At 33.4% G+C, this 72,089-nt stretch overlaps 4 protein-coding genes across 4 annotated transcripts; 1 reads left to right on the top strand and 3 right to left on the bottom strand.

The window, feature by feature from the left end:
- The first annotated feature begins 30,013 nt into the window (after positions 1 to 30,013).
- Positions 30,014 to 41,168, top strand: LOC111887187 (nuclear pore complex protein NUP205). Its single transcript, XM_023883341.2, has 43 exons — positions 30,014 to 30,297; positions 30,646 to 30,741; positions 30,832 to 30,906; positions 30,995 to 31,099; positions 31,219 to 31,329; positions 31,831 to 31,990; positions 32,120 to 32,205; positions 32,284 to 32,406; positions 32,486 to 32,698; positions 32,794 to 32,883; positions 32,968 to 33,129; positions 33,235 to 33,351; positions 33,423 to 33,731; positions 33,830 to 34,116; positions 34,699 to 34,818; positions 34,908 to 35,028; positions 35,109 to 35,306; positions 35,408 to 35,526; positions 35,614 to 35,764; positions 35,838 to 35,950; positions 36,027 to 36,108; positions 36,190 to 36,276; positions 36,369 to 36,446; positions 36,537 to 36,722; positions 36,816 to 36,908; positions 37,011 to 37,124; positions 37,214 to 37,384; positions 37,647 to 37,702; positions 37,782 to 37,854; positions 37,928 to 38,118; positions 38,205 to 38,331; positions 38,407 to 38,484; positions 38,589 to 38,753; positions 38,868 to 39,038; positions 39,103 to 39,243; positions 39,343 to 39,486; positions 39,572 to 39,679; positions 39,766 to 39,861; positions 39,939 to 40,076; positions 40,166 to 40,266; positions 40,397 to 40,516; positions 40,647 to 40,767; positions 40,850 to 41,168. Exons 1-43 carry the CDS (start codon positions 30,157 to 30,159, stop codon positions 40,931 to 40,933), a joined length of 5,622 nt encoding a protein of 1,873 aa, XP_023739109.1. The 5' UTR covers positions 30,014 to 30,156; the 3' UTR covers positions 40,934 to 41,168.
- A 2,792-nt stretch (positions 41,169 to 43,960) lies between these two features.
- On the bottom strand, positions 43,961 to 45,975 carry LOC111887205 (uncharacterized). The gene is made up of 8 exons (XM_023883363.3): positions 45,819 to 45,975; positions 45,491 to 45,618; positions 45,276 to 45,363; positions 45,102 to 45,184; positions 44,760 to 44,798; positions 44,552 to 44,622; positions 44,331 to 44,445; positions 43,961 to 44,234 (listed from the first exon to the last, which is right to left on the bottom strand). Exons 1-8 carry the CDS (start codon positions 45,862 to 45,864, stop codon positions 44,166 to 44,168), a joined length of 639 nt encoding a protein of 212 aa, XP_023739131.1. The 5' UTR covers positions 45,865 to 45,975; the 3' UTR covers positions 43,961 to 44,165.
- Positions 45,976 to 46,099: 124 nt separating this feature from the next.
- Positions 46,100 to 48,478, bottom strand: LOC111887204 (peroxidase 25). Its single transcript, XM_023883362.3, has 4 exons — positions 48,251 to 48,478; positions 47,997 to 48,176; positions 47,541 to 47,703; positions 46,100 to 46,642 (listed from the first exon to the last, which is right to left on the bottom strand). The coding sequence occupies exons 1-4, from the start codon at positions 48,458 to 48,460 to the stop codon at positions 46,221 to 46,223; spliced, it is 975 nt and encodes a 324-aa protein (XP_023739130.1). The 5' UTR covers positions 48,461 to 48,478; the 3' UTR covers positions 46,100 to 46,220.
- A 7,277-nt stretch (positions 48,479 to 55,755) lies between these two features.
- On the bottom strand, positions 55,756 to 56,896 carry LOC111887233 (uncharacterized). The gene is made up of 3 exons (XM_023883399.1): positions 56,653 to 56,896; positions 56,094 to 56,566; positions 55,756 to 56,016 (listed from the first exon to the last, which is right to left on the bottom strand). Exons 1-3 carry the CDS (start codon positions 56,894 to 56,896, stop codon positions 55,756 to 55,758), a joined length of 978 nt encoding a protein of 325 aa, XP_023739167.1.
- Between the last annotated feature and the right edge of the window lie 15,193 nt (positions 56,897 to 72,089).

The raw sequence follows: 72,089 nt of genomic DNA, 5'->3' as shown, positions 1-72,089 counted from the left end.
ATTGGTGTTTGCATATTTCTACAACAAATGGATATGATTCTTATTTATGGTGTTTATGGAAAGGTCGAGAATTTACCATATCGGGAGAGTTTCTCATCGCCAAAGTTTCAATTGGACAAAAATTTGGAATCATGCAACTTGGTTGCACGATGAATGAGAAATTTCATATTTGGAAATTAGACTAATTCGTTGACAAAGTGTCAAGTGAAGGACTAGGAGATCGAGTACACAAAGTTGAGTGTTGATCAAGTCCACCATAAGAGTAACAATGATATTCGTCATGATTTACTAAAGGTTTAGTAAATATGATTATACTTATAAGATTAAGTGTAATTCTGAATTGATTGAAAAAGTTTAAATCAATAGCAAAACGAATAAGAAGAATCAAGTAGGCAGAAAGATAAAAGTTTCTCCATTCTAAGAAGAATGGAGAGTACCTTTTATGCTTTATAATAGGTCTTAATGATTAAGAACCATATCTCAATTGATCCTCTAAGTGAGTCTTAGCACAATTGTATGTCTAACAAGAGGAATCAAGAATTGAAGAAATGGTTGAATCAAAAGGTCAATCGTACTTCGTTCCAATAACAAGTCTTAGAGTTAAGATTATGACATTGAGTGGATAAGTATTAAGAATGTTTATAACATTCATCAAATGTGGAAAGTTGTGATGTCTTGGATAAGGCAAAGACCAACTAGGACCAAGTTATGAAGTGTTTTGATAAAAGCTACACTAACTCTTGAATGTTTGGTTGTCAAGAAATGGTTATTGACAAGAGAATCTTATATGTCAAGGAGTTAGTGGGAGTCTTAATGGTCTTGAAAGGTTTCAAGAACAAATCAAATAAACCTTATCGATCATCACTAGCACACGAGTTGAGGTTTATAACCTATCGTGTTGACATTATTTTGTTTCCCTGCCATTCCACTTGAGTTAATTATGCATGTAAGTTCTATGAGTTCTCATTTTGAACGCATAAAAGGCAAATCACCTTAATCAATGAAAGGTACATTGATAGGAAAGGGTGAGCTGCTTAACTACTTGGAAGACATGGTGGGCAGCTGTGCTACCATAAGGCAAGAAATCAAGATTAAGAAAGTTCGGTCCATATGAGTTTGAATTTGTCGTAAACTTTGGTTTTAACAAATTCACATGGATAGGAACACATACACCGTTTAAATCTAAGTGTCATAAGATTTCCTCCTTCATGAAAATGATTGTGAGGAAATGCTTTCACTAAGAAAGATTTTAAGAAGATAGTGATTGTAAAATTGCATTCTCGAATTCGATTATGGTTACGGTATCCCTTTCCATAATTTGAATTGTGAGGTTTGGCAATTAGTCTTAAGTGTTTAGACACACATATGAACTATCGAAGGCAAAGGTGTATAAGTTCAAGAAGCCTTGATAAAAGATTATCAAAGCACTAAGTATGAGAAACATGAACTTAAGAAATTCAATAAGCATTGTTTTTCTGAAAGTTAAGATGTTTATGAATACATGTCGAAGCTAGTGGGAGCATAAGTGTTATGTTTTATAATAATCATCATGATAGTGGGAGCATAAATGTTATGATTGTATGATTATTAAGGGTACATAGTTGACAATATTAATTATAGAAAACAAGAGTTATACCTTGCAAAGTCGTAAGGGTTGTAAAGTTGTTTTGCTATAATTAAGGGAGAGAATATTATGCTTCATTTCAAATCTAAAGGTTTAGGTTGAGAAATGGTAATAAATTTAGTCAAGGGTACATAGTGTGTTCTTAAAATTTCGATTATGATTACGGCATTCTTCTTCACAATTCGAATTTTGAGAACATAGCAAATAAAACATTATGCGTCGTGTCCAATACGCTTCGGATATAGGATCGATTGCAAATGCTTTGATATTTGACCATTCTAAAATTTTCCAAATGTCGAGCGCATTTAGAGGGAAAAGGGAATAGAATTGGTTTTGACTAAAATAATTAAACAACTATCAAAGGACAATCCAAAGTTCGACGAGGATTGGTCGCTTGTGAGTAGTTGGAAGTATAGTATTGGAAGATATGGAAATGTTTTCATATTGGATGGACCATATCGACATTATTAGGAATAGATAAGATTCTATTAAGAATAAGTTGTCATATGGAAAATATGGAAATGTATCCACATTGGGAATTGAATATTGATAATCTATGACTAGATTAGAAACTTTTATGCAAAAGGATGTTCAAAGGAATGTACTTTGAGTGAGAGACATCATATCTAAGGAATTGTCTTGTAACAATTTTCGATAAAAGACTTTGTAATATCATTGGCAATAGTCTTTGTGACTTTGGTGCAGTGACATTACGAAAGGATAAGTTGCATAAAATGTTAGAATCTAGCATATTCTATAAGTAGCAAGAATTTGATATTCTTTAACTTATGGAAAAAGGATTTGGAGTTGTGAAATGAGAATGATTGGAAATGTGTTCAACGTGATCTATTTCACAAAGTAAGAACCATAGGTAAACATTGTGTGCATGCTAGGAGCATGGGACAAGTGTTGTAATTCAAGTAAGAAGTTGATTAACCGAAACGACAAATAATGAGTAATCAATATGATGATAAATAAAAGGTGTTTTATTTATGCTCAAAGGATTGAGGCCATATGGGATTAGTATTATTCTTGTGTTTCACATTTGCATGTTTTGACTTCCAGAATAATTGAATTTATTAAGAATAATCAAATTATTCGAACGGGCCACAGTCGTTCATATGTTGGAAGTAGATATGAATGAAGACTGTCGTGAATTGGTGTGTGGATTGTCTAAAGAGCATTAGACATAAGCAAATGTTTGCTGCAACGTTCATGAGTGCTTATGAATATGATTTGAGCATTGGATCAAACCCACGCTCACTTGGATCAATCCATGAATTGTATCACGAGTGATTGGTGAGACGATAACATCTTATATTCTTGAAACCGAGATGTGTGAGTTGTATCTTGCAAATCGGTTGCACATTGATAATATGTAAACGCACTAGTAACTAACTTGGTGTTATAAAACATATTGTTGTGTGTGATTCGGTGAGTGAGTGCAAGCAAGCATTGTATCAAAGTTTATCCGTTCCTTTTATCCAAAGCAAGATAAAAGCAATGTCTTTGGGCCCTCGATGATTTTGTGATGACAAACGTAAATGCTCGGCCGGGCTAGGGCTAATTTGATTTGTTCAATTAGTCAGTCGTCATAAATCGGAATCGAGATATAGTACAAAGATAATGATTTGAAATCATATCTCATATGATATCTAAAATGGAGGAATATATGATCCCTTATCTAAGGACACGCGTATCTGATAAGATCAAAGTCGACAACGGCTTTGGAAAGCTACGATTGCAGATCAGGATCTGAAGTCATACGCAGAATAGTTGATAGACTTATCCAAGTGGGAGACTGTTGGATTAGTGTCTAAGTCCATAACTATTTTGGTATGTACTTGACCCGATGGTGCATGGTCCTTTTGGGTTGCCTTCACCAAAGCAACTTGATTGGAGAAATAAATAAAGCAAGAAGTTATTATGATTTATTAATATGTTATAAGAATAATATATTAAAGGAGAAATCATATTTGTTTAATTAATATTGGTCAATAATTAATTAAGAATTAATTTTATGATCAAGTGTAATTAATTAAACTAGAGGGGCTGAATTGTAATTATGTGATATTTACAAAATAAGGTAAGGATTATCTTATTAATAGGTTGGACGAATTTAAGGTGATAAGGCCTTAGAATTCGACTAGGATAAGGGTTTTCAAGGCTTATCTTATGGTTACTTGGTGGGCAAGTAACTAGATAAGGATAAGGACTAAAATCCTAATCTCTACACCTATATAAAGACCCCCAAGGCTCATGAATTCGTCCATGCCTTCCCAAGAGGTCCTAGAGACGAATTCTTATACCTCTCCTCTCTCTTTATACCTTCTCCATTTTCTCTTGGTGTTTGTAAGCCATTAGAGGAGTGACACTTGTGACTCTAAGCCTTCCAAAGTCAATTCAAGGAGGAATTGGGATTGTTATTGCTACATAACAATCAAGGTAATATCTTAAACCTAATTATATGTTAATATCGATTTCCATATGCTAGAATTAGGGTTTATAGTCTTGGATTCAAAGCGTGTACAGTAGAGAAACCTAGATCCAAGCATTAGGGTTTGTATGAGCACATAGGATGTCTTATGACCAAAATCCATCAATAAGACCATGGGGGTTACCCATGACATCCCGGTTGAAGACCATGGAGGGAGTCCATGACTGATTTATGTGTATATGTGCATGACATTACGTGGTTATGTGTTTTGTGTAGACCTGGAAATTCGTGTATCGTGTCATGAAAACGTGTCAGATACGAATTTGACATGATACGATTACACAATGAGAAATAATCTTTATCTTAATTTTTAAGATATATTTGTGTCGTGTATTCGTGTCGTATCTCTCACAGATCCGTGTCTTCGTGTCTGAAATTGCTAGGTTTAGTTTTGTGTATTTTAGGAAACTCACTAAGCGTGTGCTTACAGTTTTGTTAGGTGTTTCAGGTACTTCTTCTTTTAAGGACAAGGGCCCGGATTGATGCCGCAACGTGCACTCTCAGGTATTTCCGCACTAGTTGTTTTGGATACTCGGATCTTTTGAACAACGTGTTTATGTAATGGAATTTTGGAAACAAATATGAATGAGATTTCTAATTATTAAATGAAAATTCTTACCTGAATTTTTAGGCTGTTACATGTTCTTTCTCGCTCTGATGTCAGTAGGCGAGGTTGACAGTTTCTGCAATAACGGATTTATGTCTTCTGTTGTGAGTGGGACAACGTAAGGTCGCAAAGGTTTTGTTGGGATCAGACATGTGAGTCCTAGTCAGCATGGCCGATGTATGAGCGAGGCATTGTCTGCCGAGAAGACAGACTTTGTCACACCCCCAAACCGGAACGGCGGAAACGTTCGGGGGTGGCTGATATCATGCATAGTATCACAACAGTTGTATCATAGCAAGCATAGTAAACACAAACAGACATTGAATACAAGTAGTTTTGAAAATATATCAGCATGAAGCCGGTAAGTTCATAAGCATTTAGTTTTGGTGGAAAAGTGCTCTTTGAATCCTTTTGAAAAGTGTTCCTCAAGAAAATCCTATATTTTCTAATGAAAAGCGCATTTGAAAAACCCATTCCTTCCATGACTTCCAGATTCATACAAGATATGACAATCCAAGGAGCCGTGAAAGGAATATGAATATCCATTGATTTCATATTAACAATCTGTTTTTGAGTAGCCGGGTTATCCCGGGAAAATCCTATATTTTCCCTAAAGGTTGATGATTGATTATCCGTTCTAAACTGAGGTGTGCAAGTATCTACCATACTCGAAAAGCAGTTTTCTTTTAAAAACCCTGGTTACACCCAGAGAGGTATATTAGCCTTATTATATAAATATAACCAAATAAAAGAAAACGGTGATGAACTAAGTCCTGAAGGTATTATTAGTAATACCCTCCAGTAATCTATCGGTTATTACCTTGAGGTTAGTTCATTTGATTCATTATTACAAAAGTAAATTCCTGTTATCTAGGTTGTGAGTTTCATAACCATAACTGACTAGATATGGCCCGCAACTACCAATATCCTTAGTGACTTTGTCACCCGCAGACCTGTCGGTCAAACTGTAGCTAGCAGTGAGGTGCAGGATTATCAGTCTTGTATAGATCTATACACAACAGTCACGCTCTCCCTACAAGAGATTCTGGTCATGAGTGCTAGTCCTCCACTGTGTTTCTTGTGGTGAGTGTTACCAAGGACGTGTCTCAAACACAGCCTAACAAATTTACAAGTAATAATACCGAGAATCATGTGTTATGACTTGCATGAATCCTTTATAAAATAATACATTTTACTATATGATTCACAAGTTCATTGTTCTAGTTTTGAAAACTGTTTCTACGAGTTGATTTCTTAATCGTTTGGTAAAACTGTTCTCCATGTTAAAAACATACTGAAATTATAATTATCTTAAACAAAATAATATATTCTGAGCACAAGTTTCCTTGTACTTTTGCTTGTATTCCCCCTCCCTCTAAAAACATGAAAAACTCGTAAAAACGTAGGGGTATGAACTCACCTCGGGTGATTTGAATGAAGGATCGACACGAAACGTTGGATGTTCAAGCGAAGCCTTGAACACGATTTGATCCTAAATTACATGCAATGATACATAAAAGGAGTCAAATGAAGGCATTTCACCACTAAATGTGATGGAAAACAACTATATGAACTTGGGACTACTTGCACTAAGTGTTAGAACCTTGAAGAATTGCATGAGGGAGTGTATGTCCACCTTAAAGGTGTGTACGGCCATGGGTGTGCGGCGGTACACTCAGGATGAGAGGTGTTCTAGTGGTGTTTTCAAGGCCTACACTTGCATACATGAGGTTTTCTTGGTCCAAACTCAATTGTAGTGCAAGTTAGGGGTCCTAGAAGTGTGTTTGTGGTCCTAGAATGAGTGTGTGGTCGCACACTTGGATGTACTGCCGCACAAGGGTGTGTGCATCCGTACACAGGCGTGTGCGATCATACACCCCACACAAAAATGTCCAAATTGCCATTTCCAAGGTGTAGCAAGGCTATGGTCATGTCTAACTCGAAGATGGAAGTCAAACTCTCACTTTGGAGGGCGTTTTAAGAGTGTGCGACCAACCTTATAAAGGTGTGCGGCCGCACTCCTTCAAGGGATGAAGAACATGATGAATCTTGATGAATCAAGGCTTAGATGAAGTGGTTCTTCAAGTTTAACAAGCTAAGGGATGGATTACTCACGCTTTTGAAGCCTTGGGAGGGTTTGCGGTTGAAGAGTCTTGAGAGAAAAGGTGATGTGTGTTGCCAGGGTGTTAAAGGAATGAAAGAAAGAGGTCTACCCTTTATATAGGGTGGGTGTGTTGCCCAAAAGTGAGTGTGCGGCCAAGAGGGGTGTGTACGGCCGTACACCCATGTATGCGGCCACACACTCCTCCGAAAAGGGGAGTATGGACCGGTTTGTCACCCTGTGACATGCTGACTCACTCCTAATCTCAACCTTGGCTATTCTTAAGCTTAGAATGCTTAAATGGACCCTTAAATAGCACCAGAAATCAACAAAACAAGTTTAACTTTGATTGAATTGACTAAGGTGCGAGCTGAAAGTTTCGGGTTGTCACAGACTTGTCCATGGAATTTTAAGCTAAGGGCGAGTGAGCCATCCCATATCATTTCAATTAGTTGTGATGTATTGATCTTCATTCTCCATCAGCGGGCATGATTTTGACCTTGGAGGAGTCTCCGCTTAGGGTTGGCTTACGTACTTGGTTCGAGAATCTTTGGGTTTTAGTCATATTTTCGATCATCCGGTGCGGCGTTGGCTCGAGCAAGAAGTGGTTGGTCTGGGAAGATCTCTCAAGAGGATTTTGGATGGGGGGGGGGCTGTTATATAATGATTGGTAAGGGCAGATTTCGAGGAAAAAACCCAATTTGAGTGGGGGAGAATAACTATAACACCCTTTCCTGGATTTGATATGTTTTGGGCTTTAAGAAGTCAAAACTTGGTTTTTGGGGAAAACCAGGTGTTACGACGTGACCAAAAAGTGTTCACGACGTGAAAAGCTGATCAGTTACAACGTGACACGTAACTATTCACGATGTGAATATGGCTGCAACCCAAGCCCATGATCTTTTAGGGTTTACTTCGTATATTAAGCACCCTAAACTTAAGTTTAGGGTTCATTTTTGTAACGTCCGTAGATCCGGGCTAGTCAATTTAGAGATAATAGGGGTCGAAACCGACTTTTCGGCAAAAGATTATTTAGAATAAATAATCTTAACCAAGTTGTAGTATATGTTACAAGGTTTCCGTACATATAAAGAGCGCCGAAATCCGAGTTATAACGAAGAAGTTATAACCCGTCGAAGTTTCGCGACGGAACCGGCACGACACCGGGAAGTGTAAATAGTGAACTTACGATAGAACGACTTTTATCCTTAACAATCTAAACAAAATTCATATAAAATGCTAAACCAAGAGTGTCCATAAAAAGAACGCCCAAATCTGACTTCGTATGAGGAAGTTATGATTTTTTTAAGATTTAGCATAGCAGTGCACAACCCGAAAATTCGAATTTTAGATCGGTGGATTTTCAGCCAAAATAATCTAAACGAGAAATGAAGATATCATTAATAGGAGTTAAACGATAAAAAGATAGTAAAAAACGGAGCTCGTATGTGAAAGTTATGGACGAAGCTTAGTCTCTACTTTTTGAGCGCGGCAAATTCGATACAGTTTTGTAAATCCGAGATAGATTGAGAATTAGCCAAAGAGATCTAAATGAAAGTTGTAGTACTCGTAAATACCAACGTGTGGATATAAATAAAGTCAGAAACGGAGCTCGTATGCGGAAGATATGGACGAAGCTTAGTCGCTACTCTTCGAGCGCGATAAATACGATACAGTTTTTGTAAACCTGATATAGAAGGAGAATTAGCCGACGAGGTCTAAATGAAAGTTGTAGTTCTCGTAATTACCAACGTGTGGATATAAAGAACGTAGAAAACGGAGCTCGTACGCGGAAGATACGGACGCAACTTAGCGGCTACTTTACTAGAAAATCCCTATAAATAAAGGGTGAACCCTTCATTATTTCTTCACACCATAAACATTTATTTCTCTCTCTAGCCTCCTTAAACCCCTCCCAAGTCTAGGGAACCACCTTAGCACGAGAAGAAAGCCCCGGAGCGCCCGACGACTCCGAGAAGAAAAGTTTTCGGCTCGGAAACGCTGCTCCAACGAAGCCCGATTTTTAATAAAAAACCGTTGTAAGTGAGCTACGCCTATACTATATTTAATATAACTTTTATTTAATTATAGTAACATTATTATGACCTTAAAATAATTATTTGGGTTATTATTATGAGTTATATTGAGTGTTATTTAACGCTTATATAATAGTAATAATAGCTAGACTATTAATTAGTCGTTGTTAACGTTAAAAACTAAACCCTAGTGGTATTGATACTAGGTTTTGTCGAGGAAAATTGTTTTGAGATAACGAAGTGCTGTCTGAGTTCGGAATCACCACCTAATCAAGTGATTGCATGGTCCCTTTCATCTTACACATAGATATGAAGTATTTTATATAAACTACGCGCTATGTGTGAATATTATCTGTATAATTGCTATCTATGCTGGATGAACGATTTTATACATGTTTTAAATGATTTAAACTGTATATGTATTTTATATCTACGATAATGTTGGGGTAAAACATGGGTAGATGTAATAGATGGAGTATTAGTTGGATGATGCGTTGAGAGGTGAAATAGACCGTGAGGTGAGGGTGAGAGGTGGACGATGTGAGAAGCCTTTTTCCCAAATGATGGCCCCGTCATTCAGCAAAGTATGGATGACAACCAGGGACTATTCTAGACAGTCCATTGGAACACTAGCAGGCTCGCAACCTATAGGCGTTGTGAACGATGTGTTCACTGGTGTACTCTAAAAACCCATTGACATGTATTGCGAGTGGATACTGTCGATAAAAGAAATAGCCCTGGCAGCTATGGATTTAGTGCCTGTTGAGAAAACCCTGACAGCTATGGATTTAGTGCCCGTTGAGTAAACCTTGGCAACGATGGATTTCGTGCCGATTCCTTAGGAATGAATTAACGAGGAGTAGCTTATTCTTAGGGTAGACCCTTAAGAGTAAAGAATATAATGGGGATGGGTAATTGGGTTAACTGTTTGACGATTAAAACATAATAATTATATTATTGTGGGTTGAAAACCCTATGTACTTACCAGGTTTCCCAACCCGATCCACTCAGTTTATTTATGTCATAGGTGTTGTCATGAAGTCACATTACACTGAGAGATTAAAGAGATGTAGATCACTAGTAAGTTATGTTTATGCTTATGTTTCTATATTGACGATGACATCCCAAACGTTTTAAAATAAATAAAATACGTTTCTTCGAAAATGTTTTGATAACGTATTTATCATGTTTTTCTGGGAACAAATTCCACAACATTTTTTATGAAAAGAAGTACTCTGATTTTTATAAAGCATAAACAAAATCGGTTTTTTCTGGCCGTGAAAATGTGGATGTCACAATTTCTCAGCCTCCATCACCTCCTTCCTACTCAAATCAATTTTAGCCTCCATTGGAGACCTTGAATAGATTTTTTGGTGGTTTTGGCTCTTGGAAAAAAGAAGAAGATTCATTGGGTGCATTAGTTTTGGCAAGCAAGTTCCTTCCTCATTAGCTTTCTATGCTTTTGGACCTTTGTAAGTCCTAAATCTTTTGCCTTTTATCTCTATTGCATGTTAGATCTAAGATTTGTTCTTTTCTCTTCATGGTGGGGTTTGATAGCATGCATGGGATCCATAAAGTTAGCAACTTTATGGATCATTGAGGCCTTTTTTGTAGTATATGTTTCAGATATGAGGTTTGGTGTTGGTTTTAGACTCCAAGCATGAGTCTTGGCCTCATTTTCTCCTTATTGACCTAGTTAGTGTTCAAGCCATGCATTGGACATGCACAATTGAAAAAGATATGGTTTTTATGGTCCTTATTGTTTGGGAAGACCCTCTGTAAAGTCTCAAGTAGTAGCTTAAGGGATTAAGAGCTTAATTCTCAAAGTTATCCATAACAGATCTCACGACGCGAGAAAGGGACATTCACGATTATTTTGTCCTGGTTCAGTCATGACGTGACCTATGGGTGGTCACAACGTAACCGCTGACTTTTGACAATGGTTGACTTTTTGGATTAAACCAGGGTTTTAGGGTGTAGACTGAAAGGGTGTTCTTTATTGCTGTTAGGTGCTATATATGACCAATATTTGCTAAGTGAAAGTTGTGGTGTTTAGCTGTTACTTGCGATGTGAGTCTCATCACTATACTTGTCTGTGTGGTAGTATATGTTGACCAATTGGGTCTTATATGTTGATTATTTTTTAATGTGAATTGAGTTGCTGATAACTCTTGGATAGTTGTAAGTCCATGGGACTGCTGGTAGTCCTTAGGGTTGCTGATAACCCATGATGTGTGCTGTTAATCCACAGGGCATGTTGTGATCCCACATGGACTGTTGATAGTCCATAGGGTTGCTGAAAACCCATAGCTATTATATTGTATGTTGTATATGGTATTCAGAGTTGCTGATAATTCCATGGCTGTTGTTATATGCTATGATGTATGAGATGTTTAGGGAACTACTTAAGTTGTGTGCTTATAATTATGGATTAAATATTTTGTAGGTGCTCATCGGATTGCGAAGGCATGACTGTACACACATCAACAATTTTATAATTTGAGATTTCGTACTGTCTTTATTACAAATACTAGGCGAATGCCCGCGTGTTGCACAAAAACACCTATATAGCCGAAGTGTTTACAAATATATGTTTTTTTTAAATATATCAATAATGTTGTTGTTAAATTTGATATAATAATTTGTATACTAAATTGATATAATATATTGATTATTTTGAATTATATGATAATATATATACATCTATTATAACTGTGTAATCTCAATCGTTTGAATGACTTCAATCCGCGACTAACACATGAATAAAATTAAATATAATATATGGTTTAATATTATTCATAGTTGTTATTGTTAACTAATTTTTAAAAATTATTTGCTTAATGTTTTAATTTCTATCATTATAATTATTTAAAAACCTCAAATATTGTTTCATGATTTTAAAGGTAACAATATAATCATTTATATAAAGTTATTTTAAACTATTGTTATTGTAAGTTATTTGAAGTTACTTATTTGAAAACTTTTAATGATTATAAAAATATTTTTAGGAAATAACTTAGTTAAATTGATATTACAATTTAGTTTTTGCATTTATCACTTGTAACTATTTACAAAATATTCTTTGGTTTTTTTAAGTGGAACTGAAATTTATATTTAAGTTGACATTATAATGTTACATTTAAATTAACAATTTAAGTATTTTGTCCAAACTGATCAAAAGTTGTAGTTTTAAACTGATAACGGTTTACATACAACAACATATTAAATCTAATAAATTAAATATAATATGTTAAAGTTAAAGACATAACTTTATCAATAGAAATAAAGATTTTATTTTAAAACTGAAATTTAGTATATTTATGATTACACTTTAGGTTTGATATTTATTTAACTTTATTAACCAACTTATAATCATTATTAGAAAGACACTACAATTAATCACTTTTAACTATTTACAAAATATTATTTGGGTTGTTTAAGTTCAACTAAAATTTATATTTAAGTTAAACTTGTAATGTTGTATTCAAATTAATAATTTAAATATTTTATACAAATTGTTCCAAAATTATATCTTTAAAATGATAATGGTTTACATCCAACAATATATTAAAACTAATAAATTAAGTATAATATGTTAAAAGTTAAAAAAAAAAAAAAAAAAAAAAAAAACATAACTTTATAAGTAGAAGTAAAGATATTATTTTAATATTGAAATTTAGTTTATATATGATTACACTTTAGGTTTGATATTTATTTAACCTTATTAACTAACTTATAATTATTATCAGAGAGAAATTGAAAAGTCATGAGAGTTTCAAATGAATGTGGTGAAAGTAAAAATTCATAGGAGTTTCAAATGAATGTGGTAAAAGGAAATATGCTTCTTTTCTAATATAGTATGATGATTTTCGAATAATGGTTATGAATAATTGATTTATAATGAATGTAACTTTATCAATAATTGATGTTATATTATTTTAAAAATGAAAAAATTAGCATGGGTTTTTGTGATGTTTCAATTGTAATTAGGTTTATATGTTAGATGATATTGTATATGTGTTTAGTTATGTGTTTGTGTGAAATCTTAGATTGCATGTCATCTGTATAATATTTAAGTGTTGCAATTGCTTATTGAGCAATAGACTTACAATTGTTACTTTATGTTTTTAGTTGTAGGTCCTCCGGGCTCGAAGGGTAAGGAGCATGCTTGATTTAGGGGATCTGAGCATTCTCGGGGGCGACACTTATCTATGTTATCTTTTATGTTATGAATTTCAAAACTAAAACTCAGTTTCCGTATTTGATGATGTGTTCGGGATACACTAATTGGTATTTGACAAGGTTGAAACTATTATTTTAAAATGACATGTTGATTTAAAAAAATAGTATATTATTAGGATATTACACAAATTGTTGTTCGTCACTTTTAGAATCAAGAGTAAGCTTGCATATATCCATGAACTTCGTGAATATGAGCTGATGTGAATTTGAATCTTCTAAACCTTTGATTTCTATGTTGAAATTATGGTATATAACAGTGAATAAAAGTTATAATAACATAAATTTAAGCTTATTGAACAATAAACCATAACTAATCTATTAAATATGGGGGGGATGAAATTGATATGAACCCTAAAAATGTAAAGTTATGATTTTGGTAAAAATGAGTTTATATCATGTTTAATGAAGTTATGTGGATGATAGATTTGTGGAGTATAAGTATTTTAGTATAAAAAAGTTGTATGAAATGTGTTAGCAATGTGAAATGGGACAAAATGAAGTGAATGATGATTATTAGTGAATATGATAATTTGATTATGGAATTTAGTTATGTCTTAGTGAAATAAGAAATATAAACCATATATGTAAAACTAATCAAGGTCATTACATACCGAGTGTTGCGGCCGTTGTTAACTTTATGTTAACAAATGTATAAGAGAACCAAATAACGAGTTCCAACACTTATGAGATGTGTTATGGGAAAATGTCATTGTAGCCCCACTAACTTACAAGTTTTGGTTTAAAAGGTCCCTTATTTTATTTTTTGGCTTTAGAAGGGCATAAACTAACATTTAACAGGGTAATTAGGCCATTTTTTATAAAGTGAAGGGGTCACCCGGTGACCCCAATCCCAATCAGCATTATTTCTTGGACATGTCATTAAAAGAAAGCCAGGTCATTAAACTAAATCATATGCCAGGTGTTAGTGTATCGATAAATGACACCAACCCTTCCTCTCTAAGTAATTTTCGTCTTTAATCGGTTTCATCTACCAATATCTTCTTTTTCTTCTACTATTCATCCAAAAATCAAACCTAGATTTTTTCTATGGCCGTCTACATGAAGATAGATCTTCATTTTGCTGGTTTGTTTACGAGGTATCCAGTGATCAGTTACTCAGATGGAGTGGAGCAAAAGTTTGAGGATGTGGATTTTGCTGGAATGGACAAAAACGAATTTCTAGCGTTCATTTAAAGATTCGCAAACGAGACATGTGTTGATGTGTACTTTTGCATGCCCGATATTGCGTTCCCTGAAGGACTGAGGATAATAGCAACTGAGAAAGACTACGAGGAGTTTATCGAAGTAGGGTATGATTTTGGTTGTGTAATTTCTGTGTACATGGATCATGTTGGTGTTCATGTTCATCAATGGATTGTTGATGAGATGGCTGAAGTATGCACGCCCGAGGACAAGTTTTTTGGTGTAGGTGAAGTAGTAGAAGAGTTGCATGTTGAGACAGAAGGAGGCATTGACCTAAATGAAGTACAAGTGCAAGGTGATTTGGACGATAACATTGAAGATGAAGATTGCATCCCCACGAACAAGACCTTGAATGATGTATTTTTGAACAAGCTCTGCCCCAAGGAGCAACCAACTCCAGACACTCCACCTCAAGAGGATCCATCTCATGAAGATACATTTGATCAGATGGATGAACACAACCCAGTTCATGAGGAGGTAACAACTTTTAATGAAAATGTTCATTGGAAAAAACAAAAACCTATGTTAGGAATGAGATTTGAAAATCATAAACAATTAAAACATATGTTGTGTAATTATGTTGTTGCTAAAGGATATCAATTGTGCTACAAAAAAACGATAGTAGGAGGCTTTTAGTTAAATGTTGTTAAGGGCAATGCAAGTTTAGATTGTGGGCTTCATGGATGAGTGAGGAAAATTCATTTCAGATTAAGTCTCTTATAGATGACCATAATTGTGCTAGAAATTTTTAAATGGGGTCAATTGTAAGCTATGCATGGATTGGTAGCCATTTCACATCCAAATTTTTACAAAAACAAAAAATGAGTGTTAGGCTCTAAAGGAAGAAGTAAAACAAAAATTTGGAATTGATGTGAGTATGGGACAGTGTAGAAGAGCAAAGAAATATGCAATTGAACTTATTGAAGGTACACTAGTTGAGCATTATGCCAAGCTTTGGTCATATGGTGAAGAGATAAGAAGATCCAATCCAGGATCAACTGTCAAATTGGATGTCAACAGTATGCCTGATGGGAAGACATATTTTAGTAAGTCTTACATATGCTTTGAGGGGCTGAAACAAGGTTGGAAAGAAAGTTGTAGAAGAGTAATAAACCTGGATGGTTGTTTCTTACAGGGATTATGTAGTGGAGAATTGATATGTGTCGTAGGAAGAGATGCTAACAATCATATTTTCCCAATAGCATGGGCAGTTGTGTGTGTGGAAAATAAAGAAAATTGGAAATGGTTTTTGGAGAATCTTCAAGATGATCTACAAGTTGATGATGGTAGTGGTATCACCCTGATGTCAGATCAACATAAGGTATATCACTTATTATACTTCATATTTCTTGTTAATAAAATTCCATTTTCTTAACATATGAATTTAAATTGTATAGGGGCTATTGGAGGCTGTGAAGGAAGTAATGCCTAATGTTGAACACAGACAGTGTGCAAGGCATATTGTTGCTAACTTTAGGAAAAGGTTCAGTGGTGTGCATTATGAGATGATGTTTTGGAAAGCTTGCAAAGCATCAACTGAACCTTTATTCAATGCAGCAATGAAGGAAATACAAGTACTAAATCCTGCAACATTTGACTACCTTATGGAAAAGAACCCAAAATCATGGAGTATAGCTTTCTTTAGAGAGGGGAGGATGTGTGATGCAGTTGAAAATGGATTATCTGAAAGCTTCAACAAAGATGCAAGGAAAAAACCAATAATCACAATGTTAGAAGAAATTAGGTTGTATGTTATGAAAAGGCAATTCAATCTCACCATCAAAGGTTGTTCGTGGCCTGATTATAAACCATACCCAGCCATTACAATCCTATTGAATCGGTTGAAAAGTGCTCAAAGGTTTTTTCTTTTCTATTAATACTTTATTTAGTTTTTCCACTATACACCCTAACTTTTATACCATTGCAAAATTGAGACTCTAGCTCCATGTGAAATTTAAAAGGGAAAATGACTTTTATATATATATATATATATATATATATATATATATATATATATATATATATCCTTAATTTTAAATGTTTTTGTTTCCTAAAAGGGAAAATGACTTATAAAGTTAAGTATATACTAAAATCGTTGAAAAAAAATTATCATCAAAGTTTGACTTGTTCAAAAAATACCAACTAAGTAAAGTCTTTGTATGAAAAACACAACTTTATGTTTTGTTCAAATCTCACCTTTAAGTAACCGACTGTTTTAGGTGAGCATACATCTTTTTGCTGAGTTGGCATTTTTTTGCTTAGTTGGCATATTTAGGTGGTGAATTGGCAACAGAGTAGGAGTAGTAGCAATGGTCTCTGCAGCTTCTCTCTCGATAGTATCTTCTCCTTCATCGCCATTTGATTTGCCTTATTTTAATAAATTTACCGGCATAATTCCTAGAACTTCATCAACTAATCTTATCAAATTCCACCCTATAACACAATTCTTATCTATCGAAGAAGATGTCGGATCCCCAAACCGAGTTCTAGTAAACAATTCGATTGTAGATTTCATGAGGTTTAATAAAAGGGCTTCTGGTGAATTACGAACGATCATTGATAGGTAGTGGAAGAAGTTCCCTTGGTCTCTTCTCCAGACCTTTCTTCAAGTTAGTCTTCAAGTTAATAATTACTTCAATTTTTTTTCTATTCCTCACTATTTGGTTCATTTCATTGCTTTAATTTTGAGGTTTCAACAGCATAGGGTTCATTCATCGCCAAATGGGTAGAATTCTTATGCTTGATTTCCAATTAGATTGTCGTGATTACGAGCCTGATAACTCGTACCATGATGATTTTGACTTTGAAACCTTCAAATTAATTCAAGTACACCACCATTCGTTTCTATTTCCTACATAATTTCAATCAGTTACAATTAGTACTTATGTTTTGTTGTTGATCGATTTCTCGATTGAAAAAGGTGAGACCTTTTTTACATTTGCAAGAGATGCAAGGAAAAAACCAATAATCACAATGTTAGAAGAAATTAGGTTGTATGTTATGGAAAGGCAATTCAATCTCACCATCAAAGGTTGTTCGTGGCCTGATTATAAACCATGCCCAACCATTACAATCCTATTGAATCGGTTGAAAAGTGCTCAAAGGTTTTTTCTTTTCTATTAATACTTTATTTAGTTTTTCTACTATACACCCTAACTTTTATACCATTGCATCAGGTATTGGCAGGTTTTACCTACTGGTTTAAACCAGTTTGAAACAAGGAATTTGGTAGAGTCTTACGTTGTGGATGTAGATAGGAAAACTTGTTCATGTAGAGTGTGACAACTAAATGGGTATGGATATGTGCATTCAGTTGCAACAATCTCATACCTTAACAGTGATGTTGGTAATTATGTGGATCCAATGTACTATGGAGCAATTTATAAGAACACCTGCAAGTATCCTATGTGTAGGATGAATGGTAGCAACATGTGGCCACCTACTGAATTCATTCCACCTTTGCCACCATTGAAAAGAAAAATGTCAGGTAGACCTAAAGTTAATAGAAGAAGGGATTCAAGTGAAATGGGTGCTAGACATATTATGTCAAAGGTTGGGAAAAAGATTATGTGTAGTGTATGCAAACAAGCAAGACATAACAAGGTTACATGTTCTAAATCTGAAAAGCCAACAAAACTAAAGGTAAGGAAAAAAAAGAGATTAGATGTTATTGATGGGGAGGGAAACAGTGCTAATAAGGCAAAAGGTATGACACATGAAGAAGGAGGAAGGGGTAATAAGGGCATTAATGGAAAAGTTGGGGAAGGAAGCAGTGGTAAGAAGGCAAATGATGTTATAGATGATAAAGGGGGGAAAGGTAAAAAGGGTAGTAATGGTAATGTTGGGGAAAAAAGCAATGGTAGGAAGACAAAGGATGGTAAAGATGATATATGAGGGATGGGTAAAAAGGTAATTGTTAAGACAAGAAAGAAGTCGGAAATAATTTTGAAGAAAAAACTTGGTACACGGGTTGAGGGTAACAATGGGGAAGGCCACACTATTGACAAGCCAATGGAACTAGAATAGGTTAAGTGTGGTCAATGTCGTTACGTAGTCAATGTGTTTATGACAACTGATTTTGGGTTAAGTGTTTTAATTTGATGTTTTCTACTCACTTTGGTCATGCTAAACAATGTTGGATTAAGTGTTTCAATTTTATGTTATGTACTCACTATGGTGTTATGTAGTCACTTTGGTTATGCTAAACAATGTTGGATTAAGTGTTTCTATTTTATGTTCTATACTATTTTTGTTTAATTTTAATCTAATATAAATTACTATGTTATGAACTCACTGTGGTGTTATGTATGCAAAAGGTTTCAATGTCCTTATGATGGTGTGTTGTGTTTATGGACGTACATGGTATTGGGGTCCATTATTTACATTAGTACTGGATATATATGGTCCCACTTACTCTAGGTGAACATGGAATTGATGTCTATTATTGACATTAGTGATTGAAAGTCGTTACAAGGAAAATGTAAATAACCATAACAATTTCCCTGACAAGGACATAAAAAACTGCTACATACGAATTACAACTTGTACACAATTATGCCAAAGAAAATAATCCAACTTAGAACTAAAGACATCTTCAGTTTCCAAATCTTTGATTCAAGCTACTTTTTTGACCTAGCCAATCCTGTAATCATAACTGCTTCAACACTCATATTCTTAGTGTCTGCTTCTTCTACCCAACAAATAAAACCATTACGAGGTCCCTAACAAAATCAATTTAGAAGTTAGAAGTGTAGCATGCAAAGATAAAAACAAATAAATTAGGGATACAATGTCCTGATAAAGAAAGTCAAACAAACCTTAATTGGGCAAGCATAGAATGGTCTTCCAGGTTTTGATGGAGTGGAAGACATTCTGATTATGGCCAAACATCCACATGAGCATTTCACCAATTTTGCTTCATTATTTCCGAGAGTTGCTAACTTCAAAATGCAAACAATAACATGTACAAAGAAATGGGATCTACTGCCGAGTAAAGGAGGTAAAGTACTTATAAAGAGCAAATGACGAAAATATCCCAGCCGAGTAAGGAAGTAAGTTCTTAAAAATTGTAAATTCCGAAAATACCCCTTGACGAAATTACCCCAATATTTGACCTCATTAACATCTATCACAGTTGGTGTACCAACAACAATTAATTTTCATTAATTAAGCCAACCAAGTGTCCAAATCGTTAGTCTTAATCAAGAACATTGATCCCAACAAATCAAAACGCATTCAAGGTGTTTACATTTCACCAAAATAATATCAAAATGCATGTTACATGTTCCCATGACTTCAAAAAACATCCGTAAACAACCACCACTAGATTACCACAAACATCATAGACGATTACCACAAACACAAACGAACACACACAATCCTAATAACATATATTACAATAAAAACCTTAAACATAATAAACAATTACGACGAACACTAGATTATCGTACCACTACTATTCACCTCCTTGAGAATCACTTGCTGACTATCAAGTGAATGATGAAAATCATTAGCAGGAGCCTCACCACGACAAGACCCACAACCAACAACACAATATCTTTAATATGCTTCTCAACCTTCTTGAACCTTTGCTGCATGTTCAGGACATCAACCCTGGAATGAAGGTAATCGCGACCCATCTCCTCCTTCATGCGCTCCACCTCACCTTTTTGCTCGGCTATTTTATCACCACAGTCGCAGAAAATCATGTGCAAATCGTTCAAGTATAGCCCGTCTCTTGAGCTAATCGAGTTGTTGGAGTTTATAGTATCTGGTGATTGTGGTGGGGTAGGCTCCATGGAAGAAAGTGAAAGGGAACACGAGTATTCTATTTTCGTTTGTCAGGTTGTGTTTGGCCGAAATGTTGGGTTTTGAGCATTCTAACACTCCTAAGTGTACATGCAACCCTAAATACCTTGGATCTATGTTTTCTCTATTATACATGCAAATAAGAACTTCCAAGGTATTATCCTAATCTAGCATACAAAACAATGAGTGTAACAAGATAGAACACATACCTCTTTGATGTAGAAAGTCTTCATGAAGCTTGAGTGCCTAGCCCCAATAGTGTGGAAGCCTCAAATGGAATCACACAACATCAAATACAAATGGAATGACTTGAGAGAATTCTACGCTTCATGGAAATCGGCTAGCCCTTTCTTGCTTCATACTAGTGGCCGATTTTTCCCAAGAATGTGATCTTTATATAGTGTTACAATTAGGGTAAACCCTAATTGTCATGACTTTCCATTTCCTTGGATCCATGGGTTCAAATACACCATGGAGCATCCATGGACCATCCTATGGGTTTTAGCCCAACTTGATTATCCATGGAGCTTAGCCCACTATACAAGTATGGATGATTTACACAATCAACCCATATATTTAATTAGTCTTCTTTTGATCACTTAATTAATCCTAGATTAATTCTTGATCAATACTAATTAAATAATCTCATTATTCTTATTATTAATATACTAGAACTTATAATATATTAATAACTATGAGTGTCTTATTTCTCTCATTTAGTCTATCCAAGTGCATGATGCCATGCAACCCAAATGGACCATGCCGGGTCGGGTCAAGTCTTACCAATTATAGTTATGGACTTAGACATTAATCCAACAGTCTCCCACTTGGATAAGTCTAAAACTATTATTGCGTATGACTTCAGGAACCAACCGGCAATCGTAGCTCTCAAAAGCTTCTGTCGAACTCTGACCTTGTAGATGAACTCTGACCTTTGTCAGTGACTTGTCCATTAGATAAGGGATCATATATTCCTCCATTCTAGATATCATATGGACTGAGACATTGATTATAATCATTCTCTCTGTCCATTTGTTGTTTCCCGATTTGCGATTTATGACGACTGACTAATTGAACAAATCAAATCAGTCCTGGCCCGGCCGAGCACTTCCATTTGTCATCATCAAATCATCGAGGGGCCCACAGATATCGCTTTTATCCCGAAGGTAAAAGGAACGGATAAACTTCGACTCATATGGCTTGTTCTACTACTTGTTGAATCATACACAAAGGCACGTTTTATAACACCGAGTTACCGTATGCGTTTACGTGCAATCAATGTACTATCAACTCATAGTAACAACTCATATCTCTAGGTTTGAAGAATATAAGATATTATCGTCTCATGATCACTCGTGATAAAATCCATGAAGTGATTCCAATGAGCACGGGTTGAATCCAATACTCAGAACTTATGAGCACTCATGAGTGTTGTAGCCCTTTGTTCAACACCTTAGACCTCTACAAGCCAACCCATGACAGTCTTAATTCATATCTACTTCCAACATATGACCGACTGTGGATGGTTTGAATATCTTAGTCATTCCGAAAGAATAACCCAGTTTATTCGGGAAGTCAAAACATGCAAAATGAAACACAATAATAATTGAATCTAATATGGTATCAACTCTTTGAACATAAATAAAACACCTTTTATTTATCACCATATGATTACACATTATTCATTGTATACTGTTTCAGCTATCAACTTTATTCTTGAATTTAAAACAATAGTTGTCCCATGCTCCAAGCATGTACACTATGTTTTCTTAAACACTAGTCATGCCATACACCAAGTATGCATACTATGTTTGTCTATGATCTTTACTTTGTGAACTAGATCAATTGAACATTACTTCAATGATTCTCTTTTCACACTCCCAAATCCTTACTGTAATTGCAAGAATTCCAAATTCATGCCATTTACTGAAATCTGTTAGATTCTAAACTTATATGCATTGGTCCTCTTGTAATGATTATGCACAAAGTCATAAAGACTTGACAACAAACATTACAGAGCATTCCAAAGGAGATCAGTTCCTTGGAAACATCCTTCTTGCATTAAGTTTCCTTAATCTTACACAGATTGAAAAATCTTAACTTTGAAACATTTCCAGATTCCATTCTGACTTATCACTTCTGAACAAGAGTTGCCTCCTTACAGATTATGTCAATATGGTCCTTCCAGAATTATCACTATACTTCCAACTGTCCTTGAGCAACCAATCTTTGGTAAACCTTAGATTGTCCTCGACAATTGTTTAATCCTTTTAGTCATATCCAGTTCTAAACCTTTTCCCTTCTTAATGCCCCAGGCATTTGGAAAATTTTAGAACGGATGAATATAGCACATGTAATCGATCCTATATCCGAAGCATATGGGACACGATTCATGATGTCTTACATAAAGACTAAACCAGTCTTTTGCTATAATATTTCCATTTCAATTTGCCAAGTTCTCATAATTCAGATTATGAAAAGGGATGCCGTAATCATAATCGAATTTTAGAACGCAAATAATGGACCCATATACAGAATTTCCTTATGTTGAGCCATTCCAACATGAAATTCATATATATATATATCCTTGACTAAATGATTAAAACCTCACGATCTAAGCTTATAGATTTGAGATCTAAGCTTATAGATTTGAGATGAAGTATAATTTCCTCTCCCTTAATTATAGCAAAACAACTCTTTCCCAATTGAAACTTTTGTTTTCTATAATTAACCTTGCTAACTTGCAATACTTATCATAATTATCATGCTCCCACTAACATGATGATTATTAGGATAACACTTATGCTCCCACTAGCTTTGACATGTACTCAGAAATCAGTTGGACAGTCTGAAATTTAGATTCATACACCCTTTCCGTAGATAGCTCACCTGTGTGTCTAAGCAATTTCAAGAACCATGAAAAGGGATACCGTAATCATAGTCTCAATTGCTTAGGCATTTGCCATTTCTCACAAGTCCATGTTAGTGTGCTGGTTAACTACACGCGCTCCACTAACGACTTTTGAAAATGCAAATAACACAATTGATATCTACGTAAAATCTACTTAGTGAAAGCGTTTCCTCACCATCATTTTCATGAATCGGAGAGAAACCTTATGACACTTAGATTTATATGGTGTATGAGTTTCTACCCATATGAATTTGTCAAAACCATAATCACAAGACAAGGATAATGACAAATCCAAACTCATATGGACTGAACTCAATCTTACTTTCTTGCCACCTGGCAGCTCAAGGGCCTGCCATTGCTTCCAAGTTGTTGTGCAACAAATTGAGAACTCTAAGAACTCATATGCAAAACCAACTTTAACTGGAATGGGCACAGAATATGTCAACACGATAGGTTATAAACCTCAAGTCGTGTGCTAGTGAAGAACTTCAGGTTTTATTCTTGATTAGTTCTTGAGACTTTCAAGACCTTTAAGACTCCCACTGTCCTCTTGACCTATAAGACTCCCTTGTCAAATATCCAAGAGATAGTGTGGATTCTAATCAAGACAAACACTTCACACAATTGGCCTAAGTTGGTCTTTGTTTTATCCAAAACATCACAACTTACCAATTTCAAATGTACAAGAGTAGACAACTTTTACTCTTACATTTGACAAGTGTTTTAAACATTCTTTAAGACATGTCACTCAAGTTACAATCTTGGAGTATGACTCTAAGACTTGTATTGGAACGAAGTATGACTCATCTTCTTGATTTAACCACTTCAACAATTCAAGTTCTTCTTCTTAGTCATAAGAATGCACTAAGATTTCCTTAGAGAACTAATTTTGATATGGTTTCTTAATCACTAAGATGATCACAAAACTGATACTAAAGTACTCTCCCATCTTTTCAGATTTGAGAACCTTTTATCCTTCTGCCTAATTTGATTCTTCTTATTCGCTCTGTCATACATTGGAACCTTTTTTTCCAATGTCTCAGAGTTACACTTAAGCATGTAAGTATAATCATATCTACAGAGCTTTAGTAAACTATGACGAATAGTCGTATCAAACTTTTGTGGTGGACTTAATCAGTGAACAAGAATGTGTACTCGATCCCTTAGTCCTTTACTTAACTCACACATCCATGTGAGCAAGTACTTAGTCTTAATTTTCCAATACTTGAAGATTCTCATTCACCATGCTATACAACTTGCATGATTCCAAGTTCCGGTCCAATTGAAACTTGGGTGATGAGAATCTTTCCTTATTTGGTAGATCTAGATATTACCACAAATGAAAGAATCAATTTCATATTTCCACTCTTGCTATTAATGGAATCATATAAGCAACAATTTTCCCTCAAATGCCATTGTAAGGATATTTTAAAATAAATAAAATCAAAAATTTTTCTTTTATTTTAAAACTTTGCGGAAAAAACTTATCCTTACAATCCAAAAGCACATGAAAACTTGTTGTTATCTATTCCTAAGCAATATATCATAACTCATAAGAAGTAGCTCAAGAATCTGATTTTTCAAACTATGCGATAGAAATCCATCTATGCGATCAGATTCAGCATATTCTTTCTTTAAGTTTCTTCACTTTTCTTTGATTCTTAAAACATCACCATGTGACCCAGTTACATCATGTATCAATAATCTCAGAATAGAAACTTAACAGAGTTAGATAGTGGTCTTTACCTGAAGTAGAGTCAAACTTATTGACTTTAACATCCTTAGGTAAATTTGGCAGCTTTGCAACCAATGCTCCTTTATTTGGCAATATAAACATATGGACCCTTTGATAATGGTACACGAGACTATCACAGACTTAGCTTTTCTCTTTACCATTTGGTCAACCGAGTTGACTATGGCCGATCCCTTTCCACCGGGAAGAGAGAGCTTTACTAGATATCCAATGTCATCATTGTCAATGTCCATAAAGTTTTAGGAAGTTGATCTTAACAAACAGATAAGATCATTAAGGGTCTTGTCATAGTCTGTTTCATAGGTGTTCCAAAAGAACTCACTATGTGACTTAGAAAGTGATTGAACCACCAACTTTCTCAGGACTTTGACACCCAACTCTCCCGGCTTGTCAATATGTGACTACATCTCCAAGATGTGATCACACCTAGACCTTGCCTTGCCAATAGGACTTGAGTGACCTTAAACTTTTTTAAGAACTTGTGGGTTGGGGAGAATAATTGGAGGAGGTGAAAGAAGTATGATTTCCAAAGGACATCATCTTCATTTAGGAAACCTTGTTTCAAAAGATTTGGGAAGATCATAGGTGCCTAAACCAGACAACTTTTGGGAGATATTCAAGATAGTTGATTTAAAGTCCTTAATATGACACCCAATATGAAATATTAAGGCTAGGACCCAACAAACTATTTTATAACTTAAAAGAGGTATGCCGTAATCCAAGCTATAAAATATTTGAAGGTAGGTGAATGACGATTCACCAATTTCCACCAAGATAAACGAAATGTATTATTAGGTTTTAATTGGTTTTGAAACTCCTAGATCTTTGAGATTCATTGAACTGTTCAAAGGCATGTTTCAATCTCGAGTGTGCCCTTCAGGTTTTGTGACTGGGATGCCGAGGATCACAAAACAAGGTGTGAAGTAACCATGCAAATCACTTGGTACCCTTAATAAATTACCCCTCAATCGATGTGCCGGTTAACCACACACGCTCCATCGATACTATGATAAATATTAAGTCACCCTTTACCTACCTTGTTAAGTCCAAGTTAGTGTGCCGGTTAACCACACACGCTCCACTAACGACTTAGACAAAGTGTAAAGTGTAATTTCATGGGTTAGCACCTTATTCACATTTTTCCTAAGTAACTAAGATTGGGTATTATTAAGAGTTTAGTTACTTAGTATTATCATTAATACTTTTAATGAGGGAGAATTATAGTCTTGTCAAACCCGTTCGGCTAACGACCCTCCACCGGTCAAGCAAGCGGTGGGTGAGAGTGGACACCCATTAAGTTGCCATTTTATAGGCAACAACCTTATACCCACCTTATAGACCGGCTTCGTGAATGAGGCGTACTAGCGGTAAGACTGACTTTACTCTTATACATATATATATTATTAACTTATAATATTATAAAGTATAAGGGTTGAATTTTAACTTTTAAAATTCTAAGGGCTAACTTGGAATTAAAGTATTCATAAGTGAAAACTTTTCAAATTCCAAAACTTGAGGGCAAGTTTTGAAACTATTCAAAACTAATTAATTCCATAACTTATGTGTTTAAAGTAGTTTTAATCCAAAAACTCTTCAAGTTCCATAACTTGAGGACAAGTTATGGAAGACTTTAAACTAATAAAAGAACTAACTTTTTCTTTATTTTATAACTTATGGATTTAATTATGGTTACATATTTATCTTTTAATGAAGTGACTCTTGAACTTCCATAACTTGAGGACAGGTTATGGAGTCATAAAAATTATTCAATGACACAAGACTCTTCATTTTGTAACCATTGCCAACTTTTATGAATTTTATGAGTCTTTAATGTGACTCTTCATGTAACTTGAGGAGAAGTTACACAAACACATTTTATACTCAACTCTTAGATTAAAATGGATTGAAAACAAGTATTTCAATTAACTTTTCTATTAATCTAAGCAACTCATAAGAACAAGATAATTCAAATCAAATTTTTTCATGTAATTAGTCTAAACCTTAAACTAATACAAAACATGAATCTATTGACAATTATCTTTGAAAATGGATTAGCATGAACATTACCACATCAAAAACAAGTTTATAAGTTCAAAAACAACTTAGGGTAATGTTCCTAGTCCATTTCTAGCCAAAAAACTCGAAAATATGCTGTCTGGGGGTCCAACTCGTCGAGTGCATGAACCAACTCGGCGAGTTGGATCGAATTGATCACATTTTAGGCATGGACTCGCCGAGTCTCCTGATGGACTCACCGAGTCTGATGATCAGACAGCACCAAATTCGTTTTTTCAGCTTCTATTGCAGGTGTAACAAGAAAACAAGCCTAGACTCTGATACCACTGTTGGGTTTTGAGCATTCTAACACTCCTAAGTGTACATGCAACCCTAAATACCTTGGATCTATGTTTTCTCTATTATACATGCAAATAAGAACTTCCAAGGTATTATCCTAATCTAGCATACAAAACAATGAGTGTAACAAGATAGAACACATACCTCTTTGATGTAGAAAGTCTTCATGAAGCTTGAGTGCCTAGCCCCAATAGTGTGGAAGCCTCAAATGGAACCACACAACATCAAATACAAATGGAATGACTTGAGAGAATTCTACGCTTCATGGAAATCGGCTAGCCCTTTCTTGCTTCATACTAGTGGCCGATTTTTCCCAAGAATGTGATCTTTATATAGTGTTACAATTAGGGTAAACCCTAATTGTCATGACTTTCCATTTCCTTGGATCCATGGGTTCAAATACACCATGGAGCATCCATGGACCATCCTATGGGTTTTAGCCCAACTTGATTATCCATGGAGCTTAGCCCACTATACAAGTATGGATGATTTACACAATCAACCCATATATTTAATTAGTCTTCTTTTGATCACTTAATTAATCCTAAATTAATTCTTGATCAATACTAATTAAATAATCTCATTATTCTTATTATTAATATACTAGAACTTATAATATATTAATAACTATGAGTGTCTTATTTCTCTCATTTAGTCTATCCAAGTGCATGATGCCATGCAACCCAAATGGACCATGCCGGGTCGGGTCAAGTCTTACCAATTATAGTTATGGACTTAGACATTAATCCAACACGAAAGTGGTAACAAAGTGTTAGGGTTTTGTCCAAGAGACCATCCATTTATATAGTAGGGTACCACCTAACCCTTAGTGCCCAAGTAAGTGAACTCGGTGGTGAGTCGATGACGTGTAAACCGACTTGTCTGAGTTGACTCAGTAGGTTACTTGGATGATGACATGGCAAGCAAACCGGCTGAATTGGGTAAAAATCCCAAATTAGCCGGTTAAATGTTAGTTTATACCCTTCTAAAGCCAAAAAAAATAAAATAAGGGACCTTTTAAACCAAAACTTGTAAGTTAGTGGGGCTACAGTGACATTTTCCCATGTGTTATTTATAAGATTTTGGAGGATCAAATGTAGGATTTTGGACAGGATATCAAGGTGTTGAAGCAAGCTCTTCCAAAACGAATCTAGGTGAGTAATTTAACCTTAACTCATGTGATATATCATGAAATACAAAGCACACACACACACACATATATATATATATATATATATATATATATATATATATATATATATGTTGGTATGAGTTGCCATTAGAAGTGTTATTGATGAAATATACTTATGTAAGGCTTATAAAGAGTATAAGTGTATCATACTAAGAATATTTAAGGAATTTAATATATGAGATGATTAGGGTCACATTGAGTATTCTGGTATAATCAATAGGTGAGCCTCCAAATGAGTTATAGGTTGGCAATATCCAAGAAAATTATTGGGTATATAAAGACTTATAGTTAACATGTTCTTTGTTATTGAGTTTTGTTAAATTGATATTGTTGCACACAAATATTATGTTGTGATGTGGTCTTGTTATACTTAAGTTATTCACCAAGCTTATGTTTATGTTATGGAAGCATCAAAAGGAAGACTACCATGGAGAAGTAGGAGTTTAGTTAATGTGAGCTGTATGTCTTTTGTATAAAACTTTGTAATACACAGTTGGGATCCTATATGTATTTTGTACATTGTACTTTGTAACTACTTGTTTTGCTAGTGAATACTAAAGTATAACCGTGAGTTTAATGTATAAAAACATGAAAATTTTAGGTGTATTTTTATATCGAAAGTATGTGTATTGTGTTTGAAATATCCGAGCGTTACAAAAACACACATCATATTGCATGTGAACATGTTGGTGTATTTATTGTTGTAGCTTGTAAGTGCTTGCTGATGACTTTTGTTGAAGTTACTTGAAAGAAATCAAGAACATGCACAAGTATGTATCCACTTGGAATCGACAAGTCATATATTTTTTCTTTATGAAATGTTATGTGTGACCTTAAAATGGTATAAACAATGAAACATAAAAACAAGGATACTTACTTTAATCTGTATACAATCATTTGATAAAAAAAACTAATGCATTCTATTGTATAGTGATGCTACAAAACATCCAACTTTAATCCTAGCCTTTAGCAAGAAGTTAGATGCTTTTATGTTTTATTAACAGTTCGTTTATGTGAGCTTGTTTTTATCAATTTCTAGTTTTTTATTTGTGTACAATGAATTACAATAACATTATTTTGATGTCCCTCTTTAATTTGCCTATGTTTTTTCTTGTGGTTAATTTGCTATTACTCCTTATATTTGATCAGGGAAAAAGTTATGCTACCCTTGTTCAAGTGAACATGTTCTTGTGATGAAAAACTCTAACAAGGACCATATTTGTAAAAGGCCTCATTCATGGACCGGATAAAAAAACAACTTAAACGCAAGGACCAAACTTGTAATTTAGTCTCTAAATGTTAGAGTAAATTACACGAATGGTCCCTATGGTTAGCGGTAATTTGCGCGTTTGATCCCTAACTTATTATTTTAACTCGGAAGGTCCATGTTATTTGTTTTTGTTACACGATTGGTCCCTATTAATTGTTTTTGTTACGCACTTGGTCCCTGTCTTACCTAAAAGACTATTATTTAAATAGGAAAAAATGGTGGGGTATGTAAGGGCAAAATAATCTTTTTAGGTAAGACAGGGACCAAACGCGTAACAAAAACAAATAGTAGGGACCTTCCGAGTTAAAAAAATAAGTTAGGGACCAAACGCGTAAATTACCCTAAACCATAGGGACGATTCGTTTAATTTACTCTAAATGTTATATACATTCGTTTAAACAACACGCTACTATACCACACCACCGGGCACTGCCGCACTGGTGTCAAAACTCAAAACCCAAAACCCAAATACCCTCTAAAGATCTCAATCAAACTAGGGCAATTCCCGCCTTTCTACCCTCTTGAAGCTTTTCTCTACGACTGCGCCGGAATCGGCAATGGTGTCAGCTAAGCAACTCCTCTCTACCATCGAGTCCACGCTCTTGGGCACCACTGCCCCTTCGGCTTCGCAGAGGATTGAGCTCATCCACGCTCTTCGTTCTTCTCTGTCCTCTCTCCAGTCTCCCTTGTCAATTTCGGTACCAATCCCTGTTTCAACTTATTGCATAAATATATTTGTTGTCGCATTTGTATTTTGATTGTAGCCTGTTCGATTGACGCTCGTTTTGGCAACGGAGATATGCGTTAAGCTTACAACTTTAGAAAACTTGATATGGATTTTAATCATTTGTGAGACAAAAATCGCTTATTACAATGAGTTTATAGCAAGTACCATGGACAGAAATAACTTAAATGGTAGACTAATTTAGTTAACCATAGTTTAGACTGTATGTTTATTGAATCATATCAAGTTAGACTTGTAATTTGTATGTTATTTTTTGCTTGCTCACTGTTATATAATCTTTGTTATAAAAATTTATGTGTAGCCTCCAAAGCCTTCTGACAGAGCACAAGTTCAATCCAAAGAAGTCAGGCTTCCTGATTCAGGATCAATCCCACTTGACGATCAAGATGTTCATATTGTTAGTTCGCATACTTCCAACTATTGCTCTCTTTTAACTTTCTTGTGGAAAAGAAAATTGACTTTTTTCATCCCACCACTTTTAATTTAGGCTCTTAAGCTGAGTGATGATCTCCATCTCAATGAAATAGACTGTGTACAACTGCTTGTTTCCGCCAACCAAGAGGTAGACTTTCTCTTACCATCTATCCAGTCAGTGTTCTTTGAGTTGGATTCTCATATCTGAATGGTATAAATGCATCACTTTCATGTAGTGGGGATTACAAGGGCGAACACCATTGGACATTCTAAGACTTGCAGGGGGACTTTGGTATACAGAGAGAAGAGATTTAATAACAGCACTTTATACACTCTTACGGGTATCTTTTCATTTTCCATTTCATACCAAAATTACCCTTCTCACCTTGGAGTTGGACATTGTTCTTGCAATCTTGCTATCTTATGAGTAATTATTCATGTGATTACTTTTGCAATGTAGGCAATTGTGCTTGATCAAGGACTTGAGGCGGATCTTCAAGCTGACATTTTGAAATATGTTGAAGATCTAATTAATGGTGGGCTTCGACAACGGCTGATTACTCTTATAAAGGTAATTCTTTCTACCCTTCTGTTATTATTATTATCATCATATGTTGCACTTTGCCTATAGGTGTTTTACACATTGCTTTGAGGACTCTTTTTCTCAATTTCATTGTTGAAACACTATGAGTTGCATACACAAAGAGTAAATGATACTAAAAAGAAAAGCAGGCCAACTAAGCATACATACAATATAAAATTTTGCAGTTTTTTGAGGTTGAAATATGGATGACACTTAAGATGTGTTAGATTCTTTATATTGACATTCTTTTGCACCTACCTCTACTTTTCCATTCACTTCATAATCTTAGTATTATTTATTTTGTTGCAAGAGTTTTATTAAACTAAAAGTACCCACAACCTAGAAAATTAGAAGTATGATAATTGAAAAGGAACATTTTATTATTGTATGGACTTTCAACATTTTAGAGTTTAATTCAGATTGATCAACATTCATCATTGCAAATGACAATTATCTATGAATCAACAATGTTTGTGCTTGCACTCTTAGGAACTTAATCGAGAAGAGCCAGCTGGCGTTGGTGGGCCCAATTCAGAGCGTTATATTCTTGACTCACGAGGTGCTCTTGTGGAAAGGAGAGCTGTTGTTTGTAGGGAAAGACTTATTCTTGGACACTGTCTTGTTTTATCCCTGTTGGTTGTACGTGCAAGTAAGCTATTTGACAATATTTTCTAGTTTCTACTCTTTTGATTCCTTCTTATGTTTTTTCTCATGCTTTAATTGTTTCACCTAAAAGAAAAGAACATGTTTTATAACTATTTAAGTGCTTTCTTTTCAGGCCCAAAAGATGTAAAAGATATCTTTTCAACTTTGAAAGATAGTGCAGGGGATATCGGTGGAAGTACTGACATTGTAAAGAACCAGGTATACTTTGTGTTTAAATTCCATTAACTTTATTTTTTACTTATCAATTCACTGACCTTTTATCTTTTTCTTTTGTAGATTGCGTATAGCCTTCTTTTTTCTCTTATAATTTCTTTGATATCAGATGCTCTCAGTGCATCACCAGAGAGAATGTCTATCTTGTCACATGATGCTTCATTTAAGCACGATTTCCATGAAACTGTAAGCACAAATGACAAAACCTATTTGTTCTTTCCTCAATAAATTCGATCTTTTTAAACACGTTGTGTTTCTTCAATAGGTTATGGCTATTGGTAATAATCAGATGATTGAAGGGTGTATGCACTGTGTTAGACTTGCATGGGCTGTGCACTTGATGATTATACTAGATGTTACTGATGCAAGGGAGACAAATAATGATGTGAGAAACATTAGTTCTTGTTTGGAGCTTGTTTTCTCAAACAATGCTTTCCAGTTTTTGCTCAACTCAGTGCTTCGAACACCAGCTTATCAGGTTTGTTTTTGTGTTAAATGTTAAGTTTCATATATTCTATTTATTTAGTTCTTTATGAATGTAAGTTGATATGAATTGTGATTATATGTTTACAGAATGATGATGAGGATATGATCTACATGTATAACGCATACTTGCACAAGCTGATAACATCCTTTCTCTCTCACCCACTTGCTAGAGACAAGGTTAGTCATGTCTTTTTGCTTTTGTTTTGTATCAACCATGTATTTACAATTCTGCCCTTTGAAATGATAAAACACAATTGCTAGGTGAAAGAAACAAAGGAGAAGGCTATGACTGCTCTCAGTCCATACAAAATGTCTGGTTCATATGATTATGTTCTTGATGGCAACATGCCACCTCAGCAAGTTTCCGAATCTGCCCCTCAAACTTTTGTTTCTCTCCTGGAGTTTGTTAGTGAAATCTATGAGGTCAATACACTTTCTCGTTTGTTTTTTCATTTAAAATTCCACATGAATAGATTCATACATCATCTGTATTGAATTATTGATACCACTTTTTAATGTTTAACACAGAAAGAACCTGAACTCTTATCTGGGAATGATGTTTTATGGACATTTGTAACGTTTGCTGGAGAGGATCACACTAATTTCCAGACACTTGTGGCATTCTTGAAAATGCTTAGTACACTGGTGGGTATATTTGTAATTTAGCATCTTTTTAACATTGTATTGTCAGATATATTTGACTTGTCAACTTTCAGGCTTCAAGTGAAGAAGGTGCTTCAAAAGTTTATGAATTACTACAAGGAAGAACATTCCGCTCCATTTCATGGGCCACTTTATTTGATTGTTTATCAATTTATGAAGAGAAATTCAAACAATCACTTCAAAATTCAGGGCTGATATTACCAGAATTTCAAGAAGGAGATGCAAAAGCACTTGTTGCTTATCTATGTGTTCTTCGCAAGGTTATGGAAAATGGAAACCCTATTGAAAGAAAGACATGGTTTCCTGATATTGAGCCATTATTTAAACTTCTAAGTTACGAAAATGTCCCTCCTTATCTCAAGGTAAAAAATGAAGTATATTATTGCTTATATTTCTTGTGAGATTAAAGTTTAATTTGATCTTTCACCATTTTTAACATGTTTTTTTTTTTGAATTGTAGGGTGCTTTGCGTGATTCGATATCAACTTTTATTCATATTTCACCAAATTTGAAAGATACTGTTTGGGGGTTTCTTGAGCAATATGATTTACCTGTAGTTGTTGCACCTCAAATTACACATGGTAGTACTAGTAGTACACATATAATGACTTCTCAGGTTTATGATATGAGATTTGAGTTGAATGAAGTGGAAGCAAGAAGTGAGCATTATCCATCAACAATCTCATTCCTTAATCTGTTAAATGCTCTTATTGCTGAAGAAAGGGATGCAACTGATAGGGGACGTAGGTAATGATTTAAATTCTAGAGTAAATTACAAAAATGGCCCCTGAGTTTAGCTCATATTTTCAATTTTGGTTCTAACAAGTTCTCTTTTGCAATTTTTTTTTTCTCTTTATTTGTGGTTTTTGTAACGTTTTGGTCCATGTTCCAAGTAAATTAATTATATTACCCTTTTCATATTCTTTCTCTAAATATCTGTTATTTTAATCTGAATTCAAGTAATTACTAGATAGAGGGTAGTATAGTCATTTTACTTGGAACAGGGACAAAACATCCATAAAGGTTGCAAAAACCTCAAATAAGAACCAAAATTGCAAGTGAACTTTTCAGGACCAAAGTTGTCTAAAATTCAGGGACCAAAAAATCATTATTAGATAAAGGGTGGTTTAGTCATTTTACTTAAAACAGGGATCACAGTCGTTAGGATTTTTCAAAATAAGAACAATAAACCTCACAAAAAACTCAAATATGGACCAAAATTACAAAAATCAGCCAAACTCAGAGACCAAGTTTTTTATTTTGCTCTAAATTCTATGACATTTATTTATTTATTTCTCATTTCCACTGAACTTAAGTAATGTTTGGCAGGTTTATAGGCATCTTTCGGTTTATATATGATCATGTGTTTGGGCCATTTCCACAAAGGGCATATGCAGATCCTTCTGAGAAATGGCAATTAGTTGTTGCATGTCTCCAACATTTTCAGATGTAAGTTGATGTTTTTAGTTGAATTCAAGTTTTTCTACAAATAAATTTTTTGCTGATGTTCACATTTTCTTTATATTATATAAATGCAGGATATTGAGTATGTATGACATAAAAGATGAAGATATTGACATTGTAGCCACTCAATCTCATCTTGTAACACCACAATCAACTCCACTCCAGATGCAACTTCCTGTCATAGAATTACTCAAGGTAAACTAATTTATATAATCCTTTTGTTACCCTTTAAATTAAATTATAATACACTTTTAACACTTGTTTAATGATTTCAGGACTTTATGAGTGGAAAAACCGTATTTCGAAATATTATGGGCATTCTTTTACCTGGAGTGGATTCCATAATTGCTGATCGAACCAATCAGACTTATGGTTTGCTTCTAGAAAAATCAATTCTTCTATCTCTTGAAATCATAATCCTTGTTTTGGAAAAAGATTCATCAGTTTCTGATTTTTGGAGACCCCTTTACCAGGTTTTTATACAAGTTTTTTTAAAAAAAAAAATCACTTATCATTTTTTCTTATTGTTTTACTTATAGTTATATGTAATTGTTGGTTGTTGATGTGTATGTAGCCTTTTGATGTTATACTTTCTCAAGATCATAATCAGATTGTAGCTTTATTGGAATACATCAGATATGATTTCCACCCACAAATTCAACAACGCTCCATAAAAATAATGAGCATCTTAAGGTACCCTTTTCACTATTTACATGTTTTAATTTAGATTTTCTTTTTCTTTTTTTGTTGATTTATTTGACATGTTTTTTTTGCATGCAGTTCTCGCATGGTTGGGCTTGTACCCTTACTACTGAAATCAAACTCTTCTGGTCTTCTTGTTGAAGATTATGCTGCTTGTTTGGAGCTAAGATCTGAAGGATGTCAGATCATAGAAAACACATCTGATGATCCTGGTGTCCTTATATTGCAAGTAAGTATTTTTTTTTTCTTTTTTAATTTGTTGAAGTTTATATGTAATATATGTTTCTTTCTTCACATTGCAGCTTTTAATTGATAACATTAGTCGCCCAGCTCCTAACATAACACATTTCCTTCTGAGATTTGATCTTGATTCACCTGTAGAGAGGACAGTGTTACAACCAAAGTTTAACTACAGGTACCCTTTTGGTTAATTGCACTGGTTTTAGGTTGAGTTTCTTTTAATTTGGATTTTTTTTTTTGTTATATATCAGTTGTTTGAAGGTTATTCTTGATATTCTGGAAATGCTACCAAAGCCTGATGTCAATGCAATGCTTCATGAATTCGGATTCCAGGTTTGTATTCTCAACAAATCTCAGATTTCTTAGTTTTTTTTTTTTGTGATTTTTAAGGACAAGTTTTATGTTCTCCTACAGCTGCTTTATGAATTATGTTCGGATCCTCTTACATGTGGGCCCACCATTGATCTGCTTAGTACCAAAAAGTATCAGTTTTTTGTCAAGGTACAAAATTCTTCTACAAGTGATTAAGTGAAGCTATATTTTTTCCATTGATTGTGCAAATGTCTAATTTACCCCTGGTATCATCACAACAGCATCTGGATAACATTGGTATTGCACCACTACCAAAAAGAAACAACACTCAGCCACTTCGAATTAGCTCTCTTCATCAGGTAACGTTTGACATTTTATCATTAAATTAAACATTTATTTTGACTTAATTTCTTGACTTGAATATACTTTTTTATTTTTCTTTGATTTAGAGAGCTTGGCTTTTGAAGCTTTTAGCCTTGGAATTACATGTTGGAAATGTGACTACTTCCAATCATCGAGAAGTGTGTCAAAACATTGTTGCTCATCTGTTTGGAGAAAGTGAATATGATATTGATCATAATATTCTTCATATTACTCTTGAAGATCCTGCAAACAGAGCCATTGGTAGGAGCAAGGTATGTTTTTTTTTTCTTGATGTTATATATTTTAATTATAATAATAATAATAATGTTTCTACTTTGTAATAATTATTATTATTTATTATGCAGGTGTTAGAGTTGCTTGAAATAATCCAGTTTAGGTCTCCAGATACAACAATGAAGCATTCTGAGTTTCTTTCTCACACAAAATTTGGACCGGTGGTACATTCCCAACTATTACTTTCTATTCCCAAAACATATATATATTTTTTTATTATAATAAAATCATGAATATTTGAAGAAATTAAAATTCTTTTTTTGTAGGCTGATGATATACTTGGGAATCCATCTACCTATGAAAAGGGAGGTGTGTATTACTACTCAGAACGAGGGGATCGATTGATTGACCTAAATGCATTTCGTGACACCCTTTGGCAGGTATATATAATTTTGCATCATTAAATTTTCTTGGACCATATTACCCTTCTTATGCACTAATTGATTTTGTGGCTTATTTTCTTCTTCAGAAGTGCAATTTTGAGAATCCACAGCTGAGTACTTTTGGGAGTGAAGCTGAACTTGAAGAAGTAAGAAATACTGTTCAGCAGCTTCTGAGATGGGCATGGAAACACAACAAGAACCTTGAAGAACAAGCTGCTCAACTCCATATGTTAACTGGATGGGCACAAATTGTTGAGGTAAATGCAAGAAATAGCAATCTACTTTCATTTCTTTCTATTACATCATTATACTTCCAAATTTCTTCTTTAAAAAACAAAAATACCCAATTATGATATTGAAAATTGACTTGTATTGAATTAACATTGCTATAATTGGGTAGATTTTTTAAATACAATGATGCTATAATAAACAAAGCAATGAAAGTTAGTTTAGTTGCTTTTTCTTGCATTGAACCCTAATCTAAATCAATTCTGTATGTATGTGTGTCATCTTTATCAGATTTCAGCTTCAAGAAAGTTATCCTCTATGGAAAATCGATCAGAAATATTATTTCAGTGCGTTTTTTCTCTTTCTCTCTCTCTCTCTCTCTACCCCTGAAATATTTTTCTAATATATTTTTGTCTTTGGCAACAGGTTGCTTGATGCATCTTTAAATGCTTCTAGCTCTCCAGATTGTTCGTTAAAGATGGCAGGAATGTTAACTCAGGTAATTAAAAGTTTTAATTTTTTAATTTTCTGTTGAGTTGTTAAATGATTTTTTTTTTAATTATAATATGAAGGTTTCAATTACATGCATGGCTAAACTACGGGATGAGAGGTTTATTAACCCAAGTGTGTTGAACTCGGATACTGTGACATGTCTTGATGTTATTATGACAAGGCGAATGTCAAATGGTGCATGTCACTCTATCCTCTATAAGATTATGATGGCAATTCTCAAACATGACACATCAGAAGCATTGAGGAGAAGGTAACTATGCTTATAATTGGAATTTCACAATTATCTTTTTCTTTTTTTGGTATATAATGCCTGATGTTAATATGATTAAATTTTAGGCAATACACTTTGCTTTTAAGCTACTTCCAATATTGTCAGCACATACTGGATCCAGATGTTCCTACTACTGTTCTTCAATCTTTGTTAGTTGAAGAACAAGAAAGTGGTGATTTGGATCTTGAGAAGGTGACAACTTTCTAAATCAATGATTTCTTCAGATTCTAAATCCTTTTAAATAATAACTTTTACTTTTGGGTTCAGATTGACCAGGATCAGGCTGAGCTGGCACGTGCAAACTTATCTATCCTAAGAAAAGAAGCTCAATCAATTCTAGATTTGGTATATCCCATGATGTTGTATACTATTGTTATTATTATATTTACTCTACTTTATTAGTATTAGTATTATAATAACAGTAATTATTATTATTATTACTTTTAAAGGCCATAAAAGATGCAACTCAAGGCAGTGAGTCAGGAAAAATAATGGCTTTCTTTGTTCTGGATGCATTAATATGCATTGATCATGAAAAGTTTTTCTTAAGTCAACTTCAAAGCAGAGGCTTTTTGAGGTCTTCTCTCATGAGTATCAGCAGTGTTTCATATCAGGTTTCTATTCTATCTCCCTCAGTTATATATATATATATATATATATATATATATATATATTCTTTTCATTAAATTAATATAATCTTTTAATTTTTTAATTTTATCATTATAAAGGATAGCACACATTCCATAGATCCATTACAACGACTGTGTGCTCTTGAGGCACACCTTGCCTTACTATTAAGAATCAGCTACAAATATGGTAAAGCTGGAGCTCAGATTCTTTTCACCATGGGTGCATTTGAGCATATTGCATCATGCTTGGTACACAACATGCAGATCAAGGTCAGTTTTGTAATTTTCTTATTATATAAGTTAAATCCAAACTAAAAAAAAAAAAATCCCACAGGGGAACAGCATAAGACGTTTTGACACTAGTTTTGGGAAAGATTCCTTTGCTGATGTTCATAGACAAAGAATGGTTGTTTCTCCATTACTGAGATTGGTTTTCTCTTTGACCTCATTGGTTGAAACATCTGACTTTTTCGAGGTAAGCTTCTTCTTCTTCTTTTTTTTTTTTTTTTTTTTTTTTTTTTTTATAATAACATTGTTGATATTTGGTATTTGATGAAATAAAATGGTTTTATAGGTGAAGAATAAAATTGTTCGTGAAGTAGTGGATTTTGTGAAAGGTCATCAGTTACTTTTTGATCAAGTTCTTCGGCAAGATGTTTCTGATGCTGATGAATTGGCAATGGAACAAATGAATCTTGTTGTTGGCATACTCAGCAAGGTTTTCAATTTTTGCCATTTTTCCTTTACTATTATTAACTCTTTATGGATCCTCAACTTTTTTTTTGGTCTTTTTTACCCTTTAGGTTTGGCCATATGAGGAAGGTGGAGAGTATGGATTTGTTCAAGGCCTTTTTGGATTGATGCACACTCTTTTTTCACGTGACTCATCGTTTCTCTCTTCAGCTCAATCAGTAAGTTAATAATTTATAATCAACCATTATTAAATTATCAATTAAATACAAAACATTCACTAGCAATCATTTTTCTTTTCTTCCAGAAACAGAAGAAATCAGAATTGAGTGTGTTACGTCTGTGCTTTAGCCTGAGCTCTTATCTCTATTTTCTTGTCAAAAAGAAATCTTTGAGACTTCAGGTTTTGTATATAATATATTTTATTTCACCAATTTTTTTTAATCATGTGCATCTCTTAAACTACAATGGTGTAACCAGGTTTCCAACAATTCGACCAATTATAATGCGCCAGCTGGACAGCAGCAACCGACATTAAGCCTACTTGGTTTTCTTCTCAACACGGTGACCACAGCCCTTGAAAATGCTGCAGAGGAAAAATCTATATTGCTTAACAAGGTAACTAACTATTTTAAATTTTTAATATTTGATTTATATTTTATTGCCACGTCAGCAAACAGCTGGATTTGATTTGTTTTGTGATTCAGATTCAAGATATAAACGAATTAGCACGACAAGAAGTGGATGAAATCATTAACATGTGTGCTCTTGAAGGTCAAGTTGCATCCTCAGACAATATTCAGAAAAGGTACTTTGAAATATTTTATAGCATTGTACTTTTCATTTTCTTTTTCCTTATTAATGCATTATATAAACAAATAAATGAAAGTAGGTTGCTATTTCTTGCATTTAACATTTTATTTTACATGGTATTGCAGGAGATATGTTGCAATGGTGGAAATGTGCAGGGTAGCAGGAAACAGGGATCGCCTTATAACTCTTGTGCTTCTACTTGCAGAAAACTTGCTCAACATTTTCTTCATCCATTTTCAAAACAGGTATTTATTCATAAATTAGTGAAAATACATTGTGTTTATTTTTGAATTATGTCATTATAATAAATATTTAGCTGATGCGACAAGATTTGACTCTTTTTTTTTTTTTTTTTTTTTTTTTTTCTCTTTGTAGCTCTCTATCTGATTCCAATGAAGATGTTAAGGCACTTACATATGGAGACGTTGGAGAAGACCTAAATACATTTTGTTCAAAACTGGTTCCAATTTTAGAAAGACTTGAAGTGCTAAGAGAGGTATTTATTATTATTACTGTTACTTGGGATATTAATTTTACAATAATGCTAATAAATAAATAAATGGTGGTTGTTTGTGAAGGATAAGGTGGGTCATAACCTGAAGGTGTTCCAGAGATTAGTTACCTCTCTCAAGGAATTGACGATTCAAAGATTAGGATTCTGAGAAGGGATGATTTTCCTTTTATGCCCTTGGGATGGTGCTTGAACTATTGTATTTGTTATGGCATATTAGGATATGTATTAAGAAGCTGTATGTGATTGATTGTGTGGTGAAAAATGGTGTCAATTTTGTCAAGTTAGGTGGATATAAGTTTAGGTTCTTGAAAAGTAATATATAGCACCAATGCATTTTTCAATTTCTAAGGTTCAAAGCTAAAGAATGATATTCAACACTCTAACCACTATTTGATATGATTGATGCATCCGACTTTTGATTCAAACAACAATTACCTAGTATTTTTCAATCTATTTTCAAAGTTAGCCATCATAACAAACATCTTCCCATTCCTTCATCAATCAGTGTTTTGTAACACAATTCCATCAAAACATCATCAAATCTTAAATCAATAGTTTAACCCCATCAATGAAATACAAGGTGAAGTGTTGCAAAATTGAGACTCTAGCTCCATGTGAGCTTCAACATAATGACAATGAGCGTACAGATTTTTTTATGAAGGGACTAATCTATTAAAACACATGTGTCCTTAATTTTAAATGTTTTTTGTTTCCTATAAAGTTAAGTATGTATTAAAATCGTTGAAAAAAAATTATCATCAAAGTTTGATTTGTTCAAAAAATACCAAGTAAAGTCTTTGTATGAAAAACACCAATAAACTTTATGTTTTGTCTCATATTTAAGTAACCGGCTGTTTTAGGTGAGCATACATCTTTTTGCTGAGTTGGCATGTTTTTGCTTAGTTGGCATATTTAGGTGGTGAATTGGCAAAGGAGTAGGAGTAGTAGCAATGGTCTCTGCAGCTTCTTTCTCGATAGTATCTTCTCCTTCATCGCCATTTGATTTGCCTTATTTTAATAAATTTACCCGCATAATTCCTAGAACTTCATCAACTAATCTTATCAAATTCCACCCTATAACACAATCCTTATCTATCGAAGAAGATGTCGGATCCCCCAACCGAGTTCTAGTAAACAATTCGATTGCAGATTTCATGAGGTTTAATAAAGGGGCTTCCGGTGAATTACGAACGATCATCGATAGTTACCTGAAGAAGTTCCCTTGGTCTCTTCTCAAAACCTTTCTTCAGGTTAATAATTACTTCATTTTTTTTTCTGTTCCTCACGATTTGGTTCATTTTCATTGCTTTAATTTTGAGGTTTCAACAGCATAGGATTCATTCATCGCCAAATGGGTAGAATTCTTATGCTTGATTTCCAATTAGATTGTCGTGATTACGACGAACCTGATAACTCGTACCATGGTGATTTTGACTTTGAAACCTTCAAATTACTTCAAGTACACCACCATTCGTTTCTATTTCCTACATAATTTCAATCAGTTACAATTAGTACTTATGTTTTTGTTGTTTGATCGATTTCTCAATTGAAAAAGGTGAGACCTTTTTTACATTTGCAAGAGATATGACATTTAGATCAACAAAAGCATTAGATATGAAGGATTAAAAGAAGAAAAATGTGGTTTCTGGGAATGGATTGATGAAGATGAAGAACTTATAACCAAGAACAAGAATAAGAAAGATGAAACACATGAAGACTCTATTGAACTGAAAATTACAATACTTGAAAATGATTTTAGTGTGTATAAGGTGAAGATTGATAAGGAATCTAAGAGTTTTAGAAAAGAATTGGATAAAATGAGTAGGAAATTATGCACTCTAAAATGTTTTGTATTGATGCATATGTGTATGCTTTTGTAAGGGCAAATGTATTTTCGAAATGTACTTTATAACAAATATAACTATTGTACTTATGGGATGAAATGACATAAATTATTTGTAAGATAGGTAAGATATTTCCCCTGTTGTGCAACTCAAGTGGAATGACTCATTCCATTCATAAGTAAGTATTAATGTCATTCCATTACAATATACATAGGGGTATTATTGCCAACCTTTAATTAAGTATTTAGTGATGAAGGGGCATTATTGTCATGCCAATGGTCATCAAATCTGATGCAAGAATGGTAGAATAACAATGTTGTTAAGGGTAAAATATCACTGTCAAGTCAAGGGGCAAAATTGTTAAGGTCATAAATGTGAAGGGACAAAATAGTCAAGTACATTGCCTTAATTCGTCACAATTTAAGAAAAGTATAACATCAGCTTGATTCACCAATTAAATAACATCTGGTTTGTACCTCTTTTTTTAATCAACTTCCTCATTAGTTAGCTTATCACCAAGATTTGGTGTTGGCAAAGCTCAATTGTAGAAATGAATCCGTTTTGATCATTGTCAAACACTGATGTCATTTGCTTTAATTTCAATAAGTTATCTTATATTACAACTTTAAAACAATGTTGTCATTTGCTTTCTTGTTTCCTATGAAGAAAAATACCTTAATTTGTCCCATATGTGTAATACCTCAACAAGGGTATTTTTGTCAAGTTATAACATTTGGTCATAGATGTACATATACATAATACAAATTGTTAATAGGGGTATTTTGGGAAATTTTGTCACATTTACTCACAGAAATTGTCAAATGTTGGCACTGTCAACTATATAGATTCATTAATACAATTTACTTTTAGAATTGATTAATGCATTGCACTTATGAGAATGTGATCCTGTAAACTATTAAACCATTTGTTTTCACTTTATACAACTTATGAGAATGTGTTCATCATTTGGCACATTTCTGATACCCTTTACAATGCTCTAAATAGTTGGTGAAAGTAGTATGCCATAATGTCAATTTTACATCAAACAAATCCAAAATCGACTTATGCAAAATTTACATACCATTGTCTATTACAATAAACAAACCCAAAATGGGCATCATAATTTAATCATTTTTCGTTTTATTTAGCATCTTTTGTTTCCTTTATAACATGTACTGCTATTTACAGGGGCATTTTGGTCATGTGTTGCTATTTATTTACAGATTGTCATCCAAATAAAAAAGTAGCAACATACTTTGATTTTTTCCTGTTATAACATTGTGCTTTGAAAAAATCTACCGAATTATGGCAATGTCATATTGTCATCCAAATAAAAAGCAATATTTGGTTTTATACTTGGATATAATTTTGAAAGTACAATGTCCTAATACAAAATAATTGAAAATACAATACTATAATTGCATAGACTTTTTCAAAATACAATGACTTAATAAGGAAAAAATTGATAGTACAATAATATAATAGAAAAAAATGAAAACATGATGATATAGTAAACAAATAAATCTAAGTATGTTACTAATTTGGGCCACTAGTCTTTGAAGGGCCCGCTCGTTCCACCATAACATCGTATAACTGTTTCCCATTCTAATTATCACACACACACACACAAAAAAAAAACCATATTAAAAATAAATGTTTATTATCAAATCACAAATACGTTCATATAATTTAAATACTCACAAAAATCACTGGGAAAAAGTGGATTTGTCCTTCAGGCTTTGTTTGTGTTTCTTTGAAGTAAACCAAAATCGGGAAATTTGGCCACCAAAGCTCCCAGTTTACAAATGATGAGTATCTGTTATCGATGTTAGTTTATTATTATTATTATTATTATTATTATTTTTTTAATCATTTCTTTATTTCTACTTTAAATTAAAAAAAAGGGGTAGAAAAACACTCACTTCCAACGGTTTTTGCCACCAACAAAGACATTTTCACCCGATTCATCGAGCTCTTTTCCCACTTTCACTTCCTTCAATTGTAAGTAAAATACAAGACATAAATTAGTAATAAAAGAAATTAAAGATTTACTTTTAGTTTTTTACAAATGGAAATCAAAAATTTCATTTTATGTGTTAATAATATAAAAAAGAGGGTTAAGGTACAAACCAGAGCTTCATCATCGAAGACAAACCTAACTCTAGTCGTCTGTTAAAAAAAAGAAATAGTTAAAGCATTATATACATATATATTTTGATTTAGCCATTAACTGTATTTTATAGTGATTAAACCATAAAATCAGCTTTCCTAATTACTGGTTTGATATTAGGGTGAAGTAAGAAAAAAAAAATACAATGTATTTTCAACGTTTTTCAATTTAACCAAAGAAAAATGTTTTTTTTTTTAACTGTAAAAAAGTATAATAGTTTAATAACTACTGAAAATAATTAAATAATTACAACGCAAAATGGTAAAAGTATTTTTTTAATTTGCAATTCTTGATATGATCACCTGAAAGAGTAGAAGTAAGCCAAGTAAACCAACAGGAGCAGCTGCTAATAGATTATCTCCATACACTAAACCACCAGCAAAACCTGTTGATTGTAATCGTATTGATTTGGGGTTTAGGGTTTTAATCACATGAACAAATTTGGCATATGAAAAGATTATGGAACCAGTACAAACCAAGAAGAACAATCGGAATTCTATAATCAGGATCTGGGATAACTGTCTCTCTCTTGATTGTCTTCACCTTCTTCTTCCCAAGTGAAAACTATAAAAAAAACACAGAAGACCAATCAAATTAGTATAGTTTTTTTACATATTTAGCTCCTCAACAACAAAAACCCTGACGATTACATAATCTCGAATCACAAAACTGGAAGGAGAAGTAGAATTACCAACGAATTGATCTTAGAGACGCTTTTATGGTTGGTATATGCATCAGTTCTCGTAAATTCCACAGTAGCTATCGATTTGCCACAAAATGAGCTCTGAAATTGCCTCACATTGCTGCGAAATTCTCTGCCTGAATGAAGAATCAATCACTTAACCGACATTACTCACAGAACTTTGGTTTATTTACACAATGAGGGTCATCAGATTAGGGTTTAGTAGGACCCGATTTCTATGTTTCTCGATTTCTTAAGTTCACAATCTGATTCTTGAAGCTTATAACGTAACCATTTTAAAGAACCCAGAAAGATTTTGAAGCTTAAAGATACTTACTTGGATTGGAAACTAATTTGGGCGCCAACAAGAGGGCGCTCTCCATTTTTTTTTCTTGAATTTATGAGTTTTTCTGTCGATCAAAAGTGCAAAACAGAGGATTGTTTAACGAGGAAATATGTGGATGATGAGTTGAGCTTTCATGGGTATTGTTTCGACACGTCAATTGACATTAATAGCCTTTCAACTTTGTGCTTCCACGATAGCCAATAAAATGACTTTCTGAGGGTATTTTTGGCAAACAATAAATTTCCTATTCGGTTTTATGTTCCAACTCACAGTAACTAAACTGATAACTTTTACAATCCAATACCGTTTAAAAAGGGTTATCCACAAACATTTCGACTTTCACATACACAATAACTCTATTCAATACATATAAAATTACCATATTGCCCTTGCTTAATTAAACTTGGAACAAATCTTTCTTATCTCTCCTTGTGTACCCGTTTTTACTTCAATGCTACTCATCTTAACCATGGATTTCTTGAACTCAAAATCAAATCTAAGTCCCAACAACCCTCGTAAGGTTCCCGCGTACTTTTGTACTATGTCACGTGTCGTGGGATCGCCCCATAACCTTTGATCGGACTCCAAAACACCATTCCCATCGCGCACATTCTTGAAATAGTTCACATCAAACTTCAACTGGCTGTCCTTGTCCAATGCCACTCGCTCCGTGCCATCACTGCTCCTTGGACACTGCTTCTGAAAATCGGTTAGAGTCGATTGGCTCAAAGTCGGATCCGAGTTCCCGGTTGTCGTGAAGTTGTATAAACGGTATCTAAAGAATCTGCAATCCGTTTGGCCAATCGTATGGGCACCTACATAACAAAATACTATCTTTACTGTATTCGCAAAATGATTATTCTTTCAACAACCCAAAAGTTGGCCCCACAGTGTCCTACTATGTAAGTCAGGTACACAACAACTAATAGGTGACTGATATAAGACTATCTCCATTGGTGAGCAGCTCACCATAGCTCACCCCAAAAATTAAAAAATAAATAAAAAAGAAGGCTGGAACAGATTGCCCATACAACCTAGCTCACCATAGTTTACCCTTTCTCTCCTTTTTTATTTATTTTTTATTTATTTTTTTATTTTTATTTTAGAACATATAGATGTGGTTTTAATTTTAAAATTAAATAAAATATATTAAAATACATAAAAAAAGAATTCTCTACAAAATGAGACTAATGTTGATATATTTTTTTGAATATTAAAAAAAATAAAATAATGGATTAGGTTGGGTTGCTGATGTGGATATAAGTTTATAGTTAGTTAGGTTATGTACGGGGAAGATAGAGAATAACTTTTTTAATAGATAGTTAGGTTGAGTTGGATTGAGAATGAGGGTAGTATAAGAGACTAGTGGCTAGAAGTAGATCAATCCATATTGTAATTGAAGCACCTATAAAGTACAATGTTGTTGGTGGCTCAAACCTTCACATGTTTCTGCAAAGATAACACCTTTGAACAGGGCAGACACAAAATTTCATAGCAGGAGTGGCACGGTAAATTTAAGTAGTGGCACGATAATAGAAAAAAAAAACTTCGAAAATTTTTCACTGCGTACAGAAAAAACAGGTTGCCGGTGCTACTACGAGCACCATAAAAAAACCGCCCCTACCTTTGAATCAAATGCGCTACTCTGTGGCTATTGTCTTGACTATCATAAACACAACTTTTAGAGTAGCAAAATAATGATTCTTGACATACCGGCTAGTGTCACTAAATCACGATCATCAAGGCCTTTAGCTGCAAATTTTTGCCTCTGGGCATCAACGGAATCCAACGGTGATGGTAAGTTTGATGCTTTAGACGCCAACGAGACTCTACCATCACGTCTCCCTGTCGGCACTGCCCAATTTGGACCACTACTCTACAACACGTGACATAAAGCATGTTAGATGTGAGTAAGAGTTAACTTGAAGAAAAATATTAAGGCCCTATTTGTTACATAGGACACGACAAGACAATATTAAGATGTTGTATTGTGTTTGGTGTGCAATAGGTTGACACCGAAACCGATGTCAACGAGTCAGAATTTGTATTTTTTTTCTCAACAATAGGTGCTAGAAATTTATTCAGTTCAGTTCAGTTCAGTTCAGTCCAGTCTAGTCCAGTTTTGTCCATCATGTCACGTGTACAAATGTAGCCTAGCTAAGTGATTACCAAATCAACCGAATCGCGAGCAGCCAAGGCCAAGATATCTGCACAAGAAACGACACCAGGGCACAAAGATTCTAATTGTGACTTAGCATCGTCAATGACTTCAAAACCTCTTAATCCAAGATTAGGCACTGCATTAATCTCAGCAGAACCACCCTTAATCAAGATTGACCCATCACAACCCTAACAAGGAAAACCCATTAATAAAGTTAAAAAATTTATCGATTCCGAAAATACCATTTTAAGTAATTTATTACCTCAACAAAGCAATCATGAAAATGAAGCCTGAGAAGGGCAGCAGCAACAGTAGGATCATTCTTGAAGTGTGTTTCAACCGTAGACCTCACAGTAGCTTCAGCTTTGGGACATGTAGAAGAGTAAAACCCTGATTGCAATTGAGATTTAGCAACTGGGATTAAGATTAAACTCAAATTAACGATGATTAGCAAAGTAATCTTAATCTCCATTTCTGCATATATGATCGTTGTATCCTATGGGTTATATATAGTAGTAGCTGACACCATTTTAATGCTAGTAAAACCATAGATTCTTTTGTTTAATATTAGTGGAGCTCGACTCATCGCACCATTAAATCATGAAAAAGGAGAAGATGAATTTAGTAACCAGATATTATTGTCTTTTCTTCTTTGCATTTACGCGGTTTTATCTTCTTGTGGTGAATGTTGTATCTTTTTTTTTAATTGTCAATGAGTTCACATTAGCTTTTTGAGAGTTTTAGTGAATTCATCGATCAGCTTGCATGATCATTTATATTATTGATTAGTATATATGGTATGCAGGGATTATGTTCCACGCCAAGAATGGGTAATTTCCAACTATCTGTTTAGTTTATTAAAGTATTATGCTTTTATTAGCATAGACATAATTTAGATACATTTTGTAGTAGTGGTTTGAATAAAGAACGTGCGTTAAAAGGGGCTTAGACAAGACCGTACACGCGCTAATGTTTTTAGAGAAATTCCTCAAGTAGTCAAGTATAGTTTATGCATTTGAGGCTTACCTGTGGTTAGAATTAGACCTAAAAATACAAGCACCAACAACCAGGTAAACGTTATAAATAAATAGACAATTAAGAGTTTTTACCCAAAAGATAGTAATTAGAAAACATATTTACCACCGGTGGGGCAGCCAAAATTTTGATAAGAGGGTACAAAATTTTTTAGGATTCAAAATAGTAAATGTATAGAATTTCTTAATATTTAAAGTCGAAATCGAAAAATATAGTTTAAGCAAAAGTTACAATTGAATCTGCCTAGTCGTCATGTCATGAATACGATCAATGATATTGTCGTCAACAACTTGTAGAAGCACATCATTCTCAATAAAATTGACTAAACAACCGTTTAAAACTTGATCATTTACGCTATTCCGCAACTTATTCTCTCTACATAAGTGTAGCGACCGAAAAAGATATATTTCATGTGTTATCCTACCCAAGCATAAAAAACATTGTACAATCCCTTTAGTTGAGGGCTACAATAACATAGAACTTGTTTATATATATATATATATATATATATATATATATATATATATATATATATATATATATATATATATATATATATATATATAATATTTTTTGGGATGCTGTAGTATCCCCACCATCCCATGTAGCTCCGCCACTGTTTACCACCAAACCAAAGGGCTTCTAGCCCGATAGTTCAAGTGATGTCCTCATTCGTTGAGGTTGAGGGTTCAAATCCCGTCTATGACATATGTGAAATTATGATTATCGATTCCAACCCCCGAATGCTTGTTTTAGTCCATATATTGTTAGAAATTAGGTAGGGTTTATGGTGGAGATCTGGATACCCCTTGGATTGTGTAGACACTTTCCGAACTGATATTTCTACTATGCCCGAGTTACAAGAAACTCAACCTAGGATGATCCCAATGGGACACTTACGAATCTAAGCACATAAAATGTAAGCCAAATTGCTAGAAGATTCTAAGTTCGTGTAAAGAAAAACGAGAGCTACAAAGGCTGTGTCTTCTCCTAAAGAGGAGAGTCGTTTATATAGAAAAGATAAGCAGAGTTTTGTTTTAGGGTTGACCGTCATGGGTTGCTTTGGAAACAAGTCAAGGGAATCAGGAAGTGATGAGGAAATCATTGGTTTCCAAAACTGTCAATCTTAGTCAATTTTATCGTAATCACCCTCAAGAATTCGATTTTTCCACTATGTACCCACTTGTAAAATCCGAAGAGTTTTTGGGGCACTGCCCCTTGGACCCCGTCAAGGGGGTGCCGCCTCTAGACCCCGCCAAAGGGGCACTGCCCCTTTGGAAACCCCGGACCCAAGGGCGCTGCCCTCGGACCTTCGACTTGTCATCAAACCAACTTCTAATTCGATCTTATACATGCATGCACTCCACACATACCCAAACATATATTAGAGTATAAATTATGAAGCCCCTTAGCTCACATGTAAGTTTCAATCATAAAAAATGTCTAGGTGACACTAAAATCACCAACATATATTGACCTCTGAAGCTTGCACACTTGATCAAGGTGCTTTGAGTTAATAAAACCTTTGTGGTTGCACCATATAAATGTTCGTTGAGTTAGCCATTCATTTCATACGCCATATCTCATAGTTATTATATGAGACTATGGTAAAAAATATCATGATCGATTAAACGGTTGTGACATACGAACATGTCTCGTCATGAATCTGTAAATTACCTTTCACGATAACTCGAACTTGAAAGGTATACACATTTCTTTCCATGTCAGTCTTCTTCTTGAAGACCCACTAACACCCAAAAGACATGTTGCATGGTATAATGTATAGTAAGTTCCAAACTTGATTGTTCTTCACGCACTACCTCTTAGCATTCATGGCTTTAAGCCATTAATCATACTCAAAGTATGATACAACCTCATAATAGGTAACAAGTTCATAAAGATCCCCTACAATACAACTTCATAGTAGGTCCCTGGTTGTATCAAACTCTACGTCTGATACAACCTCATAGTAGGTACCAATGCAACACCCACTTTTCAAGTATGAACTAATTTGATTATTTTGAACTGTTAAGTTTGAGGTTTTGGTGTTTTGATAAGTCACACCGAGACAAGTTTTAAATCACGCTATGAGGAGGCGTGACATCCTTCGTGTTATGAGATTTAAGGTTAACTCTACGAAGCCGCCAGGGCTCAAAGCCCTATATCTCGAATTTTGAGTCCTATTTAATGAATGTTATGTCTAAGGCTTGCTCCAACCTCAAAGAATCTTCATCAAAACCCTAGCATCTACCTTTGATCCTTGAGCTTATCCTTCTTGTTTATGCACCTTGAAAAGAAGAGTTTGCATTTGGTGAAGCAAGGAGGCATGAAGCAAGTTAGTTTCAACCTTCTCAGCACCTCCTGAACTTATGTAAGTTTTCAAGCTTTGATATTTATAAGTTACTGGGTCTAGATCTAAGGTTTTATGCATATATTGGTAGTTGGAATGATGTTGGGTTGTTTTCGGAAGAGATCCAACCTTGAAGGTTGTGTTTTTATGCCTTCTGGACCCATTGTGGAAAGAAGATGAGAAGTTTATCTTGCCATTTGGTCCATGCATGAGTTTGGGAGCATTTGGTCTCATTTTTGACTTAGGACTGGAATGATAATGTTAAGGACATGCAAATGGATAAAGTTACATTTTAACGTGATTTGGAGGTATAGAGATTAGATCTTAAAGGAATAAGACCGTAGATAGAAGTTAGCTGAATTGCCAAAGTCGTGCCACATTTTGTAGTTATTGACGTCACGGTTTTTGATCATGTTGCGACTATTTTATTGCCTAGTTGTTAGCACCACGACTTTGTGGTGGTAGCGGCGTGATGACATGGATAGTTGACTTTTTGACAAAGTTTGACAACCAACTGTTGTAATAATTGGTAAAACTGGTCAACAATTGACGGTCAATCACCATGAACCTTTCAACAATTAGACCTATTATACGATACACCAATGTTTATTAAGCAAGTTTAGGTGGTATTATACTTAATTTCTAAGAAATTAATCTACTTTGAATTCAAGGACTTACGATTTTCATCCGAGTTCACTTTAAATGATAGTCTATTTCAAGGAGGAAACGTGTAACATCCCAAAATTCCAGATACAAATTTCATTTTTAGTTCATTCCAAAATATCCAATTATTAGGGTGCAAAGTTCTGCTTGGATGTGGCTTACCCTTTTGTATGTGTAAATGGGTTGAGTCTTTCCTATAAATAGGAAGTGAGTAAATCCCATTTATGTAAGAACTTGTAGGACCCATTTGTGAGTAGGGATGTCAAAAAGTCACGTGAGGACCCCGTCCTGTGCGGGGGAAATTTAAAAAAAAAAATCGGGGGTTGGGACGGGGCGGTGGCAAGGTTAACCCCTGTTTTAATTTCGAGGGCGGGGGCACGGTTAGACAATCCTGTCCCGAAACCCCCATGGAGACCCCATTAATAAATTACACATATATTTACATATATTAATTATATAAATATAATAAACTATAACATGATTTTGAGTTTCCAAAATTCATCAAAAAAACGTGTTTTTAAATTGTTAGTATAATGTTTTTAAGATGCCATAACTTTTTTATTTTTAACATGTAAAATTCTACTATAAATAATTATTTGTTACCTAAAAAATAGCTTCTTTTAGCGTAAATAACAACTTCTTTTATCCAAAAAAAGACAGCCCAAAATCAATCGGGGGCGGGGGTGGGGGGTAGGAATGCTGAACATTTCGGGGGTGGGAGCGTGGATGGGGGAACAAAGAAATTTAAGGGGTGGAGGCGGGGGATGTACTCCCGTCCCGTTTGCCCCCGTTGACATCCCTATTTGTGAGTGTTAGTTTAGTGAGAAAATATTCGAAACCCACTTTTACTCTTACTATTCTAATGGAGCTTAAAGTGATTTTATTTACTCAATGTGTTCTTGATGTTTGCATGATTCACTAGATCTTTACTATTCCGCACATGTCATCATAATCTTAGTTACTATAATTAGTATCAGAGCAGGTGTTCTTGAAGCTCTCAAGAATTGATTCATGATGACAACATAATTTGAGTGAATATTCATTGTTGTGTGTTCTTCGTGTTTAAGAAAGATTGTGTTCTAGAAATTGAATTTATTCCTTGATTTGATTTAAAATTCGTTTTTACCTCTCTAGAATACTTGTTTGTTTCACTTTCTCTCTCTAGATATTTCACTCATAATCACTTTCTCTCTCTAGAAAATCCAAGTTCTTGTGATCATGGTGTATTTGGCTTATGATTCTTGGGTTGTGATGATTAAAGATGTCAAATACAAAGTCAATGAGAAACAATTTTATGGGTTATTGTTGAAAGGCGGGTTGATTTCATGGGAAACTTTGATTTCTTATGGAGGATTGAAAGATGATCAACGAAAGTTGATATTTCAACCTCTTAATACGATTGATTGTATGATTCTAATTTCCTTGAATATGTTATCTTGGAGTGGTAATCAAAAGGAAGGAAAAGAAAAAGAATTATTCGATAACAAATATGTTTCTCTTATTGAAGACCCAAATGATCTTAATGTTCTTAAGTTTGTGAATTTCAAGAAATGGGAATTCAATGTAATTTTGATGAAGATGTGAAAGTTTTTCGTTCAATTGGAGTTCAAACCGATGAATGCTTGAATTCTTGTGATTTATATTTGAAGGAATGGTGCCATATCGAAAGCCTTCAATCCAAGCAGTTCAAATGTATCAAACTCTAAAAGATTTGATTCAAACTTGCAAAGTTGAAGTTTTCAAGAATGAATTTGTTCTTGAATTCAAAACTTCAAGATCCAAAAAGATGAGAAAGAAAACGAAGAAGATCAACAGCAAGAACAATTGGGTTTCTTCACAAAAGTATTCAAATGTTGTCTTGAAGCCAAAATCTATGAAACAAATTTGGGTTCCAAAGCAACAATCATCAAGTATTGAAATGAATTTGAATTCAAAACACAAACGTGTTGATGATTCTTATGAAGATGACGCTAGATCATTGAACAACACGAAGAACGGATTATACAACATGCATTGTGGGTGGTACAATGTGATGATTGGAGATTTTCTTATTCCAACAAAAGAACCAAAATCTTCAATGATTGATTCATGTGTTACAAATGGAAAAAGAATCATCAAGAAGGTTTCTCACATTCTCAAATGGATTCCGAAAAATTCATGTTGAGATCGAAGATGAACGATCAAGGTTTTTCTCTAAATCCGAATTCAATCATTTTTTTAAATCGTGCTTTTCGTTTTTGATTGTTGATCGTTTTGACTCGTTAGATCAAAATTGTTTCAATCCATTGTTGATTCAATTTTTCTTTGTAGTAGATCAAGCTTAAAATCAAAATTATTATTTTTACTCTCTATTCATTCGATCCATTCGAATCCGAAAGTTTTAGAACCGTTAGTATTGGAGACCATTTTGAAATCAAATTTTTTATTCTTCATTGATCCAAAACAATTATTACTGTTCATGATCCATTTCTTCGAGCCCAACTTGAATATCAGTTCACTGTTCATCTTTTAGTTTCGACATCTTACATTCTCAGATCTCCGACTTTGATGAAAGGAGATGTCTTTGATGAAAGGAGATGTTCATGACTTTTGATCAATTTGTCACTATTTGATTTGTTGATTGATTCCTTCTCCTAAATCGAAATTGATGAAGGATTGATATATAGAAGGAAGTAATTGTCAATTCTCGTTTTCTTTCTTTGCATCTGTTTGACTTTTTGATTTTGTTTGAACGAAGAATAGATTTGATTCATCTTGGTGATTTCGATGAAATCGATCAACATAAGATTTCGATAATGGCAGAAATATGTCTAATTGATTATTGAATTGAAAGTCAAGATTGATTTCGATTGTTAAAATGCTCAGTAAAAAATTGGTGTTCTTGTAAAAGTGGATTTCAAATTGCTTATTGATTTTGAATTAAGGGTTGATAATGAGTATTGATATGAGTGATCGAATATGCGAATGGTGGATTACGAGTTGTCTATGGTTGAATGTAATTTTGACTAGCTTGGTTTGGGGTTGAATGCTCTTATTGCGAGTCAAATTCGTATTTGACGTGATGAAAATGACTTGAGTCGATTACGACGGGTTGAGTGTCTAAATCAAATGCTGGGCTGAGTGTTGAAATCAAAAAGTGAAATCAATTTCGACTTGTATTGTGTTGTCGTTAGTTCAAATGAAGAGGAATGGGATTTGAAAGCGACTTGAGCTATTGAAGTCTGTATTTGAATTCAAACGATTTGAGCTATTGAGGTTTTGGAGGTGAGTCTAGAACGTAAAACCACATGGTTCACTATTTAAAAGAAACCGATAAACGAAGAAGAATACTAATAAAAAATATTATTGCGGGTTCGAATTGGATGGAGTCGTAAAAGCAAAAAAAGAAAAATTAAGTTCTTACAATTGTACCCGACGAGGTCTTATAGCTTGATATAATTTCACAATTGTATCATTACTAATACCATCTAAAACATTTTTTTTTAATATATGACATCAAACTATCACTTAAAAATTGATCACCCATTTTGTTGCGTACATCAGTCTTTACCAACTTCATTGCTGAAAATGCACGTTCCACACTCGTTGTTGCAATGGGTAAGATCAATGCAAGTTTCAAGAGAAGGTAAACCTTAGGATATATTATATGTTTTTTTTTCTTCAACCATCTTTTTGGCATGTTCTCCAATGCTCTTCAATAGATTAAACCGTTCATCTTCTCACACATCATTAATGTAATTTTTAAGTTCAACTTCAAGAACTTGAAAATCATATTCTGTTTGAAATTCTTCCCTATAAAGTGTAGCCATTTCCATTAGTTTATCCAAATCAAAGGCTTTAAAAGACTCACGCGGACACAAACAAGCTATGCAAAGAAGTAATTCCGTATTGGCTTCATTAAAGCGATGGTTAAGCTCTTGAAGTTGCATATCACACACCGCCTTAAATACATCAACATGATAATGGTGTAAGTTGTTAACCTAAAAAATGAATCTTTAATAAGCTAATTAAAAAACACAATAAATAAATCAAGTTGGTAATATGAAACGTTACCTACCGGTGAACCTCTTCGACAACTGAATCCATCATAATATTCATCTTCCATATCCCCGATTCTAACATCATGTTTCTTGCAAAACAAAGTAACATTCCCTAAAAGTGGTTCCCATCCTACATCTCTAATTTCTTGAATTGCTTTTTTAGAGCTGCTTACTTGATTCATGACATTTATGATATCTTGGTCTTTTCTTTGTAATATTGTATTCAAATGATTTGTGACTCCCAATATATCAACCATCAAACGTAGACAAAACACAAAATCAAAGGACTTTAATAACCTTAAGATGCGAATTGCTTCAACTTTACGATCACGATCACTATTAGCTTTACCAAGGTCTTCAAGTACTTCACAAATGGAAGAATATATGTTCTTGATATCCAATAGAGATGAAAAATGAGAACCCCATCGAGTATCATATGGTCGTTTGATACCCACTTCTTGGTTCAAACCGGTACCACTCTCAAGCTCACCTAAAATTTAACATATAAAAGTTTAATTAGCATAATATAACTACAAAATATTTTAATAATAAATCTAGTATAATTATAAAGCAAACCTTCAACAAAGGCTTCCATAACTTTATTTGCTTGTTTTATTCTTAAATTATCTCGTCGTTTGTAGGAAGATCCAATAATGTTTAATAGCCGAGAAACCGCATCAAAGAAATCATTAACCTTCGTGTGATTTTGTGCAACAAACACTAGGGCTAACTGTAATTGGTGAACAAAACAATGAGTAAAGTATGCAAATTTTGTTTCATTCATAATCAAAGTCTTCAATCCATTAAATGCACCACTCATGTTACTAGCACCATCATAGCCTTGCCCTCTAATGCTAGTATTACTCAAATTCCTCTTTGAGAGCATATCATAAATGGTTTCCTTTAGTGTCAGAGCTAAAGTGTCACTGACATGTCTAAGGACAACAAATCTTTCTACAACTTCCCCCTTTTTATTTACAAACCTCAATACTAATGCCTATTGTTTTTTTTACAAGAAACATCACGTGACTCGTCTACTAAAATTGCAAAAAAATCTTTTCCAAGATCTTCCGTAATAACATTTATAATTGCATTTGAACATCCCTGCACGATATCTTTCTGGATATCACTGCATTTCAATTGTGTATTTTTGGAGCATTCTTTAACACAAAACGATCTACAACATCACATCGATCAGCTAACCATTGTAAAAGTTCAAGAAAGTTACCTTTATTATCTGAATCATCCGTCTCGTCATGACCACGAAATGCCAATCATTGACGCAATAAGAATCTAACACAATCAATTGAAGCATTCAAACGAATAAAATATTCTTTTTCTTGCAAAGTGGTTTGTTTCTCAAAAGCAGTAGTTATGGATTGCCTTTGGTTCATCAAAATTTGACACTTTTGGACAACAATATTGTGTGGAGTTCCAACTTTATGATCATGTAGTCCTAATTTCCTATTCCAATCTTTGAAACCAGATTTCACAAAATGATCTGATCCACCTTGGTTTGGTATGTCAGATTTAAACAGATAACAACACAAAAAAATGCGGCATTCTCTTTTATACTATATTCTTACCAATATTTATTGTCATCAAACCAAGATATATTAAATCTTCGTTTTTTACCTCCAAAAGCACGTTGTAGAAACTTGCAGTTTTGAGGTTGGAAAGGTCATTTTTGCAAGTATGCTCTTCTAATTTCATCTCTTTGATTCACATAATAATATTCCATAGTCGGACATTCTGCCGGGTCAACGGGCAGTGAACTTGAATCAACTCTCATATGCTTATGTTGCTCATTATCTTCTTTTATTGTTTTTTTCACTCTTTCTAAAAAACTTGAATAAAGACATTCTTGAATTTGTTCTAAAACAAACAAAAATTCATAAACAACAATCAAATACTCAAACAAATGAACAACAATCAAATAATCAATTCACATTGAAATTAGAAACAATAAAAAAACCTATTTAAAATCATGAATAAAACAATCAAAACAATAGAAAAAAATTCACAAATTCGATATTAATAAAATAGTTGCTATTTGCCAACAATTAACAATCAAATACTTAAGGTTCATAAAATTAACAAAAATTACTCATTAAGTAAGATACCTGCAGTGGGCAAGTGGGCAAGTGGTATTGCTGAACATGTGTCACCGCTATGATACTGTTCTTGATTCACATTATTATTATTATTATTTTAAATTTAAAATCTATGCGGCTATATATGCATTTTGGATATTATACCCTAAAATATTGGGCTATTAAAACATAAAACAAGGGATCTAAAAATTTGATATATATATATATATATATATATATATATATATATATATATATATATATATACACACACTAGCCGTTTACCCGCGCCAAGCGACGAGTACAAATAATTTATTTTCAAGATAGATTCCAAAAACGATTAGTTTTTTAGCGCAAAGAGTTTATTACATCTTCAAAATTATCTATCCATGCATCATTGATACTAGCAAGAGGATACCACAATAACCTCTTTAAAGTTCCTCATTAACCTCTTCCTCACAAGTGTTACATACGCCTCCCATGTTACATTCAAAATTTAACACATAAGAAAAAATAAGACCAACACTATTATTAGCCACTATTAAATCTTCTTTCTATCCAACTTTTTGCGAGTTTTAAGAAAAACTAAAAATGGTGACAAATGACAACACCAACATGGGTGGAGAAAACAGCGATTTGGTGGCGGTGGAGACGGTAGTGTGTTGTGGTGTGGTAGAAACTATATTGTGTGGTGGAGACAATAGTATAAACAAGTTTTTCCTCTAGAAACTTAATATTTTATTGTTTTTCGTTTTGGTCCTGTCATTTTGGGATTGGTCCCAAACGAACTTGGATCGGTCTTTTTCGATCATGATGTATTTAATGACCGGTGTTTTTTAGATCCAATATAACCATTAGACAAATATTTCATATTTATTTCAATTTTTGTTAGTAAGTTAATAATTATATCTTATTTTTCTATTCATAACAATAAATAATATATTACATACAAATTCAAATAAATATACTTATATTACAATAACTTTAGCAAATCGTCAATTTAAAACATATGTTTTTCGAAAATTTTATTCTTAACAAATAAATTTTGACATAAATAAAACTTCATGTTTGAATAAATGTCTTGTGTGTCACATGGAAGTAAACGTAACTTATTATTTATTTTTAAATAAGTTATATCAGTTTTTTTGTTAACCTTTAATATTATAAAGCTATACCTCTCTTTGTTTGGTATCTATTTCATTTGCCAATAGCACTCAATTTAATTTAAATAATAGATTCATAGAATGACCTTTATACCCTTGGTATTGAACCATCATAAACTTTTGACTTCAAAAGTCAGGCAAGACGTAATGACATGTAGAAACTTGGCAAGTATTATTTCATTCACCTAAAAAAATTCGGATCTCTACATTGTTTATTATGACATCCTACTTCCATTTATTCATGTATAACACTATATACCTCGTAAAATATACCCAATTATAGTATCATATCAAAATCCAAATCATTTCTCAATGCTTAAAGAGAAAACAAAAAGAAATGCAATGCTATTATTATTATTATTAGGATTTTCAAATTTATACACATCTGATCTCAACTATTCTTTTACTCATGATACAAAACTTTTAATTTCATGTTTCCACATCAGACCCACACTCTTCTACAACTATTTGGAGATGCTTTGGAGAATATGATATAGAATAAATCCATTCCAGTAAATTGTAGCTCTTTGAAAGCTAATGTGATGGTGTGAATTTCGAAATCCTCTTACAATAGTTCCCCTGAAAGAAGAAAAAAGAACACATACCACCAAAAGAACAAACTAACAATGTTATAACAACAATTATCAAAATCCACTTACAGAGTACCATTATGGACAATAATAAAAGAATAATTCCCAGTTTAAGGGTCAGGATGTAATTATGAAGTAAGCTCATTTCAAATGGGAATTTTGAGAAGAGGGGGAGGAAGAGCATGGGAAGCAGGTACAGAGAGAGGAAATGCCTTATAGATTGTATCTCCTGTTGACTGATTGGCGGAGAATAAATTCTGAGGGCTCTGTTGGTATGTGCTTTGTCGGGATGGCAGAGATGCAAACAACAAAAGACGATCAATTTCAAGTTGAATAACCAAAATAAAGAAAATTAGTTGTGAAATAAGAGTATGAGAGGAGAGAGGGATGGGATTTTTTTTTTATAATTACTTACAACTGATCGCTGGAAGACTTCTATTGTGGTAGAAGATAAAGAAAATGGGTCTATGAGGGTTGCCATGTATCAAGATTTACCGGTGGAGAAAGCAAACCAGGGGAAACGGTGGTTGAGAGAGGATGAGAGACAGATAGAGTGGACATGCTTTATAAAGTTTACAGGGAAGATAAACCAAAAATGAGACATATTTGTAGAAATTTAAGCATGCAGACCGAGTCAAAAGCCTAGAAACTTTGTGAAGGAATTTGAATTTTAAAACTTTAGAATTACGTATTGACTTTTTGACTTTGACCTTGACCGTATAAGATTAGATACTTTTTAATTCTTAAAAGGGAAATCTTCAGAAAAGTCCCAATATTTTACCCTAATTGACGAAAAAGTCCCAAACTAAAATTTGTTTATGAAAAAGTCCTAATTACCGGTAAAAATGACGATTTGGCCCTATTTCCCCGGTTTACCGGTTTCATTACTTAACCGATTTTAAAAAAGTCCCATTATTTTACCATAATTTACGAATAAGTCCCAAATTATTGTAAAATAATACGACTTTAATGAAAATAATGGTAAAATAATGGGACTTTAATGTTTCCGGGTAAGTAATGAAACCGGTAAACCGATAAAATAGGGCCAACTCGTCATTTTTACCGGTTTTTGGGATTTTTTCATAAACCAATTTTAGTTTGGGACTTTTTTGTAAATTAGGATAAAATATTGGGACTTTTCCAGATATTTCCCTTCTTAAAATGGTTATACATATTGTTGATTAACTTGTACGTCTTAAAATTCATTCAGCAAAAATGTTGTAAATGCTTTTTAAGATATATATATATATATATATATATATATATATATATATATATATATATATATATATATATATATATATATATATAATACATTATAAAGGAAATCTCACTGTTTCTAAAAATAACTTCAATATAATAATATTATTTTTTTAAGACGTCCAAACGATTTAGCCAATAGTACAAGTAACAACCAATAAAATAATATTAAATTTATAACTTAATCCTATTTAGGTGGAAAAGATAGACAAAGATTCAAACTAAAAATATATTATGCCTAAAATAAAGTTAATAAATCTTTATCTATTATACCAAATAAAAAACGTGTCCCATATATTGTGGAAAATTGGAAATCCTAGACGACGATTCAAATTTTAAAATTGAAGGTTACAATTCCGTTTTTATTATTGAGGTTAATACGTGGATAATAAATTAAAATATGTCAAATAATATTGATTATAATATTTATCTTTATTATACAAAATACACAAAAATACAAGTTAGTTATTAATATAGATTATTTAATATAAAGTGAAAATGACCAACAAAGTTATTCATTGTTTTTTTTTTTTGAAATTTAAAACTTTTACATTTTAAATAAAGTGGTAATAAGAATTATTATACATATATATACACGTCATTTATATCAAATCTAAAAATAAGAATTATCAAAAATAATTTCAATATGAAGAAAATAAAACTATGTATTTACATTGTTTATTATTATTATTTTTATATTTGAAAATATTTGACAAAACAAGAAAATAAGTCTTAAATAAAAACAAACTTAATGATTAATAATTTTTTGACAATAAAAATCAAACATGTCTAATTTAAATTGACCCGAAACAAACTATTTTAATAATACTATATTGATTAATACCCAATAAATTATTAAATACAAAGACTTCATATTATAACTTAATATGTATACTACAAAAAACAATAGAAAAATGTGGATAGTATAAAAAAATCTTGTAAAAGGACTAGATGTGTAATTTGCCATATTATTTTTTCTTAAAAAAAAACTCGAAAATATGGACATATTTTGATTTTTAATATTTTACCCAAAACAATAATATAATTTTATTTTTAACACAAAATAATAATGCAACTTATATGTTAAAAGAAAACAACATACAAAATACTTTGAAACTAAAAACCGTACCTTTATTTTTGACGAAAGATAATAATAAATTTTTATTTTTAACCCAACAATGCACAATCATCGTCTACTTCATTGTGTTATTTATGGATTTTACCCCGATGAAACAAATCGTCGCAAGAAATCTATTTATTGAAGTTTTTAACTTTCGTTTAAAAACTATTCACCGAAATGAAACTAATTGTTGAAACAAAGTTATTGCCGCCCGTCGCATTGTGCGGGTAGATGACTAGTATATATATATATATATATATATATATATATATATATATATATATATATATATATATATATATATATAGAGAGAGAGAGAGAGAGAGAGAGAGAGAGAGATAGTTAGGTTCAAATGTTTTCAATATCTATTGTGTGCATGTGTGCCTGATTCTGGACCAATCATTTTAGTTATTTTAAGAAAGTAATTAATGCATATTAAATGCTGAAGATGTAATTAATATTCATTATATCTTCAACATGTAATATGCATTAATTACTTTCTTAAAATAACTAAAATGATTGGTCCAGAATCAGTCATACATGCACACAATAAATAGTGAAAACAAAATAACATAACCATATATATATATATATATATATATATATATATATATATATATATATATATATATATATATATATATATATATATATATATATATATATATATATATTGTTTTGCTAAAAATATTAAGATAGTTCACACATATTTTTTGAGGTGGGTCATAATAAAAAGTTATATACAACTTGTTTTATATATATATATATATATATATATATATATATATATATATATATATATATATATATATATATATATATATATATATATATATATATGTGGGTCAAGTGGCCCACCCTCAATACACATAAAGTCGCCACTGTTTGGAGTCGAGTTATGTTGATTGGGTTTACTGGTCGAAATCAGTTTTGATATGGAGTCATAGAAGTTGTTCGATGTGTGGATTGGTAATTTCGACATATGAAAACAACAATTAAATTGAGTTCGTATACGAGGTTACGTTTTGGGTTTGGAAGTCGAACATGCAACGATTTGTGAAATTGGTTTGGATGTCGAACACGATTTCAATGTGTGATACTAATTATACCCCACCCACTTACCTCCACATCTCTCTCTCTCTCTCCCTCTCTCTCTCTCTCTCTCTCTTTTTCTCAACCGAAGAACTCATCCCAATCCCGTCTTCCATTGGCAACCTTGAAAAATCTCCAAGACTTGATTTTAAACTCCATCAAACTCATCGGAAAACAAACTCATCAGAAAAATCCCAGGTGAGCTTGGGAACTGTCAGAGTCTCAAGATCCTAATTTCACCACCACCACTACCACCCCCTCTTTATAACGACTGTCGGTCGAACCCTCTACCCGTCACACACTTATGCACATGATGAAAGAAGAACGCTGACTCGCTCCGTTCATCCTCAATTCCTAATTAATCTGAAACAACTCATCTTTCTCCTACTCATCTTACCTTCCCAATTTCAAGATCAATTCCATTTCCCCAGGCTAGAGTACAAAGAACAAACCCGATTTCCCAAACCCTAGATGATAATACGATAGAAACCAGCATCACAACTCTTGTAACTCGCTTTAATATAATTTTCTTAGGGTTGAAGTTTGAAATCAAATATCTTCAAGAGTTCTTAGCCTACAGGTTCATCGTTTTCTTCTTCCAAGTAATCAGAATGAAACTTATGACATAATACTTTTCAGAAATCTTGAAACTCTGATGTGTTTTCAGGGAAGTAGTTTTTGATTATGGGATTTTTATGGTTTGTTCCAATTTTTAAGATTTTCTCCATTGAAGTGTTTTTGGGTATTTTTCCAAATTTTAGTTGATTCCATGTTCGGATGATATTTGTGTTGGATTGTTGTGGGTTAAATATGTTAAACAATCTTTTGATTGAATTAGTATGTTGAATAATTCTGTTTCTGATTTTAGATGAAGTTTTGATGGAGCATCGATATTAATTTTGAAAGACTAGTGCTATTTTTTTTTATGGTAATCAATGTTTATGTTTCATTTTTATTCTGATTTTTGTGATGGGTTTGATGTTGATATGTGTTCGAGTTCCACATGTGTGTATTTGGAGTTGCGTGTGTTTATGTTTAGAGCTGCAGGTGTGTGTATGTTGGGTGAGATTATAGTTTTTATTTTTTATTTTTAATTATTTAAATACCAAAATAAATAAAGAAAATAGAAAAAAAGATATAAAAATGGTAGAATCTACCTTTTCAAGTGTATTAGAGACCCAAAAACCCAAAAAAAATCCTGATTTTGAATCCTTTTTTTAGATCCTATCTAAAGTTTTTTGAATATCACTAATCTTATAGTTTTGTCTTTTCTTTTTTAATTAAAAAAGTAAATTACATGGGGTTTTAATGGGTAGTACATGTCTTCTCTCTCTCCGTAAATCTCGCCATTGAAGAGAATTAACTCGTTTCTCTCACCTGCGATGATCCGACTACAATAATGACAATTGCCCTGGTTGACGGTTTCTTCTTTGATTTTTTTTTTTTCTGTAATGCCGGTGGTTCAAGCGAAGATAGAGATGGCTTCGGGGAAGGGAAGAACGAGTTATTACAAGGGAGTAAAGGATTACGACAGAGATTAATGTTCTCAAGAGAGTGCAGATACTAGAAACATGACAAACTTGTTATCCTGCGACTAACCGCTGCGAAGGAAGGCGAGATTGGAGAAATCAGAAGAGATATTTATTGTATGGCCATTAGAGTGGAGTGATATATAGAACTCAGAGCTAAGATAATATGTCTCCGATAAGGTCAATATGGAGTTAGATGACAGATGAGTTAGTTCGGTCGCAAGCAACACATATCCAAGAGAAAGTGGATTCGGACGACATCCATTAGAAATAAGAAGTGTGAGGAACTTGAGAGATGAATTAAAGGAGCACCTGCTTATGTGAGTCAGTGGTTCAAGAAGAAAATAGAAAAGAGCAAAACGGAAAACCGATCCATGGGAGAAATGCACGGTGATTTTGTTTGTAGTTGAGGAAAGGGTGATGAGTTTGTTGAATGGTGGTGGTTTTTTTGGAGGTTTCTGGCGACATGCATGCAACCATTAGAAAGGGAGCTCTTAGAGAGAGAAATAATATGTGGTGAGTGAGTGTGTGAGAGAGAGAGATGCAAATCATGAGAGGAGGATAGATGAAACAGTATTGTTAAAAGGAAAATTAAAGCAGTGTTGTTTTACTGGCAGCCAACAACGTGTCTATTAATAAGCCAACTCAGCAACCAATACGCCAAACCAACATGAACCCTACAAACCCGGTGACAGAAGGGTATTTTTTGAACAAATGGATAACTTCAATGGTTATATGTGTACGAATGATATAGTTTGATGACATTGTACACTTCAAACTTTAATGGTGTTTTTGTTCATTTTTGATATTTTCTCATTTTTTAAGTAATTTTTTATCTATATTTTAAACATTTTTCAGCTTGGTTCACTGGGAGCCGAATAAATTCAGACATCCTGATAAATATATTTTTATTTTTAAGAAGATCTAATTATGAATTTCATTTTTCTAACTTTAAAGAAGCCGATGTGACGTCTCATCTGCCACTGTTTATCTCACAAACGCATCCTCCATTGATATTTTCTCATCATCGATAACCTTCTGCAAACTGAAGATATATGCTTGATGGGGTTTTCATTTATTAACGTGGATAAATTCTTAACACTTAAGGGTATATGCAACATAAAATCTAAGTCATAACACTATTAATGTAACATTCTATTGAACAACACGAACCCTCTAACCCTAGGTAATTTCGAAAAGTTGCAGAAGGAGAAACATACGTTTTTATTGTTGTAGTAGACAATCAAGAATCATTCTTTCTTCTTTGATCTGGAATATAGCACCACAAGTGTCGCGCCTCTGATGGTTCACACCTAACACTAGCAACAAGAAGCTTTTTGAGGGAGGAGAGGAGATATGAGATTTTCGGCTATCTATAGAGTAATAGGAGTTGCCAAAAATTGAAGCTGTAGGGGTCATTTTATAGTGTAACTTGGAAACCCTAGATAACCTAAATGAATAAAATAGTATTTATTCAAATTAGTAATTATCCAACTTCCTATTTATCTGCAAGGAATATTCCAGATGCCCTGAAATACCCTAATTTGGTCCACCTCCTTCCAAGGAAGGCTCTTGACTCTTTCTTGTTCAATTATTGAACAATTGCACTTTAACCCTTTGCACTTATAATTAATACAATTAATCCTAAAATTATCTAATTAATTTCAGATTAATTATTAATTAAATATTATAATTTCTAATTAATATATGATTTTCATAACATATTAATAAATTCATTTATTGCTATTTATTAATCATATAATAAATCAATAAATTAGTCTTTATCTCTCTCTCTCTCTCTCTAAAAGTCCTCATATTTAATTACTAGGTTTGAGGGCAACCCAAAAAGGAATTTGTTAATATTTCAAGATTATACTAATTCAGTTATTGGCTTAGACACCTAATCCAACAATGCCGACCTCAATTGCTCTGTTTAACACTGAAACACAGCCTTCATGCTTACAACGTTTATAAATAGACACCATCGACGACCACCACCACCTCAAACGACCACTGAATCCTTCTCATCTAGAACCCCCTATCTTTCTTCTGGATCTAAACGACAATTGCACCACGGAGTTATGTTGACACTAGATCTGGACATCAGCGCAAATTGAAATCAATGCAATCATTGTTTGGTAAACCCAGTGGGGTTGCATTGAGGATGTGCCGATTCTTATTGGCAACTGCTTCTCTTGCCGAGATGCATTTTCTTCCTGATTTACTGGTTCCGACACTTTCTTCTGATCTCTTTTCCCTCTCTCTCAACCATATACCTAACAGGAAATCCCTAAACTAAGCATTTTTTGTATAATTTTCAGACATTTGAAGGAGAGATCAGCATCAAGTGTTTGTTTATTCACAATTGCATCTTCCTCAAGAGAAAGGTATGCACCATTAGCTATGTTTGTGTCATTTTAGTTAACATCGATTAATATGTTTTAGTTTATCCTTGTTATGATGATAGAAAAAGAGAAATAAAGTCCTAAATCACGTTCATATTAGCAATGTACTTTTTCAAAGTACCAATTATAGCAAACTACATTAATTGTAAGATAAAAGCCTTAAACTAAGCAATTTTTGTATTTTTTTCAGGAAAATATAAGAGAGGCCTCCAGAAAGTGTTTTTTACTCACACATAGGTGTTTATTTACTGATGATGGCTCCTTACATGGTTCTGATATAAGGTATATATATATATATATATATATATATATATATACACACACACACACACACCCCTTTTATTGAACATGATTGTAGTATATATGTTGACATATTGACATTTTTTAAACAATTTTTGGTGTTTATATGATATATCAAGACTTCAATAATAATATGTGACAATTGGCAAATTTTGAGTCAAGGAAGGTCTTCTGTGTATAAGTGAATCCACAACATCACTTTGCTGCAATAAAACTTTGAAAGCTAAGAGGGCATCATTTGTATAAGTAAATATATATGCTTTAAAAATCATACTTGTAATGAGCCTTTGAAAGTCAACAAGTTAGAACCAATCATAAATTACACTTTGCTTTAGAGTTTTTGGCCTAGTACCCCACCAACCTAGTGATTTCGGTTTGCACTAGGACCGAAATCACAAGTGATCTCGGTTGGAACATAGACCGGAATCACATTTGATTTCGGTTGGTGCATAGGCTGAAATCATATATGATTTTGGTGTTTTCTATGGAGTTTTCGGTGGGAATAAAGAGAAAATGAAGGTTGACTTCTTGACTTGATGTTTCATTAGTTTCCCATAAGATTTATTACCTAACAAATATCCATGCCTTTAACCAACAGGTAACTAAGAAAATATCCCATCACTTTTCCTTCTTTAACTATGGCGAAAATCACCTCCACAAACCCCACCATTTCCACTTCTCATTTCTGTTAACTCTGATTTTCTCTCAAAGAATCAAGTCCAAGCTTTCAAGGATTAATTCTCCAAGCTTATTCTTAGATTTTTGGTAAGCTTTTCTTGTTAATCTAGTGTTTTTATACACTTTAATGTTAGTTTCATCTTATTTACACACATTATTATGTGTTAAAACTCTTAGGATAATATCATTTCTAAGGAAGTTCATCAACCCCATTCAAGTGTTTAGGCTTGGAAATCTTCACATCACCTCTTCAAACAACCCACAATCACACTCAATGTGAGTTTATGCCCCTACATTTTTGACTTTTTCATGTTTTTAGGGGGGGGGGGGGGGGGATACAAGTAAAAATTTGGTTTATCCCACAAATACTTGCATGTTTTATCTCTATGTCAAATATAAAACATTATTTGCATGAGATATGGTTATCACTAGCTTTTATACAAATATTTCTGATAAATTAGTTCTGAACTGCAAAACTAACAAAAACAAAACATAATCTATGTTATAAAATCATAACCAGAATTATGGTTGCAAAACTACATGGTTTTTGAAGCTTTTTACCAAAAATATAGCTTTTCTAACAAAAAGGAGTACATTCTAGTTATCTCACCATTTTGTGGGTTACAACCCAAAAATATGGTGTTTGACCTTACATTTTGACACTAGACAAGATCATTACTATGTCTTTATATAAATGATTATATAAATAGTCTTAATAAACAAACAAGATAAACTATAATTGATATAGTTTGGGAGTTACAAACACTACACTATCATTTCCGAAGAAATATATAATTATTTAAAGGTATAATTATTTCATTTACAAGAAAAAGGGGTTTTCAGTTCACGTAAACCGGTTGATACAATTTTGTGAGACATTTGGCTTCACCGTACCTATTAGAGTACACATTAAAGTCCTGAATTATAACCAAAGTCTCTTGTAGGGAGAGCGTGACACTTGTATATAGATCTATACGGGATTGAAAACCCCACACCTAAACTGTTAGCTATAGTTAGACCGGCATGTCTGCGTGACAAATATCGTAACAATTCTGACGCCCGAAGCACGTCTCAAGCCACTAGTCGCATTAGTATGGTTATAATAACTCACATGGAGTATTAACAAAACATTTGGTTTACGGGGTTAACATACATTCAAGTCGTTTTATATAAAGATAAAACTTCATAACACCATTTCTTAGTACAACATTACTTACATTTATAGTCTTGGGATCTAAGACTTACAACTCATTTTTAAAGAAAATATTGGATTTTCTGAAAGTATATACTATCATTTTTCATGAAACAGTTACAAATCCTTCTCATACAAAATGCTTGTGAACTCACCAACTTAATTGTTGACATTTTTCAAAATCACTTATATTCTCAGGAAACCAGTAAACAATACAATGGTTGTAATGCTTTGATCGCTACTATTCAATTGTTATGATACTATACAATGAAAGTCATCCGCCTTCCGCCGTTCCGGTTTTGGGGTGTAACAAAACCGAAGCATGAATTTATTTTTTTTTTATTTTGTCTAAATCACATTGATATTTTTTGCATTTACCCCTAAGTATGTTGCTATTTTTGCATTTTTCCTAATTGCCTATATATAAGTACTCATACATTGATTGTAAATAAGTTTATTTTAACATATAATATAATTTAAGAATGCAAAAAGTAGCAACATAATTTCATATAGTTGTTTTAGATTAGATATTTAGATTATATATTGTTATTTATCTGTGGTTTTAGGTTATATGACAGGATGAGAGAAAATGGGGCTTTTGTTGATTATAGATTGTAACATTTGCAAACTATTTTGACTGATTATTTTATGGGTTAAAAAGGAAAAACACAACATTGGTTCCGTTTTTGTATTTTTTAACACAATACACACATTTTTAACACTTTATCTTTTTGTGTGGATTGTTTATGAAGAACAACAACGATAGAAAAATCTTAGTTTGTTAGTGTTTAATCGTGTAATTTTCTTACTGGTTTTAGTATCATTGTTAATAACTTTTTCTTAAATCAAACTTTAATAAGTCTGTTTTCTAGTAAAAATGGTTTTACAGATGGTGAAAAAGAACATCTCACTTTTACCATATTATTAAATACCAATAACATACAAATTAAACTATAACAAGTTTCAGATGTTTCTTTTAAGTAATTTAATATTTTGGATGTTGGATTTCTAGTGGCCATGACGTGGTGATGGAGTCCCATAGCGTGGGCTAGGACAAAGTTTTGTGGGAACTAAGCTAGCGTCACAACATGGCATCTATTCGCCACGGTGTGGCCACTTTTTAATGGTAAAACCTAATCTGGGGTTTGAGCCGCTATTTAAGGGAATATGATGGCTAGGGTTTCCCACCCTCAGCCTCAATCAATCTCCCTCAGTCTACAAGAGAAAAACCTTAGCCTCTATTGTTAACCTTTGAGTTTTTGTGTGTTTGGTGGTGTTGAAGAAGAAGAAGGCACATTTGGGATTTGTTTCAACGTACTTGAATCGATTGTAGCATTGTCCTTTTGGGTTGACTTCACCAAAGCAACTTGACTGGAAGAATAATGGAGAAATAGGATAAAAGTGATTTATTAATATATTATAAATAATATATTAAAAGAAAAATCATATTATTTAATTAACACTGGTCAAGAATTAATTTAGAATTAGTTTTGTGGTCAAAAGAGGTTAATTGAGTTAAGGGGACTGAAGTTGTAATTATAAGATAATTGCAAAATAGGCTGAGGAACCGTTTGAAAAGGGGTGGACGAAATCTTATGGGTGCCCATAAGGATTTCGTCCAAGGATAGGGTTCTAGAAGATTCTTATGGGCTGCTTAGAGCCTAAGCAACCAGATTAGGTCTTTAACTGAAACCCTAATTCCTCACCTATATAAAGACCCCCTTGGCTTCATATTTTCGGCTACCACAACCCTATAAGGATTCCTAGAGCCGAAAATAGCCTTTCCCCTCTATCTCTAACATTCCCCAATTTCTTTGGTGTTTGTGATCTATTAGAGACATTGCAATTGAGGTTCTAGGTTCTCAAAAGCTTAAGGTTAACAAGCTACAATCAAATGTAACATTCTAACTTGTTTATTAGATGTAGTTTTCGATTTTGTATGCTAGTTATAGGGTTTACAAGCTTTGGATGATTATTGCATGTACAATTAGAAAACCTAGATCCAAAGCTTTAGGGTTTGCATGTGCACCATAGGATTGTTGTTTTGCTCATAAAACAAGAATTGGAAGGTTGGATCTCATAAAGTTGGCAACTTTATGGATCTATGTGGTCATTTTAGTGTGTAATATGTTCCAGATTCGAGGATCTCTGGAGTTTTTGGTTTGGGTGAGCTACTCTAAAGATTGGGTGCTTAATGGGTTAATTTATTCATTTAATCACCTTTAAGGAATTAAGGTTTGGGATCTTGACTTATTGAGGTGTCTTTATGAATAAATTTGAAAACTTTATCCATCAAGACCATGGGAATGACCAACTCTGAGCTTTAGAGCTCTTAGAGTTGTAGGAAAATGGATTAATAGATTAAGTTGTCCAGAATAGTCCCTACGTCGTGACCTTAGGTTGCTACAACGTGGCGACTGGGTAGGAACTCGTCTACTTTGTCGTTTAGCGGCCACGACGGGTCGACCAGTTAAAGGTTAACCTTTGACTATTGAATTTGACTAAGTTTGACTTTAGGTCATTTACGGTTTTTTGAGTAGTAGATTGAGGCTTGGTCCCTATGTGTTGAACATGCGACCTGTAGATCCCGT

Source organism: Lactuca sativa, chromosome 5, assembly GCF_002870075.4.
Source record: "Lactuca sativa cultivar Salinas chromosome 5, Lsat_Salinas_v11, whole genome shotgun sequence".
In the NCBI taxonomy this organism is placed as follows: Eukaryota; Viridiplantae; Streptophyta; class Magnoliopsida; order Asterales; family Asteraceae; genus Lactuca; species Lactuca sativa.
Note: the sequence above shows the minus strand (reverse complement) of the source record. Positions and strands in the feature narration are given on the sequence as shown.

Bases quoted from the DNA above. Each gene is read 5' to 3' on its own strand.
- LOC111887204 (XM_023883362.3), bottom strand. From the start codon at position 48,460: ATGGAGATTAAGATTACTTTGCTAATCATCGTTAATTTGAGTTTAATC. The intron at 48,177-48,250 runs GTAATAAATTAC...TTTCCTTGTTAG, and splicing joins TTCATGATTGCTTTGTTGAG to GGTTGTGATGGGTCAATCTT. The intron at 47,704-47,996 runs GTAATCACTTAG...CACGTGTTGTAG, and splicing joins CTCGCGATTCGGTTGATTTG to AGTAGTGGTCCAAATTGGGC.
- LOC111887187 (XM_023883341.2), top strand. From the start codon at position 30,157: ATGGTGTCAGCTAAGCAACTCCTCTCTACCATCGAGTCCACGCTCTTG. The intron at 32,206-32,283 runs GTATACTTTGTG...TTTCTTTTGTAG, and splicing joins CTGACATTGTAAAGAACCAG to ATTGCGTATAGCCTTCTTTT. The intron at 37,703-37,781 runs GTGCGTTTTTTC...CTTTGGCAACAG, and splicing joins CGATCAGAAATATTATTTCA to GTTGCTTGATGCATCTTTAA.
- LOC111887233 (XM_023883399.1), bottom strand. From the start codon at position 56,896: ATGAGTGGTGCATTTAATGGATTGAAGACTTTGATTATGAATGAAACA. The intron at 56,567-56,652 runs GTTTGCTTTATA...GTTAAATTTTAG, and splicing joins TATGGAAGCCTTTGTTGAAG to GTGAGCTTGAGAGTGGTACC. The intron at 56,017-56,093 runs GTAGGTAACGTT...TTCATTTTTTAG, and splicing joins GTTGTCGAAGAGGTTCACCG to GTTAACAACTTACACCATTA.
- LOC111887205 (XM_023883363.3), bottom strand. From the start codon at position 45,864: ATGGAGAGCGCCCTCTTGTTGGCGCCCAAATTAGTTTCCAATCCAA. The intron at 44,799-45,101 runs GTGATCATATCA...TTTTTTTAACAG, and splicing joins GCTTACTTCTACTCTTTCAG to ACGACTAGAGTTAGGTTTGT. The intron at 44,446-44,551 runs GTGAGTGTTTTT...CATCGATAACAG, and splicing joins GGTGGCAAAAACCGTTGGAA to ATACTCATCATTTGTAAACT.